This window comes from Sus scrofa, chromosome 11 (assembly GCF_054392235.1).
Source record: "Sus scrofa isolate SSC_HxYL_T2T_F1_AM1 chromosome 11, Sscrofa_HxYL_maternal_Yorkshire_Landrace_v2.0, whole genome shotgun sequence".
Lineage (NCBI taxonomy): Eukaryota > Metazoa > Chordata > Mammalia > Artiodactyla > Suidae > Sus > Sus scrofa.
The window spans coordinates 34,666,879-34,738,967 of NC_139393.1; the positions used below are offsets into that span (position 1 = coordinate 34,666,879).

General features: G+C 34.6%; 1 non-coding gene across 1 annotated transcript; it reads left to right on the top strand.

Moving 5' to 3' along the window:
* Positions 1–20,444: 20,444 nt before the first annotated feature.
* Positions 20,445–20,577, top strand: LOC146398610 (small nucleolar RNA SNORA31). Its single transcript, XR_014820155.1, has one exon. It is a non-coding gene; the product is annotated as a small nucleolar RNA SNORA31 (small nucleolar RNA).
* The last annotated feature ends 51,512 nt before the right edge of the window (positions 20,578–72,089 follow it).

Below are 72,089 nucleotides of genomic sequence, written 5' to 3' on the forward strand. Positions count from 1 at the left end.
AACCATAATTCTAAAAATATATTTAATTTATAATAGATATATTTTTTATATATTTCTCAATTATCTCCTTTATATATGCAAATATTTTCAGTCTTTTCTAAGTTTTTTCAGTAATTTCTCTAAAGCATTTTCAGGAAGGTGACTCAGAATATCCACAGTACTTTATCTCATTGCACTACTGGAGAGCAAGTGCTGAAGTTGTGAATTATACATTCAATAGACTTAGTTTCCTAGAATGGCTTATAGAATAGAGTTAAATGACAAGAGAATCCTACTAAGTTTCTTCCAAATAAACTAGTCCATGAAACATCATGTAATGGAAATCTGTCTCTCAACTAATAATTAATAATCAGTTTATCACTTCTGATCCATTTGTTGATGAAAGCAGACCAGTGAACTCAGAAATGATTAAGATGTAGCTTGTGCATTTAAGAGGTTTATAGATTGTGTGTGTGTGTGTGTGTGTGTTGGGGTGTGTGTGTGAGAGAGAGAATGAGAAACATTACAGACACAAGTATTATTATAGTAAAAGTAAATTTATATTTTGAATCTCTATTCCTTCAAGAAGGGAAGGTGTAATCTTGATCATTTTTGTGCTGTAGTTCCTCTTTCCCTGGAGTCATGACTAAGTCCTAGAAGAGCATATAGATCCAAGACTATGAGTGTGTTTGTGCAGAGATCTGTCCCTCTTAGGTGTTCACTGATACATGTAAACTCTCAATGACCCCACACTGTGGAGCCAAACATTCACTCAGTGGTTCCTTCTCCCACAGTATTATTGTCTCTCTGGGTCTCTAGACTCCACATCTCTGTGTCCTCAGACTCCACATCTCTGTGTCCCCAAGCATCCAACCAGAAGAGCACATTATTGTACCCTATAAATACCATCTAATTCTCTGTTCTTATTACTATTCTTCTTATTTACCGTAAGTTTTCCTCAGAGGCAGTTTTTCTGCCCCAATGCTTTTTTTTGGCTTAAATATAACTAGCATAAGCTCCCTAGTAGGTATAAACTTTTGTAAATATACAAGCAAGGTCCAATAGATGCTTTATATTTTCTGTTCTGCATGTCCCTATCTTCATAAAAGAAGGTACCCCAAAGTACTATCATCTTTTAGAAGGTAAGGTAGGGTTGGGCCATATATTGAAATAATGAAATATCTTTAAATATTATGATACCATAGTTGGGGGATATTTGGGGAGAAAATAGTGGTAGAGGACACATACAATACTAAAAGATAATCAGGGCTCTAAAAATAGGCTGTACTTTTTCTGGCATGCAAAGGAAAATTATGCCTACTCCCTGAAGAAATGAGAGGCAATATTGTTCAAGCAAAATGTTGCACACAGCTCACAAAGAAGAAATGCAATAATTGATTTCTCTTTCCCTAAATAAGAGAAGACTAGATGTAATTACAATGGTATGAAATAAAATTCTGACCTACGTATCACATGGGAAGAGGAAGAAGAGCTAGAAGAGGAAGCAGTGTCCAGGAAATGGTGATATGGACTCAGGACTAAAAATAGAAGAGACCAGAATGGAATGAAAACTACAAGCTCACGTCATGGATCTCATTTAGGAATTGCAGAGAAAGGGCAAATTTCCATGATGATGAAATACCAGTCAAGTTAGCTGCATGGCAAATGACTAGAGCTTCTGATTTTAGAGTACAAGGAATTCTGGAACTCATAATCTAAGGATGCTTCATTTTCTCCCTTCAACAATAAGGAGTCCAAGAAATTTGTAAAGTTTTAAGCCAGGAAGATCCAGCCATTTCATGAACCAAACAGCATTTTCTGTGAAACGTGAAATGTAAAACACACCGAAAATAATCATAGAAAATTAAGCTGCTGACACCACTCCTGTTTTATGCTGTTTCAAGACTCCTGATATCTGAATTGGGCCATAACCTTTTTCACCTCCCTTTCCCTTTCGTTTTTGTGAAAACTGGACTATGCCTATCATTTCTTTCTCTTAAACTTCCAAACAATGCCATGGTATTTCATGTTTCCAGAGTTTATAATATAAATTCTATTCAGCCCTCATGGGATAAAGAGTTGAAATGTAAAATTTCCTGTAAAATTTCAATAATTCATGGTGAAAAATGCATTCATAAACTGATATCTTGACGGCTGAAAGGGAGATACAGGGCATTAATAATTCTTTTTTTAATTATGCCATTTTTACACTATTAACTCAGATATACATTAGTATTAAATGATGTCACAAAAGGTGGAAACTCTGTAGAAGATAAAATAAGTTGCCTTCCTTGCATTCTGTCTATTCTAAGATTCAGACTGGAAGAATTCGGTAGTGGTAAAATAACACATTTTTTTTTCTGACTGTTTTCCTTTTCCATTTTCTTTTACCATGTAGACCATTCCAAACTGTTTTATTTTACAGCTTATAAATTACTAAAGATGATGAGTATTTGATAGGTGCTACCACCTTTGAGGTGTAATTCTTAATGTTCCAGTAGAGCATGAATACTCTTTACGGTATTCTACTAGTTCAGCGCAATAAAACGGAGATGCAATTTTTGTGATTGCTAATAGCTGAAAATAACACTTCACACTGCCTAATTAAAGACCATACACCACAGTGATAGATGGCCCTTGCTTTTTGTTGGGCACTGCTGGAGGAAACTTGACTGCATCCTCTTAGTTTTGTCCAATGTGTCTTAGTATATCTAAAGTCCCAGTTTCTGCGCATGTAAAAATTCAATGATACAATGCATGCATAAACCTTCCTTAGTGTCTAGCACATCATAGAGGGATGCTGTCCAAAAATTTAAGACTCAAAAGATCAATATTTTAAATGTTTTACAAATGAGAACGTTAGCTTTCAAGTACAGTGAGGTTTTTTTTTTTTTTTTTTTTTTTTGCTCTTTTCCATGTCTGTGTTTGTGTGTGTATTTTCTTCCTTACAAGCTTCATGGCACTTGATGATGACAGACACCAAAGATATGCAAATGAAGAGAGTTTGGTGATTGTTTTGCAAAAACCAATATTATATTCTTCACTACTCCTCCACACATAAATTTCTGCCTCATTTATTCATGTTGGTGTAATCTGATGTTAATAAATTTAGATTAATATGTCCTACAGAAGCAGAAATATTAATTCAATTGCATCCAAATATATTTTTGAAAAGCAATTCAAGAGATTTAAAATTTATTGCATGAAAAGCCCTCTGTGCCACAATTCTATAATAGAAATTAATTTGGGAAATATATAATAAAATAAAAAGATATAGTAATTTCATATCTGATATACTACCTGGTCTTTAAGCACTGAGAAAAGATCTATGTATCATCATAGTTTATTATCTCAGAGTAATGAAATTCGTAGTATGTGAAGCTTACATACTCTTATAGGGCAGAATAGGCACATGTGGCTTGGACCATTCGATCCTCATAGCAACATAATGAGTCAGGTCTTTTATCCCCAAGTTGCAGTCCAGGGAACAGTGTGAGAGGCAAGATAAACTGGTCAGCATCACAAGGCAGGTACATCCCACAGTCAGAATTCTGAGAATCAAAATGTGGCCAATTCTGATCTGATGCCTTTTGAGTTGCCTTGACACAATCTGACATGTTTTCATGTACAAAAATTTAACATTTGTTAAATATAAATTGAAAACCACATAAGAACATTAACTTTAGGTTTGGCAGTGCTTTGGCTCCTTGAATTTCCATCCAAACCTTTGTCACACTCGAGGTTTTTCAGATCAGGGACTGCCAAGAAAATCCCATAGTCTTGATTACTTTCTTTAATAAATGCCCTTTTCTATGTGACTTTCAAAGTCTGGAAGTGATTCTAAGAGATTATTCATGCAAGTAAGGAATGTGCTTGAAGGTCTGGGACAGGCAAAACAAAAGGACATGTGGTGAATTGGAGTTGGGACATAAGACAAGTCATTTCATTAACAGCAATTATTTTAATCAAGAAATGAATTTTTGACTCAAGTTTCTAATTATACAAAATGTAATGAAATAATCTCTAACTTTTAATACTAAGATTTAATATTATCTTCTAAAATAAAAGAAGCCTTTAGTAATCTTTAAATATTTTTTATGAATGCACTGAAAGTGCAAGGAAGTGTAAATATGCTCCTTTGACACATGATTTCATTCATTGTTGAAATTAACTTAATAATTATTAGCTTCATTTTCTGCCCTAGTTGTTAATGTAATGACCTTCTAAAACAACTAAGATTAAAGACAATTCAATTAGAAAAATAAATTAGTAAACTTAGGTCTTTTGATTTTTTTGCTCCTCAACTATTATTAAATCAAAATTTAAGCAGTTTTATATATCTAGAAATAGGATTATCCACTATAAAGTATTAGAATGACAGCATTTCATACTTTGTAAATTAAATTGTGATTCATGAACTTTCTAAGAATCTGAATGACTTTCAAGTGAGCAAGTTACTTTATGTGTTTAATCCTTCTTAAAAAATAAATGGAAAATATGTGCTGAATCTACTCTTAATGTTAATACTTCCACATAAGAGCCTTTTAAAATATATGCTCCAATCATTTTCTTTAATTGGATTGCATTATTTCCTAGTTTCATCAGAACCACAATTTGGTAAAAGTATCAAAAATGACCTTTCTTTTTTCAGAGGGAGAATTAAACTTTCAAATCATAGAGCAACTCATAATCCTATTGTAAGAGATTCACTGATGTAAAATAATTTATATTAATACTTTTTTAATCCATTCATCTGTTGATGAATGTTTCCATGTCTTGGCTATTGTGAATAGTGCTGCAATGAACATGTGGGTGCATACGTCTTTTTCAAGGAAAGTTTTGTCTGGATATATATCCAAGAGTGGCATTGCTAGGTCCTATGGAAGTTCTATGCATAGTTTTCTAAGGTACCTCCAATTATGGACATGGAGAACAGATTTGTGGTTGCCAAGGGGGAGGGGGAGGGGGAGGAAGTTGGATGGATAGGAAATTTGGGGTTAATAAATTCAAACTATTGCCTTTGGAATGGATAAGCAATGAGATCCTGTGTATAGCACTGGGAACTATATCTAGTCACATGACGGAGCAAGATAATGTGAGAAAAAAGAATTTATACACGTATGTGTGACTGGGTCACCTTACTGTACAGTAGAAAATTGACAGAACACTGTAAACCAGCCATAATGGAAAAAATAAAAATTATTAAAAAAACAAATTTATGTTAATAAAGTATTGATAATGATGTACTTATAGAATCTGTAAACATTAGATGAAGAAAATTCACATAGTACATATAGAAATGTGATTTTTTTAGGACTATTTGCATTTTACAATTTGTATTCTGCCTATAAATATTAAATTATTTAGATAAAAGGAAGTGGAAATGTATTCTTTCAGGGGATATTAAGCATCCACAGAAATACATCAAATAAAACACCCATGAAAGTGACAGAGACTGATCTTCTGTGTAAAGAGTGAATTCTTAGATAAAAATTATCATTTTGACCTATATGTCATGAAGAGCAGGACTCTGCTTAGAACTGGAGCTTCAGTTCAATTTGTCACCTGCACATGGGAAAGGATTATGCTAGGAGATCTTTAGTAAGAGGATTGCCTGGCTGTTTTCATCTCAACTCAAAATGTCCTTTAATATGACAGGCTATATTAACGTCAACTTTAAAAGAGCAAAGATTCAGAACAGGGGACTTGTCTACTTATTTCTTTGGATTTTAGGTACCCAAAAACAACACTATAATCCTAAGAAACTGACTTTTTGAAATCTGAATATTAATAAGAAAAAAATGAAAATTCTAAAGCAGCTTTATCACTTTAGTTATGTAAAAGAGATAATATCTTTGAAAGTACTTTGAGATCTATAACATGGTATGCAAAATGTAGACATAATGATTTAAATTTAATTGAAATTTCTATAGATTTCTATACAAACAACCCTTTTCCCCCCTTCTACTTTTTTTATATAAGTGCTCATGGATTAAATGATAACCACTCTAAGGCAAAATTTTAATCCTTTGGTTATTTACTTATATTTATTTTACCTGTTTCAGGTTTGAGAGTTCTGAATATGGAACAATGCTATGGACTGAGCTGTATTCTCCCCTTGAATTCCATATATTGAAGCTGTAACTCCCAATGTGATGGTGTTTGGAGGTGGGACCTTTAGGAGAGAATCAGGTTGAGGTGAGCCAGTGAAGGTTTTAGTGCACATATAAGAAGAGGAAGAGACTCCAGAGCTGTCTGTCTCCTTCATGTGAGGACACCGTGATAAGGACTCTACAAGCCAGGAAGAGAGCTTCCAGTAGAACTTGATCTTATTGAATCTCAGACTTCCTGCCTTCAGAACTGTGAAGAAATTAATTTCTGATGTTTAAAATATCCAGTCTATGGAATTTTGTTATGACAGTTCAAGCTGACATACATTGTTACACTTTGGTTATTAGGAATGAAACTCCCATATACCTTAATTTTATTGGTTTGAAAACAATGTAAAAGAGCTTGTTTCTTTAAAAAGTTTATTAACCACAAAAAAACTTTAATGTGCTTCAAGTTTATACAAAAACATATTAAACATAAGGGAAACATGAAATTTATTGGTGTGTGAAATTTGATTATTTTATTATAGAGTGTAAAGTGCACTATATATAATTTTTTAAAGATGATAATTTTACAGCCAAATGGTATATTTGGAGAAGAGTTTAAGTAGTACTTCATCTATTTATATAAAATATCTACCCTGGAGTAAAGGAAATTGAAAAAAATAGATATGATATTATATAAAAAAACTACAGATTAATTCATGAATTACAATTTTTTAAAAAGAAAGTTAACAAAAACCATAGACATTAAATTCCATGTTATGCTTCTTTGTATTAATTGTCTTTATGTATGGTGTGAGTCACAATGCACAAAGACAGAAAGAATTTAACTTGCCACTCTTTATAAATTATTTGAAATTATTAAATGGAAAAATGGACACACATGCTTCTTTTGTTGTGATAACAATAGTTACACATTCTATGCATATTTCTAGTCCAGAATTTTACACACACAATCCATTCTTTTCATCACACCAATATTGCAATAAACAGTATCATGATTTTAGAGATCAGAATGATGAAGAGATGTGTAAACCTGACATTGCAACATAGCTGACGGACTAGTGCCCATGCTCCTCCCAGCATACCTCATAGGCATTTTATTAAAGCTTCCGTTTTTCAAGTCTTAAAAGTTGAGTGAAAATATTTTCAAAATTTTGACATATACACAGAAATATATATATATATATGTAACCATATATGTGTTTATAATCACTTAATGCATAAAGTCTTAGCAATAAATTGAGGAAAATATTGGAACAAAATGGAACTGACTACAGCGACATAAAAAATAGTTTATTTGTGGAATTCCCATCATGGCTCAGCAGTAACATCCCAACTATAGTCCATGAGGATGTGGGTTCAATCAATGGCCTTGCTGAGTAGGTTAAGGATGTGGCATTGTTGTGGCTGTGGCATAGCCTGGCAGCTCTGATTCAGTCCCTAAACTGGGAACTTCCATATGTCATGGGTGTGGCCCTATAAAGACCAAAAAATGAAAAAAGAAAAGAAAGAAGTAGTTTACTCGGTTTTGGTTTTCAGGAGGCCTCTATGACTGGTAACTACACACACAGAGCAGTTGGGAAAATGTTTTGCCCAGTTAGGTTAGAATTTATTTTCTTCATTTAATTTAGTGTATTCATTTAACCTGAACCTATTTATTCCTACTCCAAGTATTTTCTCATGCTCTTCCACATTTTGTTCCATCTTTTTTCCTTTCTTCTTTCCTCTTAGGTCTGGTCACTCTTGCCTAGTAAGTGAGATAGACATGTTCTATAGTAATATAGAACTTAAGAAAGGTTCTTTTTTTTTTTTTTTTTAGTATAACTGACTAAATGAATGAATCAGAATTGTTGTCTATTCCAATCTACAATAATCTATTCTGTAAATCTTCTCTTCAGGCACAGTTTTTCCTCCCTTTAACTTATTCTTCCGAACATACTTAGTCATCATTTTAATGACCTTTTTAGCTGTCTCATCAGATAACAAAGAGGTTCTCTCACTCCTCTGTATTCTTTCTATACTGTTTATCCAGATATATCTGAAATAAAACATCAGTCACATCTCTCAGGACAGCATTAGTGAACTATAATGAATCAGTTTAGTTTCCCCTAATTTCATGCACTCATTTCCTACTGTATTCCTCCTTACAGCACATCTGCACTGATAATTACTTAAATAAGTGGCTACTATTTTAATGTCTGTTTTAATTATAAACTTTATTGTAACAGATCACTTGTTCTGATGACATACTCTATTTCTCCAGTGCTTAAGACAATGGAGCCAATATCCAAAAACCAAATAAATGACTCATTGATGATTGTAGGAGAAAAATATTAAGTGAAATGTCATAACTGATAAAATGTAGTTATTATATATAGGAAACTTCAGAAAGAGGATGATACCATGAGCTTTAGACAAATAATAATGTGATGATAAAAGGGAATTCTGAAGTTAAATACAGCTTTGCTTCATACCTGTTAAAAGAAGCAATGCAACTGAGATTGATCTATGTTTATGTTAACTACACTTCTGTACAGTAAGAAAAAGTTAGTTGCAACTGGGCATGAGTAATTTTGCCCATAGCATATGATAAAGCCTAATTCATAGCTGGTTAACACTTTCATATAACCAAAGTGTATGGTTATATTGATCCTGATTTTTTCTTTCATTTACAATATCACTTATTTATTTCACGTAAAATGCTTGCAAATGTGTTTGTATCAACTCTCTGTAAGTATTCCATTTTGTTTAAAATTGTGTCTCAATATTTTTTGTAGTTTTTTTTTCCTGTTAAGACTGATTGGAATGTTTTTTATAGCTGCACTGGTTTTTATTACATTAATCAATCAAGGTAGTCACATGTGCTCAAACTGATTGTGCATGAAAATGTCAGGTTTCTCTACATAGTGAAGATATTTCAGCTAGTGAAACTAACATATTTGACTTGTTACTTTAATTAGAAAAAGAGCACACAACTTTCAACAACTTTATCTAGATACTTGACTTTTCTGTTTCCTGATAAGCGGTCCCATTAAAATTATTTATCTCCTTTTGATCCTATATACTACTAAAAATAAAAATAACATGAGAAAATCAGCATTATTAAAGCCTCCAGTTGCAAAGAAAAGTGGAGTGGAATATATTATAAAATGTGAACCCAACTGCTATCATATCAAATTGAAATTCCATAATAGTCTAGGTGGTTTTTACACTACTTAAGCTCAGATGGTATAAGCCTCAACAATGTGCATCTTTTAAGTGTACTAATAAAATTCACACTTTAAGAGTTTACCTGAAGATTCTTGAAGATAAATTTTTTTATTGCACTTAAAGTATCATTTCACCATAATTAAGCATTTTTTTAAAAAAGAGGAGTTGATTTACTTGGAGAGGGGACTTGGCTGTGTTCAGTTAACATTCTGTTATTCTGTGAACAGATAATGTCAGGTCAGAGATTATTTAAGTATATTCAATAGAAAAATGAATTTTGACGAATTTAAGCATAATTTTAGGGACTTCATTTTGGACAGTATTTTTTTTTCCATTTTAACAGCTTTATTGAGGTATAATTGATACACGAAAACTGCATATATTTACTATGTGCAATTTGATGACTTTGGACACACACAAATACCATGATACCATCACTACAATCAAGGCAACAGTTATATCCAACACTTCCTAAAGTTTCCTTGTGTTCCTTTGCATTTGTTTACTTTTTTGGTAGGAACACTTAACATGCTATGAACACACTTAACAAATTTCGAATTGCACATGTAGGAACTCTTATGTAAGCAGCTCTCTAGGAGTTATTCATCTAACATAACTGAAACTTTAACTCCATTGAACAACTCCTCTTTGCCCCACCCACCTTAGACCCTGGTAACTACTATTGTATTTTCTGCTTCTATGAATTTTGACTATTTTAGATTTCTTTTTTTTAATTTATTTTTTCCCAGTGTACAGCAAGGGGATCAAGTTATCCTTACATGTATACATTTTTCCCCCACCCTTTGTTCTGTTTCAATATGCGTATCTAGACATAGTTCTCAATGCTATTCAGCAGGATCTCCTTGTAAATCTACTCTAAGTTGTGTCTGATAACCCCAAGCTCCCAATCCCTCCCACTCCCTCCTTCTCCCATCGGGCAGCCACAAGTCTATTTGCCAAGTCCATGATTTTCTTTTCTGTGGAGATATTCGTTTGTGCTGGATATTAGATACCAGTTATAAGTGATATCATACGGTATTTGTCTTTGTCTTTGTGATTCATTTCACTCAGTATGAGATTCTCTAGTTCCATCCATGTTGCTGCAAATAGCATCATGTCATTCTTTTTTATGGCTGAGTAGTATTGCATTGTGTATATATACCACATCTTCCGAATCCAATCATCTGTCGATGGACATTTGGGTTGTTTCTATGTCCTGGCTATTGTGAATAGTGCTGCAGTGAACATGCGGGTGCATGTGTCTCTTTTAAGTAGAGTTTTGTCTGGATATATGCCCAAGAGTGGGATTGCGGGGTCATATGGAAGGTCTATGTATAGATTTCTAAGGTATCTCCAAACTGTTCTCCATAGTGGCTGTACCAGTTTACCTTTTTTAACCAATTGATAAAAAGGGTAATAGAAAAAAAAAGAAAGTTGAAGGGTGGCAAACGGAAAGGCAAATCTATAATGATTAATATCTCACTACAAACATAAAGATAAAAATTTTTTACATTCAGATGACTGTCTGTATGTTCTAGCTATAGTTCTTGTTTCATGATTTACAACGTGAAGTTAGATAGGAGTCATATCCATGCAGATACTTCATGATGATGCATTAAGTTATGACACATGCAAAGTATAGCCCAGGAATTTGGTAATACAGAAATATAACAAAAGTAGGCAAATCAGAATTATTTTATCTACTTTTCTTTATTAGTATTACTTGTTTACTTCAATCACCATAAATGGCTTTTCTCATCAGTATATTAATAAATTCAGACTAGGATATGTGACTAGGATACATGATAGGATAAAAAGTAAGAAGTATTTTGACAGCTCCTGAGTTGGCGAAATACTGTCCAACAAAACTCTACTTAAAAGAGACACATGCACCCGCATGTTCATTGCAGCACTATTCACAATAACCAGGACATGGAAACAACCCAGATGTCCATCAACAGATGATTGGATTCGGAAGATGTGGTATATATACACAATGCAATACTACTCAGCCATAAAAAAAAGAATGACATGATGCTATTTGCAGCAACATGGATGGAACTAGAGACTCTCATACTGAGTGAAATGAATCACAAAGACAAAGACAAATATCGTATGATATCACTTATAACTGGAATCTAATATCCAGCACAAACGAACATCTCCACAGAAAAGAAAATCATGGACTTGGCAAATAGACTTGTGGCTGCCCGATGGGAGAGGGAGGGAGTGGGAGGGATTGGGAGCTTGGGGTTATCAGACACAACTTAGAATAGATTTAGAAGGAGATTCTGCTGAGTAGCATTGAGAACTATGTCTAGATACGCATATTGAAACAGAACAAAGGGTGGGGGAAAAATGTATACATGTAAGGATAACTTGATCCCCTTGCTGTACACTGGGAAAAAATAAATTTAAAAAGGTGTTATTATTTAATTTATCACTGGGCAGAATGTAATGCTGTGAAGTTGGTAATCGAGACTGGCAAAAACTTTTAAAAGAGCAGACAAATAGAAAGAACAATATTTCAACCTTTTAATTTTCTATTATATTTCTCTCCTTTACATGTTCCTTTTTTGTACTCCACTCTTCTTTTTTTCATCCTTTGGACACATTATCTTGAAAATCTTTAGGTCAAGTTGTTATTTGAATCTAAATCCAGTTTTCTTGGCTAAGTTGTAAGACCTTGAGAAAATTTGTTAAATATCTCGTTTGTCCATAAATAGAGAGTTAATAAAAGTTGGAGAGTTGGCATTTTCTAGATACTAAAAAAAATTGGTACCATTCATTTTTTTCTTGCCTTACACTATCACATACTGCAGGTCCAAATAGCCATTAACTTTGTCATAAACCCCATTCTTACTATAATTCACAAATATAAATTTCTGAACAAAATATAATGATAAAATTTTTATTCAAAATTACATTGGATGGGTAATTTATAAATTTTATAAATTAGCATTTTATACATTATAAGTACTATATATTATTACAAATCATAAATATATCTAACAGTAATTGTTTCAATGTCAGTAAGTGTTTTAATGAAGGCAAATTAATATATGGTTGAGGACTGATAGGGAGATAATGATCAGAAGTATAATATTTCTAGAAAGTTGAAAGTAAATAAAGTTCCTTTGCTTTTCCAGTAATCTACATTAAAAATCTAATTTGTACCAGAACACTTTGCTTCCTTATCACTTTTTGATGGACATATGTATTGATGTACTAATTTATTGATTAAACATATAGATATTTAAAGCCTGATATAGATTGGATATTGTAGTTTATTTTTTATAGCACCAGATTGTATAGAGTTGCTATTTTCAGGAAATTTAGTATCTAGTAGCAGAATGAGAAACAGTCATTGAATAAAGTACAGCATGAAGCATTACTGTCAAGTGGAAAGAGTATAAATTTGAGCATAAAAAGCTCTCTTTAAGCTTTTTCTAATTGAGTGAAAGGTTCTTTAAATTCTATAGTGCTTTATAATTTTCAAATGTTTCACACACATGAGTTCATAAAATCCCATAATCCTCATTTTTATCCCTACCTCCATATTGCCCCCCTTCCCTCTCTCCACAGGTAACCACTAGTTTCTTCTTTATATCCATGAGTCTGCTTCTTTTTTGCTTTATTCACTAGTTGGTTGCATTTTGGTAGATCCCACATATAAATATCATACAGTAATCGTCTTTGTCCGACTTATCTCATTTAGCATAATGCTTTCCAAGTCAATCCATGTTTCAGCAAACAGAAAAATTTCATTCTTTTTCAATGCTGTGTAGTATTCCACTGTGCATCTCACAGCTTCTCTTCTTTATCCATTCATCTGCTGATGGATGCTTAACTTGCTTCCTTACTCTGGCAATCAAAAATGCTTCTACTATGAACATTGGGGGCATAGTATTTTTGTTGTTTTCAGATGTATACCAGGAGTGGAATTTCTGGTTCATATGATGTTTCTCTTTTCAGTTTTTTTTTTTTTAATTCTATACTGTTTTCCACAAGGCCTGCACCAATTTACATCCCCACCAACAGTGTAGGAGGGTTAACTTTTCCACATCCTCCCCATTTGTTGTTTGTGTTCTCTTTGATGATAGTCATTCTGAAAAGTGTGAGGTGATATCTCATTGTGGTTTTCAGTTACATTTCCTGATTATTAGTGATGTTAAATAACTTTTCATGTGTTTATTGGCCATCTGCATTTTCTCATGGAAAAAGAAACATGTATTCAGTTATTCTGTCTATTTTTTAATCATATTGTTTGTATTTTTTATTGATTTGTATGAGCTGTTTATATATGTTGGGCATTAATCCCTTATTAGTAATGTCATTTGCAAATATTTTCTCCATTTCTGGAGGTTCCAGAAGTTGTTTTGTTCATGGTTTCTTTTGCTGTGAAAGATGTTTTCTTTTAATTGTTATTTCCCCAATACAATTTTTTTTCCACTGTACAGAATGGTGACACAGTTACACAGATGTGTACAAGTAAGGAGTTCCCATTTTTATTGCTTTTTTTTTACTTTGCTTTTGGAGATGAATCAAAAAAAAATCATTGCTGGGATTTATATAAAATCCTGTTCTGTCTGTTTTCTTTAAGGTTTTTAGAGTATCCAGTCTTATATTTAAGTCTTTAGTCCATTTTGAATTTATTTTTGTATGTAGTGTTACAGAATGTTCTACTTTAATTCTTTTACATGTAGCTGTCCAGTTTTCCCAATACTATTTATTGAAGAACCTATCTTTTCTTTTCTTTTTTTTTTGTCTTTTTTTCTTTTTAGGGCTGCACCCATGGCATATGGAGGATTCCAGGTGAGGGGTGTAATCACAGCTGTAGTTGGCAGCCTACACCAGAACCATAGCAATGCCAGATCCAAGCTGCATCTGTGACCTACACCACAGCTCACAGCAACACTGGATCCTTACCCACTGAGCAAGGCCAGGGATCAAATTTGCAATATCATGGTTTCTAGTCAGATTTGTTTCCACTGCACAACAATGGGAAGTCCTTTCTTTTCTTCATTGTATATTCTTGCACTGCTTGTTGTAGATTAATTGGCCACATAAATGTGTATTTATATTTGTATTCTCTATTCTATTCTATTGATCTATAGATCCGTTTATGTGCCAGTACTACACACTTTTGAATACTGTGGTTTGTAGTATAATCTAAAATAAGGGAGCATGATACCTTCAGTTTTGTTCTTCTTTCTCAAGATTTCTTTGACTATTTGGTCTTTTGTTTCTATACAAATTTTAGAATTATTTGATCCAGTCTGGTGAAAAAAAAATGCCATTGGTATTTTGATGGAGATTGAATTAATCTACAATCTGCCTTTGGAGTATTCTCATTTTAGCAACATTAATTATTCTAACCTATTAGCATGGTATATATTTCCATTCATTTCTATCATTTTCAATTTTTCCATCATTGTCTTACAGTTTTCTTAGTGTGGTTATTTTTTCTTCTTAGTTGGATTTATTTCTAGGTATTTTATTGTTTTTGATGCAATTTTGAATGGAATTGTTTTCTTCATTTCTCTGATAATTTTTTGTCAATATGTAGAAGTGCAACAGATTTCTATATATTAATTTTATATTCTGCAACTTTACTGAATTCATTGAGTAATAATAGTTTTTATAGTATGTTTAAGATTTTCTATATATAGTATTATGTCATATGCAAACACTGACAGTTTTATTTCTTCCTTTCTAACTTGGATACTTATTTCATTACTTTCTCTGTGTGTGTGTGTGTGTGTGTGTGTGTCTAACTGATGGGCCAAGAACTTCCAATACTGTCTTAAATGCTTAAATGAAAATGGTTAAGAATGGGCAACCTTGTCTTGTTTTTTTACTTTAGAAGTCCTTTTAGATTTTCACCATTGATATATTGCCTATGAGTTTGTCATATATTGTCTTTAGGATATTTAGGTATATTCTCCCTACACCCATTTTATTGAGAATTTTTATCATAAACTTATGTTGACATTTGTCAAAAACTTTTTGTGGATCTATTGAGATGATGAGACGACTTTTACTTATTCTGTGACAATTGGCTGTTTAGTGCATATTTTTTGCCCTCCATGTGTTTGTGTTTTTTATGCTTATTTTTTCTTGTAGCTGATTTCTAGTCACATACTGTTGTATTTGGAAAAGATGATTGATATGATTTTAATCTTTAATTTACTCAGCTTTATTTTGTGACCTAAAATGCAATCTATCCTAGAGAGTGTCCCATAAGAAACTGAAAAGAATGTGAATTCTGTTGCTTTTGGATGAAATGTTTCCTAATTATTTATCAAGTATATTTGATCTAAAGTGTTGCTTTAAAACCAAGGTTTTTTATATTGATTTTGTGTGTAGTGTAGATGATCTATCCATTGCTGTAACTAAGGGGTTAAATTCCCTACTAATATTGTGTTATTGTCAATTTTCCCTTGTTGTTTCTTAATATTTGCTTCATGTATTTACATGTTCTATGGTAGGTGCATGTATACATTTGCAATGTTATATTTGCTTCTTTGATTGACCCCTTAATCATTATTTATTGTCCTTCTTTGTCTCTTTTTTTTCAGTCTTTATTTTAAAGTCTATTTGTTCTGGTAAAAGTATTGATAACCCAGCTTTCTTTTCATTTCCATTACATAGAATACCTTTTTCATTCTCCACCCTCAGTTTGTGCATGTCTTTCAATCTGAAGCACGTCTTTTTTAGGAAGCATATATATGGCATATATAACCATTCAACCTCAGATATCTTTTTATTGGAGCATTTAATCAATTTTTAAAAATATAGTTATTGATACCTGTGTACCTATCATTATTTTTTCACTGTTTTTGAACATTCTTGTAGTTCATTTGTTTCCATTCTTGTTCTTTTCCTCTCTTACATTATTATTTGATGACTACCTTTATTATTATGTTTGAATCCTTTCTCTTTGTATGTGTATCTATTACAGGTTTTTTGTTTGTGGTTACCATGTAGTTTATACAAACAATAGCTCTATGTATAAGTAATTATTTTAAATTGCTGATCTCTTAAGTTCAAACACATTTTACATACTCTGCTTTTTTTTCCCACTTCCCCAACATTTACTGTTTTTGACAACATACATAACATCTTTGTGTCTTTAATATCCCTGGAATATTTATTGAGAATGTAGATGATTTTACTACTTTTGCATTCCTACTAGCTTTTTACATGGTTATTTTACTACTTTAACTGTATAGATGTCTTTACCAATGAGTTTTAGCTTTATAATATTCATATTTCTCATTGTGGCCTTTTCTACCTAGAAAAAGTCGCTTTGACATTTCTTATAAAAGTATTTTGATGCTTCTGAATTATTTTAATTTTTGCTTTTCTGTAGAACTTATGATCCCTTCATCATATTTGAATGAAAGTCATATCATGGAGAGAATGTGGGCTGTAGGTTTTTCCCTTTCATTACTTTAAATATATCATGCCACTCCCTTCCAACCTGCAGAGTTTTTGCTGAAGTCAGTTGATTGGGCCATTTTCCAGGATGGGTGGTTTTAGACTTGAGGTCCAGTATCTAGTATCTGCCTGCTATTTGGTGGGGCCAGTTCATGACAAAGCTGGCTATTGTATCTGGTGTGTCTCAAAGCTGGTGTTAGCCTGCTGGATGCCAGAACAACTAGCTGAATAGTCCAAGATGTCCCAGAACTGGTGTTAGTCTACTGTTGGGCAAGTCCTGGACCCAAGGGGCCCTGAGTCTAGTGTTTCCCTACTGATACTTAGAGCCAAGGTCCTGGGTTCCTGGAGCTGGTACCAGTCTGCAATGGTGAGGGCCTGTTCTAAAGAGGCTGGATGAGTAGCCCAAGTTGTACAAGAGCTGGTGTTGACCTGAAAATATGTGATTTGAATCTCAACACAGTAGGCTGTAAGGCTATGATGGACTAGGACTGGTGTCTCCCAGCTGGTAAGTAGTACTGGGACACAGTGAAACCCATGACTTTTGTCTGCCTACTGATGAGTGAAGCCAGGTCTTGGGGTTAATACCAGTTCATTGATAGGTAGAGTCATGTCCCAGGGTCTCTGACTACAGAGTCCTGAGTATACACATGTTGGTATGTTGACCTTTTGTAGCAGAGGGCAGTGCCCAGGGTTTTCTGTGGCTACTGCCTTCCCAGTTGTAGGTAAACTAGTCTCACTCAGGGCTCGTGTTGGCCCACTGGTGTGAAGGGCTGTGTCTTGGGCTCTCTGGTGGACAGAGCCAAGTCCCTGAGTGGCTGTGGACTCAGGGGGACTTAAGTCAACTGGCCTGCTGGTGAGCAGAGCTCTACCTCTACCTTGTTAGTTGGCTTGAGATGTCCCAATACTGGTGCCAGCAGGATGGTGGATAGGACTGGGTTCTGATGGCGATAGGGTAAGAGAAGTTTCCCAAATGGAGCTTGCCAGCATAAGTGTTCTAGTTGTAAATTGAGCTCCCCCAATGTTTACCACTGGTGTTTATAGCCCCAGAGAAACCCCCAGTTACCTGCTGACTCTCTAGAAGTCTCTCCAAGATCACAGGTAGATCTGACACAAGCTCTTTTCAAATTACTATTACTTTTCTGTCCTGGAGCATTTGAGATTTTGAGTGCACCCTTTAAGAGTGGAGAGTCTATTCCCCACAGACTTCTGTCTTTCCTGTGGGCTTCAAAGTCAAAATGTTTTGGGGCTTATCTTCCTGGTTCAGGACCCCAGGTCTTGTGTTTGCCTAAAATCTCTTTCTCCCTGGGGAGAAACTCTAATTGTAATTGTAATTGTAACTGTAATTGTAATTGTATTGCTCATTACCATGTCCTTACCTGAAAAAAGTTTTAATTAAAAATGTCTTCAACAGAGCAGTAACAAATTTTAATGTCATTAAATATCACTCCTTCAGTAAATGTTTTTAAAATTCTGAAGAAAAAAATAAATGAATAAAAATTTTGGTTAAATACTACAATAAGGTGTTTATATCAAGGAAAAGCTCTTGTATGATTTTTTTTAAGTTACAGGTGAATTAGCTAATTTTTCCATTCTTTTATTTTAAAGAAAACTATAACCTAAATATGGGTATTTAGATTTAATATTTGATATTCATTTTCTCAAAAAAACTATGTGAGCCTGCTACTTCAGGAGAAATAAATTAAGATATTTGTTGCAATTGATAAAATTTGACCTGAAATATTAGAATTTTAGGAAATTTTTGTCCAACATTGGAAGTTTGCTAGTTTTCTATTATTTAAAGACTTTACTGATGAAGTTTGTAATGATATTGGGAAATAGAATTCTTAATATTTTTTAATGACATATGTTAACATTTGGAAGATCTTCCTAACTCAGAACTGAATTTTTCAAAGGACAAGTGCATTATGCTTTGGAGTGATGTATGGTAACCATTCATTTGAAGTTGAAGATAGATCAATAGATTTTAGGATAAGAGGGTAAAAAGTTCACTTACATAGCTTCAGATTCACAATGAAAATGACTTAAAAGCTACTATGTTTTGCATTTTGTGCAGTATTAAAAAATAATATTCTCATTTATCTTAAGTGGCTATTAAAATTACCCTATGTTTTCCAATAACAGATCTGTATGAGGCTATATTTTATTTATATACTTCTATTATTTATTTACTTCCAGTGGTGTTTCTATTGCAAGGACTTAAATGGAGAATCAAATATTAGCCAGACATTAAGCCAGATGTTAAAGAGATTTTTAAAAATATAAACCAGTGCTAATATTTTTACTAGTTTTCAAGTGTTATTGTTTTTATAAAATTATGTAATTTATATTGTTATGTAATGTGATTTCATGATAAATTTATCGATTTTGTTATAGACATAAAATTTTACAAAATACCTCAGTTTTCATTTCCAATATGACGAATTTGATAGCTATTACATACATATATATACCAAAATTCTCTGCAGTTCTCAGTAGTTTTTAAGAATGTAAATGATACATGCAATTTAAAAATACCTAATTACTTCTGTTACATAAAATAAATAACAATTAAATAACAATATATAATAAATAAATAACAATAACTTGAATAAATAAGCTGCAGCTATGCACAATTACTTGCATGAATCTTACAGCCACAATGATTATAAAAGAACCAAGTTGCCTACAAATACAAAATGCATTTTAGAAACATACCTATCAGGGATATAGACTATGTAGTATAGAAGCCACATACAATCTGTAAAATAAAACATAATTCCAAAGACATTGAACACATAAAATCAGGATATTGGTTATCTCTAGAAAGGGGAGGAAGAATAAGTGGTTAGGGAGGAAAACACACAAAAATCAGAGAATGTTCTAAAATCAGGTACCACATATCACTTGAAAAATGTAAAATTGTTCATTGCTATTTTATGCACTATTCTTAAGTTATCCATTGCAATGAAAAGGTGGCAAAAATTGATATTGCTATTAAAACCAAAAGTACAAAAATAAATGAATACATAAACATAATAATGCAAATGTCAGACTAAGAAAAAAATTACCCCAAAAGAAAACAATTTACATACTAACATCAAAAAACAGCATTAAATTTGAATGATGTGTGTCTGTATTTCTGTACTGCACAAATGTAAACCTTCTTTCCTCTCTCATCCAGTTCATATTTCACAGTAGATAATTTCAATAACACCTGTCCATATTCTAAGTGCCCTTGATCATTCAATGCTTCATCGTACCTGTATAGCAATATCTTTATGCTAGGCAACCCCTAACTAGTCAATTTCTTATGTTTTCATCTGGAAAGCCAAGAAGTTCTGGTGAAATTATCATGGAAGCTGATCAGATCTTGAACACTCTAAAATTCACCAACATCAAAAGCACTTGAAAGTTATAACTTTCATTACATTTCTGTTTCAATCTACTCTCACCCTCCCACAAGATCTATTTCAAAGCTTCCCTGTATTCTTTTAACCTTAACCAACCCCAAGCCTCCTACTCTCAACAGATGACATTTCTATTAATAAAAGTAATAAAATATCTAAATGTTGCAAAGGAACAACCTTATCTGTTGGATACCAAACAAGTGATCTTTCTCTCTGTGAACACATTATATGCATCTCTCCTATTAGAATGGGAAGTTATCCCTTTTTCATTTAGGAATAAATGCTCCAAATGCATCTATTTGAAAGGCCTGGAGAAGTTACTGTCTGCTACTCAGGTTTCCACTACTATGCAAGAAGAAAGCATCCTCACACTTTCTGTCTGTCTGATTGTGGCAGCCCAGATTGAGTGGGGGAATACAGGGGGAAATAATCTTGTGAACATAAAAGCCTGCCTTACTACAAGGAATTAAAAAAAATAATAATAAATGCTCCACATACACATTTTTAAGAGTTTCTTGTCTGTCTTTGTAGCAAGAATTGTTAAAGAATAAATATAAAAGTAAAATAGTCCTCAGTGTTAACATTTTGTAGATATATATTCTGAACTAACTTTTACTATATTAGGTCAATATTTTAAAATTTTCATTTGAAAGTTATCTGCAGTATACATGTTATATATTTAAATATTGAGGATATTTTATTAACACAGAGAGAAAAAACACCAAAAGAGTGAAGACATATATGTCATTTTTCATTGTTAAATTACAGTGTTGAGTAGGGAGCACACAATTGTAAAGAAAGACATGGCTTGGAAATTTGCTAAGAAAATCAGGAGAGAAGGATCAAGGTGATGGAGGAGTAAAGTATCATGCTCACCTTCTCCTAAAAACACACAAAAAACATAACTACATGTACAGTGATTTGCACAGAACATCTACTGAACATTGGCAGAAGAACTTACCTCGCAAGAAACCCTTCACATAACTGGGTAGAACAAAAGAGAAAAAAAAGAGAGAGAGAGAGATAAAAGGAATCAAGATGGGACTAGCACTCCTGAGAGGGAGTTGTGAAAGGAAAAAGGAACCCACACCCTAGGAAGCCACCTAATCAACAGGGAAATCAAATGAAATGGAGGGACCTCAAAGTTGCAATGAAAAGTGCAGCAGCTGGACTGAGGAGGGCAAAGCAAAATGAATTCTGCACCATCACACCCTTCCCTGGAGAGCACAGCCTGAGACACTCAGGTGGGGGCTGGGTGCTGAGACTCAAGCTTCAGAGGTCAGTTCCAAGGTTGGCTGTGTTGAGACAGCCTGAGGAGATAGGAAGCAGTGTGCCATGGGCAGGAGAGCATAATGCCACAGCCAAGGGAACCCAGAAGGAGGTCTGGGCCCACAGGGACCATTCTTGGGGAGGGCAAGAGGAGAATGGGCAGATCACAATAGGAATGTCTTTCCTTGCTTACATGTGGACTCTCAGAGGGTGGGGAAACTTTGCTTGGGCTACAGGAAACTGAGTGGCTCTTGTGCATGATACAGGTGGCTGGGTACCTCGTGTGGACTAAGGGCAGTGGGGGGCTAATTGTGATGTGGAACCTCTTGTGTGATCTCCATGTGGCAGGGACAAACCACAGAAGTCATCCTAGACACCACAGGGAGATGCGGCCCACCACCACTAGGGATCTGTGAACAGGCTCCACCTGCATCCCCAGTCACCTCAGAGGTTGGGAAAAAAGAGGGCACTGTAACCGACCACCACCCATTGTTTCTATCACTCCCCCGGGAACACACCCTTCCTGCTGCTGCCACTGCCAAACACTCTGGGCAGTGCCCACACATGACTGATCACTGTTACTTATAGGAGCAGCCTTTGCAGTACATCCTGCATGGGCTAAAAAGGACAGGGTGCTTCTTGTGTGGTCTACAGGTGGCCAGGGCAAACTACCTCAGTTATCTCTGACTCACTGCCCCCACTAGAGGTCCCTGCATGGGCACCACTTGTGGCCCCAATCACCTCAGAATGTACCACAGTGGAGAACATTGCAACCAACCACCCACCATCACACACCCCTGGGAACTCACACACTCTGCCACTGCAACTGCCAAATGCTCCAGGCAGTGTCTAAATCTGCATGGGTCTCATGGCCACTTCCCAGGGCCCTGCAATTAAGAGTAGCCTGTGCCACCTTCCTGAAGTTCCTTGATACTGTCAAGAGCCCAGTAACCAGTCACTGACTACTGGCTACACCCATTGCCTCCATCTCCCTGGAAATACACTCAGGGGGATAACAGCTTGCTCACACCAAAGAAATAGACAGCAAATATCCAAACTCTCATGCCAAAAATAAATAGTAACCTCCCATAAAATACAAAGTGGTGCTCTTGCATAGAAATAGTCCTTCAAGACTACAGTAGTTAGTTTCCCTAAATTCAAAGAAAAAGAAAAATGTAAGTGAAATGAAGAGGCTCAGGACCCATTCTCAGTTAAAAGAACAGGAGAATTCAACTAAAGTGGCAAACAATGAAACAGACCCTTGTAGTCTTATAGACACTGAGTTCAAGGGGAGATAGTGAAAATACTGAAGGAAATAAGGGTGAATAGGAAGGAATTAAGAGAAGATATAAACAGTAATGCAATTACCTTAGAAAGGAACTAGAAAATATAAAGAAGAGCACAGAAATATTAGAAAATTTATCCCCAGAGATGCGAACTGAGCTAAAGACATTAAAGAGCAGAACGAATAATGCAGAGGAACAAATTAGTGACTTGGAAGATAGAATAATGGAAATCGCCCAAACAGGACAGCAGATAGGAAACCAAATGAAAAAACATGATAGCAATATAAGAGAACTATGGGATAATATAAAGTAGACCAATTACCCATAATAGGGATTGCAGAAGGAGAATAAAAAAAAAAGGGCATTAAAAATATATTTGAAGAAATTATGCCTGAAACTTTCCAAATCTAAAGGAAACAGATATCAAGATACAGCAAGAACAGACAAACTGAACCCTAATGGGTCCACATAAAAATATATTATAATAAAAATGGCAAAAATTAAAGATAGAAATAGAATTCAAAAGGGCACAAGAGGAACACAAATCATTAATTATAAGGGAACCCCCATAAAGCTATCAGCTGATTTCTCTACAGAAACACTACAGGGCAAAAAAGAGTGGCAAGATATATTCCAAGTTCTAAAAGGGAAAAATTTGCAGCTTAGAATACTGTACACATCAAGAATATCATTTAAAATAAAAGGAGAATTAAGAATTTCTCTAATAAACAAAAGCTAAAAGAGTATAGCAATACTAAACTCATTCTGAAAGAAATACTGAAAGGGCTTCTCTAAATAAAAAAGAAGGGAGAAGGAAGAGGATGGAGGAAATCACAATTGGAAAGAAATCACATAAGCCGGTATACAGATCTAAAGGGATCTAAAAACCTATTTGTAAAAATGATAATAAACATAAAGAACAGCAAAAAGACAAACATGATGATGTTAAAAATGATTTCATAGTCATAGAATGTGGAGAAGGAAAATAAGAAAATCAAGACTCCTTTTTTTTATATTTTGTTTGAGCCTATATCACTATTAAGCTAAAGCAAGCAGATACATGAATAGAGTAGCATACTTGAAAAACAGGCAACCTCAAATCAAAACCAAACATTATATTCACAAATACTAAAAAGAAAATTACACAAAGATAAAATAAACGGAAATGATCCAAGCCAAAAATAAGGGGGGGGAACATAATAGAAACATAGAATCTACTGGAAAACAAGGTTTAAAGTGGCAATAAATACATATTTATCAATAATTACCTTAAATATCAATGGACTGAAGGCTCCAACAAGAAGACACAGAGGGGCAAATTGGATAAAAATGCAAGAGCCTACAATATGCTATCTACAAGAGACTCATCTTAGGGTAAAGGACACATATAGATTGAAAGTGAGGGCCTGGGGAAATATATTTCATGACAGTGGAAAAGATGGGAAAGCAGTAGTTGGAATACTCATATTGGGCAAAACAGACTTTAAAATGGAGGCCATAAAGAAAGACAAGGACACTATTTAATGATGAAAGGATCCATTTAAGAAGATATTACAATCATCAATATATATATGCCCCTAATATAAAGCACCCAGATACCTACAACAAATACCAACAGACATAAAAGGAGAAATTTATGGGAATACAATCATAGTAGGAGACTTTAATACCCCGCTCACATCAATGGACAGATCCTCTAGACAGAAAATCAATAAGAACACAGACACTCTAAATTACACAATAGAAAAGTTGGACTTAATTGACATTTTCAGGACATTGCATCCAAAAATATCAGAATAGACATTCCTCTCAAGTGCACATGGAACATTCTCAAGGATTGACCACATACTGGGGCACAAAGCTAACCTCAACAAATTTAAGAGTATAAAAATTATTTCAAGTATCTTCTCTGAACACAATGGCATGAAACTAGAAATTAGCCACAGGAAAAGAAATGAGAAAAAATTAACCATATGGGCGCTAAACAACATGCTACTAAAAAACCAATGGGTCAATGAGGAAATCAAGAAGGAAATTTAAAAAAATACCTTGAGACAAATGATAATGAAGATACAAATATTCTAAATCTTTGGGATTCCACAAAAGCAGTGCTGAGAGGGAAATTCATAGTGATACAGGCATTCCTCAAAAAAGAAGAAAAATCTCAAATAGAAAACTTAACAACACCTAAATGAATTGAAAAGGAAGAAAATCAAAACCTAAAGTCAGCAGAGGGAAGGAAATCATAAAGATCCAAGAGGAAATCAATAAAAGAGATTCAAAAATAACAATAGAAAAAAATCAATAAAACCAAGAACTGGTTCTTTGAAAAGGCAAACAAAATTGGCAAATTTTTGGCCAGACTCAACAAGAAGGGGAGAGAAAAACCTCAAATAAACACAATAAGAAATGAAAAAAGAGAAATCTCAATGGATAATGCAGAAACACAAAAAAACACAAGAATATTATGGACAATTATATGTAAACAAATTTGACAACCTAGGAGAAATGGCCAACTTTGTAGAGACAGCCCACCAAATCTGAATCAAGAAGAACTAAATGAATTGAACCAATTGATTACTAGAAATTTTCCTAAAGCTTGAAGAAGGAACACTCCCAAAGATATTCTGTGAAGCCACCATCACCTTAATACCAAAATCAGACAAAGGTACTAGCAAAAAAGAAAGTTATAGGTCAATTTGATGAATATAAACAAAAAAATTCTCAAAAAAATTTAACCTACTGAAGCAACAACATATAAAAAAATTTCATTCACCACAACAAAGTGTATTCATCTCAAGTTCACAAGTATGGTTCAGCATATGAAAATCAATCAACTTCATTACCACATTAACAAAAGAAAAATGAAAAACCACATGACCATTTCAACAAATGCCAACAAAAAGCATTTGACAAAGTCCAACATCCATTCATGATAAAAGCTCTTACGAACGTGGGTATACAGGGAAAATACCTTAACATAATAAAAGCTATTTATGACAAACCTACAGCAAATATAATACTCAATGAGGATAACCTGAAACCCTTCCCACTAAAATCTGGAAAAAGATAAAAATACCCACTGTCACCACTTTTATTCAATGTAGTATTGGAAGTCTTATCTATAACAATCAGAAAAACAAAAGGAATAAAAGATATCCAAATTGGAAGAGAAGAGGTAAAATTGTCACTATATGCAGATGACATGATACTATATATATAGAAAACTCCAAGGGCTCCAAGCAAATACTCCTCGAACTGAGCAATGAATCCAGAAAAATAGTAGGATATAAGATTAACATTCAGAAATCGGTTGCGTTTCGGTATACTAAAAATGAAATATTAGAAAAGGAAGACCAAAAATACAATACCTTTTAAAATTGCACCACAAAAAATTAAATACCTAGGAATAAACATGACCAAGGAGGTGAAAGACTTATATGCTGCAAGCTATAAAATATTGATCAAGGAAATTAAAGAGGATTCAAAGAAACGGAAATTTGTTCCATGCTCCTGGGTGGGAAGTATTAATACCATGAAAATGGCCATCCTACCCAAAGCATCTATACCACAGCTGCAGCAAGGACAGACTCTTTACACTGCTCTGCCAGTTTCACAGCAACGTGAGCCAATGCAATTGGATTTTTAAACCCCTGAGCCACAGGAGGAACTCCAAGAGGACTTTTTAAATAAAGATTACAAAACATTTTTAGTATGTACTCTGCTTTTACATTAATTGTAATATAAAATACAGGGTAAATATGTTCTTTACAGAAATATGCACATCAGTGAATTAAAGAATGTGAGATAGATAAAATTATCACTAAATGTTCAGGATAATATTTAAATTGTCACTCATTTGATGCTGGAACAAAGATTTAAAAATATTTTTGTATAATATGAGAAAAAGAATGTATAAGCATGTATGACTGGGTCACTTTGCTGTATAGCAGAGATTCACACAACATTGTAAATCAATTATATTTTTTTTTTTTTTGAAAATATTTTTAAAATGTTTAAATTAAAAAAGATACTATTAGTTTTCAATTATACACCTACCACTGGGAATGTATGACATTCTATTGTTGTGTCTTATTGGGTGATAGATTATATATTAAAACAAACTATTTATTTATTTATTTATAATATAAAAGAGGTTAAACTATTTCCTAATACTTGTATCTGCATCCTCTACTTAGAATCCAGAGACCAACAATCAAATTTTTCTTTCTTATTTCTTTTACATCAAGGAATTTATATTCCAATTTTAAAAATAGCAATTTTTTACCTTTGTTTTAACTCATAATATCTTCAATAGAGACTTCAAGATAATTTTATAGATAACTTCTATTAAATAATACAACATTGATCTTTAAAATCAAATTAAGAAAACAAGCTCACATCATTGCAGTTTTCATATTAAAGTAGGGGACACAATTACTTCTCAGAGATCATTTTAGATATGTTTCTATGCAGCAAAATCTCTGTTTAAACACTTATGATTATAATGTATTCAGCTTGATTATATCCCCATTTATTTATGAACACTTAACTGACTTGTTACTCTGAAGTAGAAAAATTTTGTTTTAGAAATCAATAGAAAAAAATTTAGTTACACAAAATTACAAAGAAAATAACAATGAATACTTCCTTTTTGTTTTGTTTTGTTTTGTTTTGTTTTGTTTTTGCTTTTAGGACACACACAGCATATGGATGTTCCCAGGCTAGGGGTCGAATTGGAGCCACAGTTTTCAGCCACAGCCACAGAGATGCAGGATCTAAAACACGTATGTGACCTACACCATAGCTCACAGCAACACCTATCCTAGACCCACTGAGCAAGGCCAGGTATTGAACCTGCATCCTCATGGATAATAGGCAGATTTGTTTCCACTGAGCCACAACAGGAACTCCCAGTCAATTCTTCTATCAAAAATTTACTATTGTCAACTTCTTGACATATTTCTTTGATCCCTTCTTCCTTCTTTCCTTCTTTCTCTCTCTTTCTTTCTTTCTTGCCTTCTTCTTTTTCCTCACTTTTAATTTTTAAGAAAACCACTCTATTTTAAAATTGATACATGCTTATCTTAAAGAATTCATATAATGCAGATGGTGAAAAAATGTTTTTAAAAATCGTAAAAATCCATTACCCGCAGATAGAGCTGCTTCTGTTTATATAGAGGAAGAAAACAATGTGCCATTACAAAAGGCATACCATGGTCTTGGTACAATTTATAAAACATTTATTAGTAAATAACAAGAAAAATAAGGTGCAATAAAAGTAATTGCATAAATCCTGAGAAACAAAAACCAAGCAGGAGGCATAACTCTCCCAGACTTCAAGAAATACTACAAAGCCACAGTCATCAAAATAGTGTGGTACTGGTACCAAAACAGACAGACAGACCAATGGAACAGAATAGAGAATCCGGAAATAAACCCTGACACCTATGGTCAATTAATCTTTGACAAGGGAGGCAAGAACATAAAATGGGAAAAAGAAAGTCTATTCAGCAAGCATGGCTGGGAAACCTGGACAGCTGCATGCAAAGCAATGAAACTAGAACACACCCTCACACCATGCACAAAAATAAACTCCAAATGGCTGAAAGACTTAAATATATGACAGGACCCCATCAAACTCCTAGAAGAAAACATAGGCAAAACACTCTCTGACATCAACATCATGAATATTTTCTCAGGTCAGTCTCCCAAAGCAATAGAAACTAGAGCAACAATAAACCCATGGGACCTCATCAAACTGAAAAGCTTTTGCACAGCAAAGGAAACCCAAAAGAAACCAAAAAGACAAATTACAGAATGGGAGAAAATAGTTTCAAATGATGCAACTGACAAGGGCTTAATCACTAAAATATATAAACAACTTATACAACCCAACAGCAAAAAAAACAACCAATCAATGGAAAAATGGGCAAAAGACCGGAATAGACATTTCTCCAAAGATATACAGATGGCCAACAAACACATGAAAAAATGCTCCACATAGCTGATTATAAGAGAAATGCAAATCAAAACTACCATGAGATACCACCTCACACCAGTCAGAATGGCCACCATTAATAAATCCACAAATAACAAGTGCTGGAGGGGCTGTGGAGAAAAGGGAACCCTCCGGCACTGCTGGTGGGAATGTAAACTGGTACAGCCACTAGGGAGAACAGTTTGGAGATACCTTAGAAATCTATACATAGAACTTCCATATGACCCCGCAATCCCACTCTTGGGCATCTAACCAGACAAAACTCTACTTAAAAGAGACACATGCACCCGCATGTTCATTGCAGCACTATTCACAATAGCCAGGACATGGAAACAACCTAAATGTCCATCGACAGATGATTGGATTCGGATGATGAGGTATAAATACACAATGGAATACTACTCAGCCATAAAAAAGAATGACATAATGCCATTTGCAGCAACATGGATGGAACTAGAGACTCTCATACTGAGTGAAATGAGCCAGAAAGACAAAGACAAATACCATAGGATATCACTTATAACTGGAATCTAATATCCAGCACAAATGAACATCTCCTCAGAAAAGAAAATCATGGACTTGGAGAAAAGACTTGTGGCTGCCTGATGGGAGAGGGAGGGAGTGGGAGGGATTGGGACCTTGGGGTTATCAGACACAACTTAGAATAGATTTACAAGGAAATCCTTCTGAATAGCATTTAGAACTATGTCTAGATACTCATGTTGCAACAGAACAAAAGGTGGGGAAAAAAATGTAATTGTAATGTATACATGTAAGGATAACCTGACCCCCTTGTTGTACAGTGGGAAAATAAAAAAAAAAATAAAAAAAAAGAATGGGAACAAATAAATACAAAAAAAAGTAATTGCAGAATTTCAATAATGCCAAACATATTAATTTTTTAAAAATATGCCCCAAAACTTGGTAAAGTAATTTGAAACAAATTAAGAAGCTGAAGTCATTCTATTGTAAAAACTACACAATTCATGAAGATATGCAAATGACAAAGACGTATAGGAAAAGTTGGTCAACATTATTAATCATAAAGACATGAAAATTAAAACTATAGTAAGATAGCATCTCATATCCTACTACTATAGCCTAAAAACAAAACAAAACAAAAAACTAATAACAAATAGGTGAAGAAACTGATACCCTCACATAGTGCTAATAGAAACAAAAAATAGTGTCTGTATTGTGCAAGAATTTGGCATTTCCTTGGTTCTTCAAATATTTAAACATAGAAAACCATAGTTTTGATCATTTTCCTTTGAATTATTTTATTTTTTTAAAAGTTGTTCTAGCTTGCAATATTAGATTATTTCTTTTTGAATTACACTGTTTTGTAGATGAATAATTTTTATAGGATTTTACTATCTTCTTCTCATTGGGGAAAATGTTTTGTCTTTTTAATTGAAATACAATTGATTTACAATGTTGTCTTAATTTCTGCTGTATAGCAAAGTGATTTCATATATATGTTAGGTTTGCTGAGGGAGGAACATGCAAGGCCTAGTTAGTAAAGCGAAAGAGATTTATTAAGGCATCAGAAGGGCATGGACTGAGCTCAAGATGATGCCAGCTGTGAATGTGAAGAGGTGCTAAGCTCATAAAGGCTCCGTGGCAGGAATGTGTAGCTGGAGTTCATGGCAGAAACCTGTGGCAAGAATGAGGAAGAAGGAGATGGGGAAGGTCAAGGGAGAGGTAGGTGGGCAGGGGTAGGTAGTTGAATTTCATGACAGAGGGAAGCAAATTCTTGTAGGTGGTTAATATATGCTCCACATTCCAGGAAAGGGTGTAGACCTTTTGCTGGGCTTGTACCCAAATCCACATCAGGTCTCCAAGGTGAACAGCCACATTCAGGGGGTGCGGGTCTGTCTCACACCCTGAGACAGAGAGAGAGAGAGAGAGAGACGGATTGACTATAGTTGTTAATGATATAAACGAAGACCTTGTTTGTTATTCCTTCCATGTACAATAGATTACCTCTGTTAACCCTAACCTCCCACTTCACCTCTCTACCAATCCCCATGCCTTTGGCAACCACAAGCCTGTCCTCCTTGACTGTGAGTGTCTTTCTGTTGCATAAATAGGTTCATTTATGTTATATTTGAGATTATACATATAAATGATATAATATGGTATTTGTCCTTCTCTTTCTGACTTACCTCACTTAGAATGATAATCTCTAGTTGCATCCATGTTGTTGCAAATTGTATCATCTCATTCTTTTTTTATGGGTGAGTCATATTCCATTGTATATATACTACATTTTCTTTATCCAGTCATATGTTGATGGACATTTAGAGTGTTTCAATGTCTTGGCTATTGTGAAGAGTCCTTCTATGATTATAGGGGTACACGTAACTTCTCGTTCTTTTTTTAAAATTTTTTTTAGATTTATTGAAGTATAGTTGACTTATAATGTTTTAACTTCTATCATACAACAAAGTGATTCTAGGTATACCTATACACATATCCATTCTTTTTCAGATTCTTTTTGAATTATATTTCTGTTTGGATATATTCCTAGGAGGGGGATTGCTGGATTATATGGAAATTCTATCCTTAAATTTCTGAGGAACCTCCATACTATTTTCCATAGTTGCTGTGCCAATTTACATTACATTTGTGGGGAAATTGATGGAAATTTATCTGATGCCATTTTTGACTGAATTTTAATCAAGAAATCAATCCATAGTATGTTGTTTAAAGTATCTTATTAGTTAGGTATGCATGAAAAGTGTAGTGTATAATTCATGTGATGTAAATTCTTATTTAATGATTGAATGATTTTTATATAAATTATTAGTTTTTAATAAATCTCATAATGATAACATATATTTGTACTTTAAACTTATTTTCTTCAAAGAGCTTTCACATGAGTGATTTATTTAATCATAAGTTAAAATCTTGTACATTTTGTAATGTAGATGTCTTCTGCTCATTTTCTGCTCATTTAATCTAAGGGAAAAGTGAAACTCAAAGAGGCTTAGGAAATTGTTTAAAATATTCAGCAACTAGTCCAGCAAATGAATATAGAGTTTTTAATGCTTAGTGTTATAATAACTGAGCTGCTTTAGTCAAATATTTTAACATTTTTCCCTGTAACAACTTCTCTAGGAATATGAAAATACTAAGACATAAATTTATTATCTTAATAATAAGTTTGTTTATTGACCAAAATTTTGAATAGAAATTTTGAGCAAAATAGGAAATAAAGTGATATAAATAATCCAATCATCAGAGTTTTACTATTTCAAAGAATTATATATTTAAATTAATAAAATAATGTTTACATAGTTTATACTGTGGCACAGTGGGTTAAGAATCTGATTGCAGGTCAAGATGGTGGAGGAGTAGGGAATGGAGCTCTCATTCTCCCAGGAACACATACAAAATAATCATCTACATGTAGAAAAATTCACAAAAGTGCAACATCTACTGAATGCTGGCAGAACTTACACTACCCCAAAGGGCAAGAAATCCTCCACATAACTTGGTAGAAGAAAAGAAAAAAAGAGAGAAGAGAAAGAAAAGAATCAGGGGGAGACGAGATTAAGATGGCAGAATAGAAGGACTGAAGCTCAACTTCTCTCCTAAAAACAACAAAATTCACAACTAAAGGCAGAGCAATCTTCACCCCAATGGACCAGAAATGTTAAAAAATATGCCCTACTCCAGAAAAAAATGAGGAGGCCACATCAAAAGGTAGGAGGGGTGATTTTGCAATATAAACAACCCCATAACTCCAGGGTGGGAAGCCCCACAGACTGGAAACTAACTGGATCACAGAGACTCACCTACAAGAGTGGGAGTTCTGAGCCACACATTAAACTCTCACGTGTGGGGATCTGGCACAGGCAGAAAGAGCCCTGGAGCATCTGGCATTGAAGGCCAGTGGGGCTGGTGCGCAGGAGCTCCATGGGACTGGGGGAAACGGAGACCCCATTCTTAAAAGGCACACATGGACTTTCACGTGCACTAGAACCCAGGGCAAAGCACTGTCTCCATGGGAATCTGGGTCAAACCTGACCACAGTTCTTGGAGGACATCCTGGGAAAACAGGGGTGAACGAGGCTTGTTGTGAGGGAGGGACATTGAAAGCAAAGCTCTCAGGAATATTCAGCAGCTGCCTTTCTCTGGAGGTGGCCATTTTGGGAAAATCTGGCCCCACCCATAAGCCAGCTGCTGAGAAGCCCCAGGGCAAACAACAACCCAGGTGGGATCACAGCCCCACCCCTCAGTAAACAGGCTAGTAAAGACACCTCAGGCACACAGCTGCCTCTAATCCCATCCAGAGACTAAGCCCCACCCACCAGAGGGATTAGAATCGGCTCCTCCTACCAGGGGTCAGGCATCAGCCCCTCCCTCAGGAAAACTACACCAAGCCCCCACACTGATTACAGCCACAGGGGGGCAGACATCAGAAATAAGAGAGGCTACAACTCTATTATCTGAAAAAAGGTCACCACACCAAAAACCTATGAAAATGAAAAGACAGAGGACTATAACTCAGATGACGGAGAAAGGAAAAACCCCAGAAAAACAGCCAAGCCATGAGGAGATTCTCAGCCTCCAGGAAAAAGACTTTAGACTATTGATGCTGAAGATGATGCAAGACATTGGAAATAAACTGGAGGCAAAGATGGGTAACTTACAGGAAACACTGAGCAAAGAGATACAAGATATCAAACTTAAACAAGAAGAGATGCAAAATACAATAACTGAAATAAAAAATTCACTAGAAGCAGCTAACAGCAGAATACAGGAGACAGAAGAACGAATAAGCGAGGTGGAGGACACATTAGTGGAAGTTACGGATGCAGAACAGAAAAGAGAAAAAAGATTGAAAACAAATGACGAGAGTCTCAGAGAACTCTGGGACAATGTGAAATGAACAAACATCCATATTGTAGGGGTGCCAGAAGGAGAAGAGAAAGAGAAGGAGACAGAAAAAATATTCCAAGAGATAATAGCCGAAAACTTCCCTAACATGAGGAAGGAATCACTCACTCAAATCCAGGAAGCACAACGAGTACCATATAAACTAAACCCAAGGAGGAACACCCTGAGGCACGTACTAATCACACTGACCAAAATGAAAGACAAAGAGAAAATCTTGACAGCAGCTAGGGAAAAGAAACAAATAACATACAAGGGAACCCCGATAAGGCTATCGGCAGATTTTTCAACAGAAACTCTGCAGGCCAGAAGGGAGTGGCATGGTATACTCAACGGGATGAAAGGAAAAAAATTCCAACCAAGATTACTTTACCCAGAAAGGCTCTCATTCAGATTTGAAGGAGAAATCAAATCCTTCGCAGATAAGCAAAAGCTGAGAGAATTCAGCAACACTAAACCAGCCTTACAACAAATACTAAAGGAACTTCTATAGGCAGAAAAGAACAAGAGAAGAAGGAAAGGAAAAAGAGCAGCAGAAACAAATTCAAAGTAATTAATACAATGGCAATAAGAACATACATATCAATAATTACCTTAAATGTGAATGGACTAAATGCCCAAACCAAAAGACATAGACTGGCTGAATGGATACAGAAACAAGACCCATATCTATGCTGTCTTTAAGAGACCCACTTCACTTCTAGGGACACATAAAAATTGAAAGCGAGAGGAGGGAAGAAAATATTTCATGCAAACGGGGATCAAAAGGAAGCTGGAGTAGCAATACTCATATCAGACAAAATAGACCTTAAAATGAAGAATATCTTAAGGGACAAAGAAGGACATTACATAATGATCAAAGGATCAATCCAAGAAGATTACATAACAATTTTAAATATCTATGCACCGAACAGAGGTTCACCACCATATATAAGTCAACTGCTAATAACCTTAAAAGGATAAATCAACAATAACAGAAGCATAGTGGGGGAACTTAACACCCCACTTACAGCAATGGACAGATTAATCAGACAGAAAATCAATAAGGAAACAGAGGCCCTAATGAAGCATTAAACCAGATGCACTTAATAGATATTTATAGGACATTTCATTCAAAAGCAACAGAATACACATTCTTCTCAAATAGACATAGAGCATTCTCTAAGATTGATCATATCCTGGGCTACAAATCCAACCTCGGTAACTTTAAGAAAATTGAAATCATATCAAGCGTCTTTTCTGACCACAACGCTATATGACTGGAAATCAACAACAAGAAAAAAACTGCAAAAAACACAAACACATGCAGACTCAACAACATGCTAATAAACAACCAATAGATCACTGAAGAAATCAAAGAGCAAATTAAAAAATACTAGCAGCAAATGACAATGAAGATACAACACTCCAAAACATATGGGATTCAGCAAAAACCGTTCTAAGAGGCAAGTTTATAGCAATACAAGCCCACCTCAGGAAACAAGAAAAAGCCAAATAAACAAGCAACTTTACATCTAAAGAAGTTCGAGAGAAAAGAACAGATAAGACCTAATGTTAGTAGAAGGAAAGAAATCATAAAGATCAGAGCAGAAATCAATGAAATAGAAACAAAGAAAACCATAGAAAAGATCAATGAAATGAAAAGCTGGTTCTTTGAAAAGATTGACAAAATTGATAAACCCCTAGCCAGACTTATCAAGCAAAAAAGAGAGAGGACTCAAATCAATAATATTAGAAATGAAAAAGGAGAGGTAACAATGGACATCACAGAAATACAAAGGATCATAAGAGACTACTATATGCAACTATATGCCAATAAAATGGAAAACCTAGAAGAAATGGACAAATTCTTAGAAGAGTACAATCTTCCAAGACTAAACCAAGATGAAATAGAAAAGATGAATGGACCAATCACAGGAACTGAAATTGAAACGGTGATTAAAAAACATCCAAGAAACAAAAGCCCAGGACCAGATGGCTTCACAGGCGAATTCCCTCAAACATTTAGAGAAGATCTAACACCTCTCCTTCTGAAACTATTTCAAAAAATTGCAGAGGAAAGGATACTCCCAAACTCATTCTATGAGGCCACCATCACCCTGGTACCAAAACCAGACAAAGACTCCACAAAAAAAGAAAATTACTGGCCAACTTCACTGATGAACATTGATGCAAAAATCCTCAACAAAATACTAGCAAACCGCATCCAACAATACATTAAAAGGATTGTACATCCTGATCAAGTGCGATTTATCCCAGGGATGCAAGAATTCTTCAATATCCTCAAATCCATCAGTGTGAAACACCACATTAACAAACTGAAGAATAAAAACCATATGATCCTCTCAATAGATGCAGAAATATCCTTTGACAAAATCCAACACCCATTTCTGATAAAAACCCTTCAGAACGTGGGCATAGCGGGAACCTACCTCAACATGATAAAGGCTATATATGACAACCCCACACCGAACATCATTCTCAATTGTGAAAAGCTTAAAGAATTCCTGCTGAGATCAGGAACAAGACAAGGATGTCTGCTCTCACCGCTACTCTTCAACATGGTTCTGGAAGTCCTAGCCACAGCAATCAGAGAAGTAAAAGAAATAAAAGGAATCCCATTTGTAAAGGAAGAAGTAAAACTACCACTATTGGCAGATGACATGATACTATACCTAGAGAATCCTAAAGACTCTACCAGAGAACTGTTAGAGCTCATCCACAAATTTGGCAAAGTCGCAGGATACAAAATCAATACACAGAAATCAACAGCGTTTCTATATACTAACAATGAAAAAGTAGAAAAGGAAATTAGGGAAGCAATCCCATTTACCATCACATCCAAAAGGATAAAATACCTAGGAGTAAACCTACCTAAAGAATCAAAAGACCCATACTCTGAAAACTACAAGCCACTGATGAAAGAAATCAAAGATGACACAAGTAGATGGAAAGATATACCATGCTCATGGATTGGAAGAGTCAATATTATCAAAATGACTATACTACCTAAGGCAATCTACAGATTCAATGCAATCCCTATCAAATTATCAAGGACTTTTTTCACAGAACTCAAACAAAATATTTTAAAGTTTGCTTGGAAGCACAAAAGACCCAGCATAGCCAAAGACATCCTGAAAAAGAAAAATGGAGCTGGAGGGACCAGGCTCCCCCACTTCAGACTATACTACAAAGCAACAGTCCTCAAAATCATATGGTACTGGCACAAAGACAGACATATAGATCAGTGGAACAGGATAGAAAGCACAGAAGTAAACCCACACACCTACAGCCAACTAATCTATGACAAAAAAGGAGGCAAGAATATACAATGGAGAAAAGACAGCTTGTTTAAGAAGTGGTGCTGGTAAAACTGGACAGCCACATGGAAAAGAATGAAAGTAGAACACTCCCTAACACCATACACAAAAATAAACTCCAAATGGACTAAAGACCTAGATAGAAGACCAGACACTATCAAACTCCTAGAGGAAAACATAGGCCAAACACTCTCTGACATAAATGACAGCAACATCTTCTCAGATCCACCTCTTAGAGTATTAACAATTAAAAGAAAAAGAATCAAATGGGATCTAATCAGACTTCAAAGTTTCTGCACAGCAAAGGAAACCCTAAACTACACAAAAAGACAACCCACAGAATGGGAGAAAATCTTTGCAAATGCATCGAATGACAAGGGATTAATCTCCAAAAATTATAAACACCTTCTATAGCTCCATAGTGAAAAAACAAGCAAGCCTATCAAAAAATGGGCAGAAGATCTAAACAGACAGTTCTCCAAAGAAGACATACAGATGGCCAAGAAACACATGAAAAGATGTTCAACGTCAGTCATCATTAGAGAAATGCAACTCAAAACCACTCTGTGGTACCACCTTACACCAGCCAGAATGGCCGTCATCCAAAAGTCTACAAACAATAAGTGCTGGAGAGGGTGTGGAGAAAAAGGAACCCTAGTACACTGTTGGTGGGATTGTAAACTGGTGCAACCACTGTGGAAAGCAGTATGGAGATGCCTCAGAAAACTAAACATAGAACTCCCATTTGATCCAGCAATCCCACTCCTGGGCATCTATCCAGAGAAAACCATGACTCGCAGACACATGTAGTCCAATGTTCATTTCAGCACTCTTTGCAATAGCCAAAACATGGAAACAACCTAAATGTCCATCGACAGAGGAGTGGATCCAGAAGATGTGGTACATATATACAATGGGATATTACTCAGCCATTAAAAAGAACGAAATACCAGCATTTTTTGCAACATGGATGGACCTAGAAACTATCATGCTAAGTGAAGTCAGCCACACAATGAGACACCAACATCCAATGCTTTCACTGACATGTGGAATTGGAAAAAAGGACAGACAGAACTTCTTTGCAGAACAGATGCTGACTCACAGACATTGAAAAACTTATGGTCTCCGGAGGAGACATTTTGGGGGTGGGGGGATGTGCTTGGGCTGTGGGATGGAAATCCTATGAAATCAGATTGTTATGATCATTATACAACTACAGATATGATAAATTCATTTGAGTAATAAGAAAAATGGAAAAAAAAAGAAAGGAATTAGGATTGGACCAGTACTCCTGAATTCCTGAGAGATCCATGAAATATGAAAGGAATCCACACTTTTGGAGGTCACTTAACTGATGGGGAGATCCGACAGGTGGTGGGGTGGGCTGTAAAGCTTCAGAGAAAAGCACAGCAGCTGGTCTGAAGAGAAAAGCAGAGAGAGAGCTGCATAGACCTTTGGTACCATAGCTCAGGATGCCACAGAGTGAGATACTGAAGGGATGGCTAAGTGCAGAGACTCAGGCTATGGAAGTTAGTTTTTGGGAGAGGATTAGGGTTGGCTGTGTGGAAACCACCTGAGGGGGGTGAGGGAGCAGTGTTTCACAGGGAGTGTGGGAAGAGGTCTGGTGTTACCAGAGAAGCAAGACATCATTGTTAGGGGCTGTGAGAAGAGGAAGGGTGGGACCACCATAGAAACTTCTTTATTCACTTGTGGGCTCTCAGGCAGTGGGGCACATTTTTTATAGGTCACAGGAGTGTTGCCAAGTCCTGCAGCCAACTTGGACTCCTGAAGTGGGTGCAGTCTACTACCACTGAGGATCCCATAATGAGGCATTACCTGTGGCACTAGTCCCCTCAGGGTGCTCTGCTGAAGAGGGCCCTGCCTCACAGTTGCCACCACCTCCCTGGGAACACACATGTTCTGTTACTACTGCTGCAAAGGGCCCTGGTTGCCATACCCACCTCCCTGTGGGTCCCCACCACTGTCAAGGGTCCAGTGAAGAGATGCCATCTCCAGGAGCTTCTCATTGCCCCATACCTCCCTGGGAGCATGCACAGGCCATACAATTTCACACCACATATCAAGAGGAAAACAGCATGTGCACAATGAGGAAAGAGAGAGCAAGCATCAAAATCAAAAGCAGCTCCCATGCCAAAAACATAGTAAGCTCTCACAAGCTATATAGGGATGCTCCTGAATATAAGTATTCCTCCAAGACTACAGTAGATAATTTTTTTCCTAATCTCACAGAATATGAAAAATATAAGCAAAATGAAAAAGCACAGGAGCCATTCTCAGTTAAAAGAATATGAAAATTTTCCTGAAGAGCCAAAAAAAGAAATAGACCTCTGTATTCTAACAGACACTGAGTTCTAAAGAGAAGTAGTGAAAATACTGAAGGAATTAAGAATGAATATCAGCAGTAACACTAATTACTTTTAAAATGAACCAGATATTATAAGGAGCCAAGAAAATTAGAAAATGTATTTGCAGAGATGAAAGCTGAGATAAAGGCATTGAATGTCAGAACAAATAATGCAGAGAAAAAAATAAGCCCAATCAGGGCAGCAGACAAAGAGCCAATGATCTGAGCCAAAGAGCTCAGATCCCATGTTGCTGTGGCTGTGGCGTAGGCCAGCAGCTACAGCTCCGATTAGACCCCTAGCCTGGGAATATCCATATGCTGTGGGAGTGACCCTAGAAAAGGCAAAAAGACAAAAATAAATAAATAAATAAAGTAGGAGAAATAAAGAATTTATCATACAAATAAAAGCTAAAAAAAAAATAGACCTATACAAAGCTATCCTAAAAGAAAAAAATGAAAGTTATCCTGTAAATAGGAAAGAAGTAAAAAGATATCAGATGGATAAAATCACAATTGAAAGTAATCGCTTAAATAAACCAATATACAGATATAAAAGGAAAACTATCTATAAAAGTGAAGATAAACACAAGGAACAGCAAAAGGATAAACCTAAAGTCTGAAAAATGACACCAAAGTCATAAAATGTGGGGTAGGAAAATAAGAAAATCTAGACTCTCCTTTTTTTCTTTTTGGCTTTTTAGGGCCACACCTTAAGCCTATGGAAGTTCCCCAGGCCAGGGGTATAATTAGAGCTACAGCTGCTGGCCTATGACACAGCCACAGCCACAGCAATATGGGATTTGAGCCTACATCACAGCTCATGGCAATGACAGATCCCTGGCCCACTGAGTGAGGCCACAGATCAAACCCACATTCTCATGTATACTAGTTGGATTCATTTCCACTTCACCACAATGGTAACTCACCTTTTTTTTTTTTTTTTTTTTTTTTTTAAGAACGTGTTTTAACCTATATGACCATTAGGGTAAATCAGGCAGTTAGAGGGAGGAGTCAACATACTTGAAACACAGGGCAACTTCAAATGAATACCAAATAATACATTCACCAAAAACCAAATAGAAGAGCACACAAGCATAAAATAAAATGAAATAATCCAACCAAAAAAAAAGAAAAAGAACAAAAGAGAGAAACATAGAATCAACTGGAAAACAAGTTTAAAATGACAATAATACATATGATGTATCAATAATTACTTTCAATGTCAATGCCATAGAGTGGCAAACAATAAATAAAACAAGAGTCTACAATATGCTGCCTACAAGAGAGCTATCTAAAGGATATGAAAATTGAAAGTGAGGGGATGGAAAATAATATTTCAAGCAAATGGAAATGACATGAAAGCAGGCACTGCAATACTCATATTATAAAAAATATACTTGAAAATAAAGGCCATAAAAAAAGATAAAGAAGGACACTATTTAATGATAAAAGGATCAATTCAAGAAGAGGATATTATACTTGTCAATATATTCGCCTCTAATAGGGGATCACACAAATGAATACAACAAATGCTAAGAGATAACAGAAGGATGTGATTGGAATACTTACCCCACTCACATCAACAGATAGATCTTCTAGATGGAAAATCAATAAGGCAACAGAGATTCTAAATGATGCAATAGAATAGTTATCCACTGATATTTTCAGGATATTACATCCAAAAAAAAAAAAACACACCTCAGAATATCCATTCTTTTCAAGTGTACATGAGACATTCTCTAGGATAGATCACATTCTGAGGCAAAAATTTAACCTCAACAAATTTAAGAGCATAAAAATTATTTTAAGCACCTTCTCTGACCAAAATAGCATGAAACTAGAAATCAATCACAGGAAAAGGAATGAGAAAAAACTGACTGTATGGAGACCAAACAACATGCTACTAAAAAAATAGTTGTTTAATTAGGAACTCAAAAAAGCACTAAAAATATCTGAGACAAAAGACAATGAAAAACAATCATACAAAATATATGGGATACCACAAAAGCATCTTTTGGTTGGAAATTCATATCAATACAGGCCTTTCTCAAAAAACAGGAAAAATATCAAATCAACAACCTAAACTACCACCTAAAATTATTAGAAGTAGTAGAACAAATAAAACCTAAAGTAAGCAGAAAGAAGGACATCCTAAAGAGCAGAGAGGAAATCAAAAAAATAAAAATTTGAATAGAACACATCAATAAAATCAAGGGCTGATTTTTTGAAAAGCTAAACAAAATTCACAAACCTCTGGACAGATTCACCAAGAAGAGGGAAAGCACACAAATAAGTGAAATAATAAATGATAATAGAGAATATCAACAGATACTGCAGAAATACAAAAACCCATAAGACAATAATATGAAAAATTATATTCCAATGAATTTGTCAACTTAGCAGAAATGGATAATGTTCTCGAAATATACAGCACACACAGAAAAACTGGATCAAGAATAAATAGGTAATTTGAACAGACTGATCACAAGGAATTAAATTGAATATGTCATAAAAAGTGTTCCCTATAAAAAAAAGTCTCCCTACAAAAAGTCTAGGACCAGAAGGGTCACAGGCAAATTGTACTAAACATACAAAGAAGAACTTGCATTGACACTTTTTTTTGTCTTTTTTGTGCTCCACCTGTGGCATATTGAAGTCCCTCAGGTCAAACCAGAGCTGTAGCTGCCTACCTACACTATAGTCACAGCAATGCTGGATCCGAGCTATGTCTGCAACCTACATCTCAGCTTACAGAAATGCCAGATCTTTAACTCACTGAGTAAGGCCAGGGATTGAACCCATGTCCTTAAGGAACATTGCCAAAGACTTCTATGAAGCTACCATCACCCTAATAACAAAGCCAGATGAAGATCCTAGCAAAAAAGAAAATGATAGGCTGATATCTTTGATGAATATAGATGCACAAACTCTCAACAAAATTTTAGCCAATTGAATCCATAAACACATAAAAAAAATCATATACCACTACCAAGTAGGATTTATTCCAACTTCACAAGGATGGTTCAATCTACACAAATCAGTGTCATACACCACTTTAACAAAAGAAAAGTCAAAAACCACATCATCATCTCAATAGAGGCAGAAAAAGCATTTGACAAAATCCAACATCCATCCATTCTTACCAAATTGGGTAGAGAGGGAACGTATTTCAACATAATAAAAACATTTTATGACTAACCCATAGCCAATGTAATACTCAATGGAGAAAAGCTGAAAGCTTTCCTGCTAAAATCTGGAACTAGACAAGGATGCCCACTCTCACCATTTTTACTCAACATAGAATTGAAATTCCTGACCAAAGCACTCTGACAACCAAAGGAAATAAAATGTATTCAAATTGGAAGGGAATAGGTAAAATTTTCCCTATATGTAGATGACATGGTATAGAAAACCCTCCACACAAAAACTACTCAAACTTATCAGTGAATTCAGCAAAGTAGCAGGACACAAGATTAACATTCATAAATAGCTGCATTTCTGTGTAATAACAGAATATTAGAAAAGGAATATGAAAAATACGTTTTAAATAGTACCACAAAAATTAAAAACCTAAGAATAAGCCTGACCAAGGAGGTGAAAGACTTATATGCTAAGAACTATAAAACATCAATAAAGATTATTAAAGATAATTCAAAGGAATGGAAAGATATCAGATGCTCCTGAATTGGAAGAATCAATACCATTAAAATGGCTATACCACCCAAAGCAATCTACAGATTTAATGCAATCTTTAGCAAATTACTTATGATATTTTTCACAGAAGTAGAACAAATAATCTAATAATTTATATGGAACCATAGAAGACCCAGAATTGCCAAGTCTATCTTGAGGAAAAAAAATCCTAGTGGCTGTGTAACTCTTCCAGACCTCAGACAATATTACAAAGCTATGATATTTAAGACAGTGTGATAATGGTACAAAAACAGACGCATAGATCAATGGTGAGTCCAGATATAAACCCAAACACTTATGGTCAATTAATCTTCAACAAAGGAGGTAAGGATATAAAATGGGGAAAAAAAATTCTCTTTAGCAAGTGATGCTGGGGAATACTAGACAGCTGCATGGAAACCAATGAAACTAAAACATACCTTCACATTATGCACAAATATAAACTCAACATGGCTTAAAAGCTTAAACATAGGACATTATACCATAAATCTCCTAGAGGAGAATATAGGCAAAATATTATCTGACATAAACCATAAAAAATATTTTCTTAGGGCAGTATATCAAGTCCATAGAAATAAAAACAAAGATAAAGCAATGGGACCTAATCAAACTTAGAAGCTTTTGGACAGCAAAGAAAAACCATAAAAAAATAGCCTAAGGAATGGAATTAAAATAGTTGCAAATGATGCAACCAACAAGGGATTAATCTCTAAAATATGCAAACAACTTATACAACTCAAACAGCAAAAAAGCCAACAACCAAATCAAAAAATGGGCAGAAGACCTAAATAGACATTTCTCCAAAGAAGGCATATGTATGTACAGTAGACACATTAAAAAATGCTCAACATCATTAATTACTAGGGAAGTGCAAGTCAAAACAAGATACCATCTCAGAAAGGTAAGAATGGCTATCATTAACATGTCTACAAATAACAAATGCTGGAGGGGGTGTGGAGAAATGGGAGTCCTCCTACACTGGTGGGAATGTAAATTGGTGCAACTCTGGAAAACAGTATGGAGGTTCCTCGGAAAACTAAATATAGAACTACCATATGACTGAGCAATCCTACTCCTGGGCATTTATCCAAACTACAATTCAAAAAGATACATGCAACCATATGTTCATTGAGCACTATTCACAATAGCCAAGACACGAAAACAACTAAAATGTCCATGACAGATGAATGGATTAAGAAGTCATGGCACAATAGAATACTATTCAAGTATAAAAAAAATGCAGCAACGTGAATGCAACTAGTGATTGTAAGTGAAGTAAGTAAGAGAGAAAGGCAAATACCCCATATGATATCTCTAATATGTAGAATCTAGTATATGGAACAAATGAACATATATAGAAAATAGAAATCAATTCACAGAATAGAGAACAGATTATTGGTTATCAAGGAGAAGAGGGGGGCAGAGTGGGATGGACTGGAAGTTTGGGTTTAGTAGATGCAAACTATTATATTTAGAATGGATAATCTATGATATCCTATTCTATAACACAGGGAACTATATCCAATATCTTGGGATAGACCATGATGGAAAATAATAAAGAAAAGGAATATGTACATAAATATATATTTTGCTGTACAGCAGAAATTGGTACAACACTGTAAATCAACTATTTTTTTTAATTAAAAAATGGAGAAAAAAATAATCTGATTTCAGCAATCCTTCAGTTGCTGTGGCAATGTGGGTTCAATCTCTGGCCTAGCACATTGGGTTAAAGGATTTGCATTACTGAAGTAGCAGCATAGTTCACAACTGCAACTCACATTCAGTCACTGACCTAGTAACTTTCATATGCCATAGCTGAAGCCATTTAAAAAAGGAATATTTGCCAGAATATAAAAAATAAATAAATAAATAAATAAATAAATAAATAAAATGGTAGTGTGTTACTTATATGGTAGCCATCTAAATTTTCCTATAAAATCTATCTTCAGTATAAAGTTCTCAGAGTACGAAAGTGATAGTAAGTAAAAAAAATCAATGTGTGTGCATCACTCTATACACCAAAATGGTCTAGTTTTCTAAAGCAAATTAGAAAAAATAAAAAATATGAAATTATTAGAATAGCTTCTTAAAAAAACTCTATTTTAATTATCCACAAATATCAAGTCTGAGCTTTACCTTTTATGCAAAGTTCTCTGTGTAGAGAGTCTCTAAGTTACCCATGTTTCCAAATTATAATTATGTCCATGAAAACACACCCAAAAGGATAAGATAGAAGGAAAAATCTGAAATTGTTACCTGAGTTGAAAAATTTTTAAAAATTATAATGTAAAGAATTGTAGAAATAGTTTGCGTCAAATGAATATTAAGCATCTATTTTCTAACAAGTATTATGGCATGTAATATATAGTACCAAAAAACCTCACCAAAAACAAAAAAAAATGTCTTCATGAAACTAAACATGTAGTTGAAAAACAGCAAGATAAAGACCTATTGCTGTCAAATAAAGTGTTGAAAAGAAAGATTACTGTGTAAATTTAGAAGCATTGATATGAATAAATCAACAAAAGCCATAGCAAGGAAAAGTCATTAAAATGTAGGTAGAATTTTCATAGGGCACTTAACAAGAAGCTTGAAGTTTCAGTGAGGAAAATGGCATGAGTAAATCTGGGAAAATTCGAAAATCAAACAACATATGTAAGAAACATTGTAAATTTTTGGAACAGTGAAAGAGTATAAAATCTGGAGATATAAATAAAAAGTTAAGATCAATGATTTACTTCTATTTCATAAATATCTATTAAACACTCTACTAGGTGCCACTTGAAATTGAAAGTCATTTTTTCTCCTCTTAAGATATACACAACTTATTGATTGAGATAGAAACATAAACTAATGTTTTAAAAATATAGGAAATAAATAGGGTCATGTCCCAAGTTCTATTAGATCCTCTAAGAGGTGGCTTTAGATTTACTAGGGGTAGGTTGATGAGACTCTGAGAAGGTTTTCTAGAGAATTTAGTCCCCCAAAATATTGAAAGTTGAATAGGAATATTATTTAGCTCAATATAGGAAAGATGATCATCAGGTATAATGCTAAGACATAGGAAACTGCATCAAGTATAATATGGTATTTGCCTTTCTTTTTCTGACTTAAACTTCACTTAGTATGAGAATCTAGTTCCATCCATGTTGCTGCATAAGGCATTACTTTGTTCTTTTTTATGTCTGAGTAGTATTCCATTGTGTATATATACCACATATTCTTAATCCATTCATCTGTCCTTGGACACTTATGTTGTTTCCAAGTCTTGGCTATTGTGAAGAGTGCTGCAATGAACATACGAGTGCATGTCTCTTTTTCAAAGAAAGTTTTGTCTGGATATATGCCCAAGAGTTGGATTCCTGGGTCATATGGTAGTTCTATGTATAGTTTTCTAAGGTACCTCCATACTGTTCTTGTATCAGCTTACATTCCCACCATCAGTGCAGGAGGGTTCCTTTTTCTCTACACCCTCTCCAGCATTTGTTATTTGTGGACTTATTAATCATGGCCATCTGACTGGTGTGAGATAGTACCTCATAGTAGTTTCGATTTGTATTTCTTTAATAATCAGTGATGTTGAGTATTTTTTCTTGTGCTTGTTGGCCATCTGTATATCTTTGGAGAAATGGCTATTCAGTTCTTTTGCCTATTTTTCATTTGGGTTGTTGGGTTTTTTGCTGTTGAGCTGTATAAGTTGTTTGTATATTTTAGAGATAAAGTCCTTGTCAGTTGCATTGTTTGAAACTATTTTCTACCATTCTGTAAGTTGTCTATTTTTTTAATGGTTTCCTTTGCTGTGCAAAGGCTTGTCAGTTTGATTAGGTCCCATTGGTTTATTTTTGCTTTTATTTCTGTTGCCTTGGAGACTGACCTGAGAAAACATTTGTAAGGTTGATGTCAGAGAATGTTCTGCCTATGTTCTCTTCTAGGAGTTTGATAGTGTCTTGTTTTACATTTATGTCTTTAAGCCATTTTGAGTTTATTTTTGTGTATGGTGTTAGGGTGTGTTCCAGTTTCATCGATTTACACACAGCTGTCCAGTTCTTCCAGCACCATTTGCTGAAAATAATTTTTCCCCCTCTATATTCTTGCCTCCTTTGTCAAAGATTAAAAAAAATTAAACCAAAATCATTACTGGACACAAATTTATTTCATGTATTCAGACAAGTAGATCAAAGTTCTAGAAACTCACTGCTGGGTGGGGGAATACTAGGATGGCAATCACAAGACAAAGTGTGGGGGAACATCTTACTTGTGGTATGCAGCCAAGTATATGCTATTTAGAAAACCATGGGATGGAGTCTATGTTCTTGATGTAACTTGTAGCCTCACCAAGTCTGTGAATAGAGAAAAATATTTGTAGATCTGTTTTAGAAAAGCAATTCTGGAACCCCACGAGATGAAGGACTTGAGGGGAACAGAAGTGAAGAACCAGTTAAAATAACAAGGCAAGAGAATACTCTCCTGGACTCTAAATACAGGTGTAAAGAAGGTAGATAGAAATAAAAATATTTATAAAGTGAAATAGGCTGAACTTGGTGACTAATTTAATGTGGAATATGAACAGAAAGGTATCCAGATTATCTATGAGGTTTTTATTTGTAAAGGGGGTACATCAGGATATCTTTAATTAAATAGAAAATGGAGGAGTTCCCGTCGTGGTGCAGTGGTTAACGAATCCGACTAGGAACCATGAGGTCGCGGGTTCGGTCCCTGCCCTTGCTCAGTGGGTTAACGACGATCCGGCGTTGCCGTGAGCTGTGGTGTAGGTTGCAGACGCGGCTCGGATCCCGCGTTGCTGTGGCTCTGGCGTAGGCCGGTGGCTACAGCTCCGATTCAACCCCTAGCCTGGGAACCTCCATATGCAGCGGAAGTGGCCCAAGAGATAGCAACAACAACAACAACAACAACAAAAAAAAGACAAAAAAAAAAAAAAAAAAAAAAGAAAATGGAGAAATATAAGCTGTGAAAGAAAGATACAAAAAATATTTTTGGGTATTTTTAGCTTGAAACCTTTTACAGAAATAGGAAAATGATTCACATTTTCAAAATGAAATTCCTAATTTATTATTCTTAAATGAATATATCATCAATTATTTTTAACTATTAGTTTTCCATAGTCTTAATTAGAATTCTTCCCAGTAATTGCCATCATTATTACATTTAACTATTATCATCTTTGAATATTGAGTTTTAACCAGTTTTGCTATAAACAAAATTTAATTGTAGCATATGTGATACTTAGAATGGAAAAATAGGAGTTCCCATCATGGTGCAGTGGTTAATGCATTCAACTAGGAACCATGAGTTGCGGGTTCAATCCCTGGCCTTGCTCAGTGGGTTAAGGATCTGGCGTTGCTGTGAGCTGTGATGTGGATTGCAGATGCGGCTCGGATCCCACGTTGCTGTGGCTCTGGCCTAGGCCAATAGCTATGGCTGCAGTTCGACCCCTAGCCTGAAACTCCATATGCTGTGGAAGAGGCCCAAGAAATGACAAAAAAGACAAAAAAAAAAAAAAAAAAAAGAAAAGAAAAGAAAAAAATAATAGCAAATTATTTTAATATACACTTAACTTTTTATCAAAATTTTATTTACAAGAAATAATACCCACCAATTTTCCTTAAATGCTTGGTAGAACACACTTGTGAAGACATCTAGTCCTAGACTTTTTTTGTTGGGCGTTTTCAAAATTATTGTTTGAATTTTATTACAGGTAATTGTTATTTTCATATTTCATGTCTATTTCTTCCTTATTCAGCCTTGGGTGATTATGCATTTCTAGTAATTTTTCCATTTCTTCTAGGTTGTTCATTTTAGTCGTATAGTTACTTACAGTAATCTTTTATAATACTTTGTACTTCTGTGTAATGTTAGGTTGTTTACTTGAGATTTTTTCTTGGTTCCTGAGGTAGGCTTGTATCAACTTCTTTTCTAGAACTACTTTTGCTATATCTCATAGATTTTGGATCATTGTGTTTTCATTTTCTTTTGTCTCCAGGTCTTTTTGACTTTGATTTTTTTCATTGAACCATCTGTTTTTTTAGTACAATACTCTCTATATATTTTGCGGCACCCATGGCATGTGGAACTTCCTGGTCCAAGGATAAAACCCACTCCACAACAGAGTCCCAAGCTGCAGCACTGACAATGCCAGAGCCTTACCCCACTGCACCTCAAGGGAACTCCTAGAGTATTTTTTATTTCAGTATACTTCAGCTCTCTTTATTTTTTCTTTATATTTTCTAACTCTTTGCTAATATTATCATGTTCATCCATTCTTTTGTTTTTTGAGCATCTTTATCATTATAACTTTGAATTCTTTATTAGATAGTTTATCTCCATTTAGTTTATCTCTTCAACTGGGTTTTATCTTGCTTTTTTGTTTTAAAAAGTATTTCTATGTTTCCTTAATTTCCCTAACATTCTGTGTCTATTTTTTTCTTTACCTTTTTTTTTGAGGAGGGGGAGTGGTTGTGGCTGTTCATGCAGTTTATAAAAGTTTCCAGGCCAGGGATCAAACCTTAATCATAGCAGTGACAATGCCAAATCTTTTACTGCTAGGCCATGAGGGAACTCCTTTATTTCTATGTATTATGAAAGTCAGGTACATTTCCCATTGTTGGATAAATGTCTGTATGCAAGAGATATCCTGATATCCTGTGGGGCCTAGCACTTCCATCTGTTCTCTAAAACTATATGCCTAGAGGAGATATGTGACCTGGGTAGGCCTTTCTCTTGTGGTAGGGTTGACTACTATGGATGTGCTGGTAGGCATGGCTAGTCCCTATCTAATTGTAAGGTTTTTCTAGTGCTGATGCTGTTGGCTGCTTGTGGGCAAAGCTAGATCCTAATGCAACTGGCTGCACAGTCCAGGGAGGCCCGGTCCTGGTGCCAGCCAGATGGTGGGCATGGCTGGCTGGGATCTGGAGGGCCTAGGACTGGTGTCACCTTACTGGTTGACAGGGATGGTTCTTGACATGGTTGGTTGAAGGCCTTGGTGTCCCAGGGATTAGGTCTGTCTGCTGATAGGGAAAGACTGTGGCACAGGGAGACCCCAGCTTGGTGTTGACCTGTTGGTGGTTGAAGCTTGGTTGTAGCATATGCAGTAGTAAAGGAGTGCTTACAGTTGCTGCTGGCCTGCTGGTGGGTGGCACCAGATTATTGTACTAATAAGCTAGATGGAGGACTCCAAAATACTATTACTAGTGTCTTCATGGCATATTGAGCTCCCCAAAAGGGTTGCTGCTAGAGTCTATGTTGCCAGAGTGAGTCTCAATTTCTTCCTGCCTCTCTAAGAGGCTCTCCAAGATTGGCAAGTGGGTTTTATCCAGGCTATTTTCAAATAACTGCTTCTACCCTCAGTCTCAAATCATGTGAGTTTGTGTGTGTACCTTTAAAGGCCAATGTCTCTGGTTGCTTAAACCCCAACTTGTTTTCTATTCTGAAAGCAAGCCCCACTGGCCTTCAAAGACAGATATTCTGGAGCATTTGTTCCTGCTGCAGGACCTTTAGGCTGGGGACCTGATGTGGGGCTCAGGCCCCTTGCTTATTTTGGAGAACCTCTACTATTGTGATTGTCCTCCCTTTTGTAGGTTGCCTACCCAGGAGTGTGGGTTTTGACCATATTGCATCTTTGACCCTCTTATATATCTTATTGTGGTTCTATCATTATCTCTTCAGTTGTATAAAATCTTTTCTGTTATTGTTGTACTTCAGATTATTCTCATCAAGAGTTTCTCTCTAAATAGTTGTAATTTTGTTCTGCCTGTGGGATAAGGTGAGCTCAGGGTCTTTTTACTCCACTATCTTGGGCACTGTTTTCAATAGGATATTATTCAGCCTTAAAAAAAGAATCTCTGCCATTTGTGGCAACATGGAGAATTTTGAGGGCAATATGCTAAGTGAAATAAGGAAGAAAAAAATATATAGCCTCACTTATATTTGGAATAAAAAAAAGTTAACTTCATAGAAACAGAAAGTAGAAAAGTGGTTGCTGGGGACTGGGGAAAAATGGGAGAAATGTGGAGAGTTTGGTAAAATGTGTACACTTTCAGATATAAGATGAATCCTATATGAGGATCTAATGTATAACACAGTGACTAGGATTGATAACACTGTGTAATTGTATAGCACTGCATAATTTCAAATTACTAAGAGATAGAACTTCAGTGCTCTCACATAGAAAAAGGTAAATATGGGAGATAATGAATGTGTTAATCAACTTTATTGTGGAAATCCTTTCACAATGTATATGTATATGAAATTATTACATGGTGTACTTTAAATATATTACAATTTCATTAGTCAATTATATTTCAATAAAGTTAAAGAAGATATATGAAATTATTTAAGCCATTCAAATGTATACAATATGATTTGAGAATTGCACCAATTTTAATAAGAAATATAGTGTAATACTTAAGAGACCCATTTTGTATTGGAGTCGCATTATAGTAGAATTAGTTCACTTACTCAGATTATTGTTTTTTCATTTGGAAAAAAGGAAAATGTTTCACCATACTCTCCACTCAGCTTAACAAGTGCCCATTAGGAAAACTGAAAATGCTGGATCACATGTATAATAAACATAGGAAAATTCCATTAACTACCTTTTTTTTTTTTCCTATACTTATTTGGAAGAAGAAAGTCTCAAGTGATGAGTCTCACAAGAGATACCCCGTCTAAAGTGGTTTTTTCAGGAACTCAGGATAAGCAGCAGCTTTCAGAGATAAAGCTGAATGCCAAGGTTTTAATGTTAGAGGCTGATGCTTTTTTCCATAGGGGTGAAAAATGTCTAAGGATAACTATAACTATCTTGAGGATTTGGGCAACAAAGGAAAATATAAGGTGTAGGGAATTTCAAAATGGAAGAAATTGGATTTTTACCATAAAGCACCTACAAATATAAACCTATCATTAAGGTTAGGGGAGGTATAAGAAAAGGATAAAATAGTAAATATTCTTTTTTTAAATTTATTTATTTTTTTTATTTTCCCACTGTACAGCAAGGGGATCAAGTTATCCTTACATGTATACATTACAATTACATTTTTTTCCCCACCTTTTGTTCTGTTGCAACATGAGTATCTAGACAAAGTTCTCAATGCTATTCAGCAGGATCTCCTTGTAAATCTACTCTAAGTTGTGTCTGATAACCCCAAGCTCCCAATCCCTCCCTCTCCCTCCCCCTCCCATCAGGCAGCCACAAGTCTTTTCTCCAAGTCCATGATTTTCTTTTCTGAGGAGATGTTCATTTGTGCTGGGTATTAGATTCCAGTTATAAGTGATATCATATGGTATTTGTCTTTGTCTTTCTGGCTCATTTCGCTCAGTATGAGATTCTTTAGTTCCATCCATGTTGCTGCAAATGGCATTATGTCATTCTTTTTTATGGCTGAGTAGTATTCCATTGTGTATATATACCACATCTTCCGAATCCAATCCTCTGTAGTACATATTCTTTACTTTGAGCAATAGATTCTTTCTCATAATTTTAAGGTAGAATCACTTGGAAAGATAAGAGATTAAATAAACAAACTTCTTTTGATAAATAAACAATAAAAATGATGACAAAACTGTTGCATGCTCCATGTTCTTGCACTGGCAACAGATTTTTCAGCCCTCTAAAACTTCTTTGTGTAATCACAATTTTTTATAAAATTAATGTGATGTACCATCTGAACCAGTGGGATATATATGTGGATGTGTGATATAACTCAAAATTAAAAATTCCTGAAGTTTGAGATACTAGATCTTATAATTTTTTCTTTACTATTTTAAAAAACATTAATGATATTAATATTATATCACTGTGAATAACATTAACATATGATTGTCAACTATATGAATAATATTAATATTATTAATATGAGTACAGGATTTATTTTTAAATGGCTACCACAAGATTGGCAAATTTAACTTTTATTTAATGACAAAAATCTAGTGTTAAATATTAAACTAGCAATTATACTATCTTAGAATTTTTGCAATTTATCACTAAATGGAATTTATTGAACATATTTTAAAAACTTATAAATATATTTCTGTATTAGTTAAGAATTTGGAGGTCCAGTGTTTAAAGATGGAATCTTTTGGTTCCCAGGACTAAATAGTCCAAGCATAGGTAGCCTTGGACTTGGCTTTATGGGTACCTATATTCTCTAACAGCTTTACTACTTATATATTTATCCATACATTAATAAATTAGCTGGGAGTTCTCATCATGGCTCAGCAGAAACCAATCCAAATGATATTCATGAGGATGCAGGTACAATCCTTGACTTTGCTCAGTGGTTTAAGGATCATGCGTTGCTGTGAGCTGTGGTGTAGGCTGCAGACACAGCTCAGATCCTGTATTGCTGTGGTTGTGGTGTAGGCCTGCAGCTACAGCTGGAATTTGACCCCTATCCTGGGAACTTCATATGCCATGGGTGGAGCCCTAAAAAGCAAATAAATAAATAAGCTAATAATTACTGAGTACTTACCAGATTCCTGGCACTATTCTAAGATCTTTACATCTTATTACTTTAGTAATAACTAATGGTTACAAAAATTTTATAAGGTAGGTTTCCTGTTAGTTGATGAAATAGCCCTTGAAGTAAAGAAGCCTGGTTCCATAAGCCTCCATTCATGAATATTTCACTGTCATGCCTCACTGAAAATATAAAATAAACAAATATATTCAATAAACTCCTTAGAAAGTATTTCTATACATGTAGGATATAAACGAAACAGGTTGGATTTATTATTTATGAATATGTATATCTTCCTTTTGCCATGAGATTCACTTCTGCAGGGGAAGTGTTATCATTGTCTCTACCTGCTGAAGACTGAAAATGTGTCCAGTCATCTAGATCTGTATCCTTCTCCCTAGGGACTCTATTCCAGGGTTTTAGATGCTGACTGGGTATCCCTCATTTCCCATGGATATTAACATTTAATACTTAATTGGGAAGAGAGAAATAGGGTACCTTCTATGATCCTCAGGATAGGGGCATCATTCACCTCATATAAAAGTGTGTTCTGAGTAGGGTTACTCAGTTAAATTTAAAATCTGAATTTCAGATAAGCAACAGATATTACCTTATTAGTATAATATGTCCATAAACTATTTGGAAGATAATTATACTAAAAAATATTCAATGTTTATCTGAAATTCAAATTTAACTGAAGTTCTGAATTTTAACTGGCAATACTAACACAGGTGATATCTTAGTTATGAATCCTTTAAAGGCTTAACCAATCTCTTAAAGAGAAAACATAAAGATGTGCTGGTAGTGAGCTCCTGATATTTCATTATTTCTCTCCAGCTATTCTGATGACCTGATAATTACCCTAAGAAGACTCAGAGTTCCATTGAAACATTCTATAGGTTTCATACAGCATTACTTCCTGAACATACATAAATAATTTCAAATGTGCAAACCCTACTTTGCTTAAGATCATCTAAAGACTACTTTTGCCTGGAGAAGTGTTCTTAATCTGGCACATAAGTCCCTTCACAATCTATCTTTCAATACATCACTCACTTTATTTCTCAACTTTTCCTTTCATGATACACATGTTCTAGTTCTGTGAAATTATTTTACATTTCCTAAATAGAACATTTGGCTAGTCCTTTGCCATGATCTCTCTGCCTTAAATGGCATCTCTTTTTTATGCACAACACTTTTATCCTTCAAGAATTGTTTTATGTGTGCAAATCTTGTGATCTATATCTGTTTTAGATATTTTATTATATAACTAGATTGTGAACCCTTCAAGGTCAGGTATCATATCTTCATATTCTTTATATTTCTATAAACATAGAACATACATTCCCAGGTGATAAACATTTAGTAAATGACTAAATGAAAAAATAATTGGATTTCTCTAATTCTACCAAGAAACATATGGCTACAACAAGAAGAAAAGTTTTCTTCCCTCTATTTCCTAAATCTTATAATTGTTTCAAGATATTTTGCTCATAATTCAAAATGAAAGAAGATATAATAATATACACAGCTGTTTAATTGTCATATACATCATTTTGATGATACAAATTATACTTTTTTGAGGAGAGGAGTAGAATATATTTTTAGCATGACAGAAAGCAAATATGAGAAACATCAACATCACATCATTCTGATAATTTGTTCTATTTTGTGCAAACAGGACATTATCTACTGAAAAGCTTTCTAGATCTGTGGAATATTTATCTTTACTGAATACTTTTTTTTGAACATACTAAATAAAGGCCTGGGCATATAGCATATAATTCAAACTGATCAGTTTTTCCTTTCTATTCTGCAAGTATATAAACATGCCTCTTCCCTACCCCAGTTAGAAGTTAGAAGCAGATTTTTAATGGACTACACAGTTGTGCAGAAATTTAAAAAAAAATCTTATTGAACTAGCAATAGCAACAATCTCATTAAATGGACCAGGACATGAGTTACAATTAAATTTTCCCATTAAAATATCGTAGGAGATCTGTACAATAAAAGATGGAAGAAAGGACTCAATTCTGGGTGATTTTTGTAATGTTTTATTGGAAAAGAGAGAAAGGGATAGTGAAACATCAACTTAAAAACAGGAAAAAATAAATTATATTGTGTATATTATCTTAGTGATTTTAGTGTTAGTTAAATTTGAAATTATTATAAAAAGTTCTTATTAATTATTTTTCCCACTTAAGGAGAGAATAGAAAGTGGTAGAAAGAGTGAAATATTGCTCAAAACAGGAGAGGTTTTTTTTGTCTAGTTTGAAACGTCAAAGACTATTTGGCACTAAATAGTGCTAGAAACTGAAAAATTACTTTTAAAAATATATGTAATGATTTTTATTTTTTCCATTATAGTCAGTTTACAGTGTTCTGTCAATTTTCTATTGTACAGCATGGTGACCCAGTTACACATATACATGCATACATTCTTTTTTCTCACATTATTATGCTCCATCATAAGTGACCAGACTTAGATCCCAGTGCTACAGAGCAGGATCTCATGCACCTGCATGTTCATTGCAGCACTATTCACAATAGCCAAGACATGGAAACAACCCAAATGTCCATTGACAGATGACTGAATAATTACTTTTACATGGAGTCTAAGGTTATTCTTTGCTGATTGGAGGTCAAGATAAATGGAAATACATGTAATTTTTTAAAGTAAAATGGTCAAATTACACTATACATGCTTTATTATGTTTTAAAGAAAGTAAACTAGTAGAAATATTGTATCAAATTAAATTTAGTATTTTCTTTTTTTAGATAGGTCTTACATTAGAGTTGTTTTAAGTTCACAGCAAAATTGAGCAGAAAGTCCAGAAAATGTCCTACGCCCTCTGCTCCTCCACATGCACAACCTCCCCTACTATCATCAATCTGTACCTGTTGTGGTACTCTTGTTGCAATTGATGAATGTACATTGGCAAATCATTATCACTCATTGTCCACAGATTACATTAGGGTGTTCTATATATATGACATGTATCTACCCATATTGCATCATGCAGAATAAGTTCACTGCCATAAAAATTCTTTTTCTCCACCTGTTCATCCCTGTCCTTCCTCAACCCCCAGAAACCACTGATATTTTTGCTGTTTCCATATTTTTGCCTTTACAGAATGTCATATAATTGGATCATAACACAGTATGTAGCCTTTTCAGAGTGGCTTAATGATATGTATTTAAGTTTTTTGTTTGTTTGCTTGTTTTGTTTTGTGGCTGCGCCCAAGGCCTATGGAAGTTCCCAGGCCAGGGACTGAATCTGAGCTGCAGAAATTGAATCTAACCTATGCCACAGCTGTGGCAACACCCTGTTCTTTAACACACGGTGCCAAGCAGGAGATTGAACCTGCGTGTTCGGAGAGACCCAAAATGCTCCAGTTGAATTTTTAACCCACTGCACCACAGCAGACATTCCTTAAGTTTTTTTCCCATGTCTTTTCATGGTTCGATAGTTCATTTCTTTTAAGTACATTGTCTAGATGTGCAACAGTTTATTTTTTCATATACTGAAAGATCCCTTGGTTTTTTATAAGTCTTGGCATTTATGAATGAATCTGCTATAACATCCACACACAGGTTTTCAGCTTCTTTAGGTAAATACCAAAAAGTGTAATTTCTGCATCATATGGTAAGATTATGTAGAGTTTTGTAAAAATTTTCCAAACTCTCTTCCAAAGTGGTTGTGCCATTTTGCATGAGAAGTCCTGTTGCTCTACATTCTTTCCAGCATTTGGTATCAGTGTTTTGGATTTTTATCATTCTAGTAGATGTGTGGTAGTATCTCATTGTTTTAATTTACAATTCCCTAATGGTATATAATGTTGAGTATCACTTCAACCATACTTATCTGTCATTTGTACATTTTATTTGATGAAGTGTCTGTTCAGAGCTTTTGTTCATTTCTTATTTGGGATGCAAATATTTTCTCCCAGTCTATTGCTTGTCTTCTTATTCTCCTGACAGTGTTTTTCATTGAGCAGAGATTTTTAATTTTAATGAAATCCAACTTAAGTATTTTTCTCATGGATTTCCAGTTTGTTTTTTTTTTTTAATTTAAAAATTGTCAAACCCAAGTTTATCTAGATTTTTATCCTATTTTATATTCTAGGAGTTATATATATATATATATTTAAATTTTACACATGTCTATGATCAGTTTTGATGAATTTTTGTGAAGAATATAAAGGTTGTGTCTAGATTCAGTTCTTTGCATGTATATGCCCAGTTTTCCATCACCATTTGTTGAAAAGACTATCCTTTCTACTTTGTATTGCTTTTGCTTCTTTGTCAAAGATCAGTTAACTGTAAGTATGTGGGTATTTCTGAGCTCTCTATTCTGTTTCATTGATCTATTTTTTTTTTTTTTACTAATAGCTCATTGTCTAGATTACTATAACATTAGAGTACATTTTGAAGCCAAATCCTGTCAGTCTTTTAACTTTATTCTTTTCTTTCAATACGGTGTTAACTATTCTGGTTTTTCTACCTCTCCAATAAACTTTAGAATGTTTGTCAATAGCCACAAAAGAATTTACTGAGATTTAAATTACTAATACCAATAGAATTTGATTGGGATGGATCTATAAATCAAGTTAGTAAGAACTTTTATCTTCACAATATTTAGTCTGTCTATCCATGAACATGAAATATCTCTTCATTAAGTTGGTTCTTTCTTGATTTCTTTCATCAAAGATTGTAATTTTCCATGTATGTTGTATATATTTAGTTAATTCATAACTAAGTGTTTCATTTTAGGGAGAGTTAATGTAAATAGTATTTTTTTTTCTTTTTAGAGTCACACCTTCAGCATATGGAAGTTCCCAGACTAGGGTATGAATCAGAGCTGCAGCTACTGGCCCACAACATATGCATATGCTATATCCAAGCCGCATCTGCAACCTACGACACATCTTGTGTCAATACCAGATCCTTAACCCACTGAGCAAGGCCAGGGATTGAAGCTGCATCCTCTTGCATACTAGCTGGGTTCATAACCCACTGAGTCACAATGGGAACTGCAATAGTATTGTTTTAAAATTTCATGAAATTTTGACAGGAGTAATCAGGGATTGAAGACCAGATTACAAAAATAATAGAGACAGCTAAGTGATCAGGAGAGTCTCAGCCATCTCTATCATTTTTGTAATCCAGTCTTCAATTCCTGACTTACTCCTGTCAAAATTCCATGGTTCCCATTATACTTATTCCTTTATGACACTTCATTACCTTTCTACCTCTCTCTCTTTCTTTTACTTACTTGGAAAAACCTAAATTCTGACTAAACTCAACACAATGGCTTTTAATATGTTTTCTCCAAGAGCTAAACATTTTTGAGGAACATTTCAGATAGGGTTAAAAATTTTGACTTTAAAATCAAATCACAAACCTCAAGTAATTAAATCACCAATGCCCTAATCATGGTTGCTTCTCAATTGCATTTTCTTAAAAAATATATAGGTATTTCTCTTTCCTTAAGCCTCATTTTATCCAATTATTAGCTAAAATGGAAAAAAAAATGGAAGATGAGAGCAATTTCTTGATTTTCCTAACTAAACTTTCTGTATGCTTGCTGAAACCATTCTTTTTAACGACATTTATTAACCATCTAGTCTTTGAAGGTTTAGGATAAAAAGGAAAAATTTATACTGTCAGGAAATTTACATTGTGTGGAAGAGACTGACAACAATTAACTAACACAAAAGGTAAACTACATAGTGCTGAGAAGAGGACATATGAATTATAGATGTCGGGGTTATAATTTTAAACACAGTATTCATAAGGGGTCTCATTAGAAAGAATATTTGAAAGTCTCTCACCTTCTTTTGGGAGGTGAGAAAGTTTGCCATGCAGGTTTTGGAAGAAGAGCACTCCAGGCCGAGGGAATGGCCAGGGAAAATACCCCGGGACAGGAACATACAGGGATGCTATCTGAATAGCAAAAAGCCTATGTGACAGAAGAAAGAAAGAGAGATATAGAAGTTGAGGCAGATCATGAAGGGCCAACTGTAAGGGCCTTTTGCTGCACAACCATTGAAAGTTTTTGAGTGTTTTTTGATTTGTTATTTAAGCTAACTTCAGAGTCTTTGAGTCATTTTATTTTTCTTTATAGAAAATTTTTATAGTTGTTTTAGATTGACTATATTTTTTTCTTTAAAATTCTTATTCCCTGATTGCATTTCAAGTTTATAATTTATTTCTTTAACATCTAGTCTTTACATTATATTTTACATTAAAAATTCTAATAGCTGAAGTTTTTGGTGATGTGTTTATCTCATTTATTATTATTTCTTTCTTTCTCACTCTTAATTCCAAGCCAATTCCCCGTCTTTGGGAAGTGGGCCTTAGTGATGCCTATCTTTCTTGGAAATTTTCTTAGCTTGATTTTAAGTACCTCTAAAGAGATCCTGTATGTTGGTGTGTTTATATGTGTTTATATGTGAGTGTTTCAGACTTTTTCATTATCAACCTGGAGCAATATTAAGTTAAATTTTCTTCTAAGGATTTTTCAGACCACACAATTAACTTGTAGAATTTATGTTGATGAGGTCAAGAAAGTTTCTTCTATGTCTTCTTTTAATTTTTAAGGAAATTTCTGGCAAATCTCATATGAGAAACAGAACTGTGATTTTATGTATATATTTTTCCTTTTTCCTTAAGTACCAAAGTAGAAATAGTCAAATATTCCACTGTTTTTCAATGTGATAAACTTTTACTTTTTGGAAGCTACATCCGTTTTTCTCTTCTTTTTTACAGCTGCACCTGGGGCACATGGAAGTTACCAGACTAGGAGTTGAATTGTAACCACAGCGGCCTGTCTACTCCACAGCCACAGCAACATGGAATCAGAGCTGCATCCTCAAACTATGCTGCTGCAGCTTCAGGAAACACCAGATCTTTAACCCACTGAGTGAGGCCAGGGATCAGCCTGCATCCTCCTAGAAACTATGTCTGGTTCTTAACCTGCTGAGTGACAGCGGGAATTCCTGAAGTAACAATTTTGTAATTCTCTGCTTTAACTGCAGATAATTTATTTATTTCAGGAAAGTCCATTCTTATCAAGGTCTCAGATGTTACATCCAGAACCTTCCTATCCCTTGTGGCCACAAATTTAAGCTCAAAGACTTCAGGGTCCAGAGAAACACTAAAGCAAAATCTTTGTCCTCATTTTCCTATTTCTTCTTTCCATTTTCCTGGAGGGCGGTTAGAGGGAGATTACAGACTCCTTTCTTTCATGCCAGCTCAACTGCAAGATGAAATGTCTTACCTAGCAAATTATTATTTCATTTATAGGTGCTGTTGGGCATATTTAATATGTCATCTTGCTGGAAACAGAAATTCCTCACTGTTTATAGTATCATAATCTACAATTATGTTGTCTACTTTTTATTTCAGCTGTTATTGGCCTTTGTCCATACCCTATGCAATAAATTAAGCAACCTTTATAGTTCATGCACCAGTCTTTCCAAAAAGTAGCCCAGTGCTTTGTACTTGGTAAATATAGAATATATTTTATTCAATAATTAAATATATAATTTTATGAACTTCTTTTTCACTTTATAATTATTTCTCTGACTAATAAAAATGAATTATTAGAGCCAATTTTCATTGCTACATGTAAAAGTACATCAGAATTGTTTAATCCATTCTTGTATTGTCAAATATTTAAGTTTTTTCTTTTTTTAAATGTTCCAGAGATGAAAATTGTTTCAATAATTTTTTAATATTGTGTTAGCCTTTCAGATATTTTCCCATCAGTACAATTATCAAGTCGAAATACTTGAAATCATTTTTAAAGCTCTTTATATGTATTACTAATTTGCTTTTCAGAAGTAATTAGAATTCTTAGCATTGTGTATGTGACAGATATACTAATATCTGTTTCATTATTTTTTCATCAGCATTTTAGACTTTGCTATGTAGTAATAGAACTTGGCTTTATTTGGAGGAGTGTCTAAAAATGACAATGAGGAAAATACTTCCCAAAATAAAAAAAAATAAGAAAACACACATGATCTTACAGTCTAATCATTTAAGGAACACTTATTTTTACGGTATGACATTTTATGCATTGTCAGAGAAGTATTAAAATCAACTTTAAGAAGCAAAACAGGGTAAAAGCATCATCATATGAAAAATGATAGCACTTAATATTTGTTGAAAATTTACTATACATTTTCATTTATTTTCTAATTTAAAATTCCTCTCCTTTAAAATGTTGGAGTATGGAGTACTCTTCCCCATTCCTAATATTTACTTCCTGTGGAAAGATACCTAGCTTTGTGATTCTATTTGTTTCTCTTGCTCTTTTCCTCTCTTGTCACCAGGAGGGACGGAGTGACTTCAGGTAAAGTTAGCATGCTTGGGTTGGACAGTTCTTTCTTGGGAGTAAGTTCCTACTATCATGAAGTATATTATCTACTGTGTTCATTTATATATGCTTTATAAGATCAGGCATCTGTTTAATCTTAACTGATTCACGTTTTCATGAGAAAATCCACCTACCTGCTCATAGAACAAATCACAATTGTGAAGATGATTGTTATCAGTAATAAAAGCTGTATTTTGGTCTCCATATGCTAACTTTTACTTCTCTACAGATTGAGAGTTCATGTGGGAAAATATGTTATTTATTGGACACTCCTTATTCCACCAAAAGTAAGTTATAAATTTAATATTGTTTTATAGTTTGAAAAAAATGTGGCTTTTTATGGTTCAACATTTGAGAGACCTGGTAATTGATTTAAAAAACGAAAAGTTTGGAGTTCCCGTCGTGGCGCAGTGGTTAACGAATCCGACTAGGAACCATGAGGTTGCGGGTTCAGTCCCTGCCCTTGCTCAGTGGGTTAACGATCCAGCGTTGCCCTGAGCTGTGGTGTAGGTTGCAGACGCGGCTCGGATCCTGCGTTGCTGTGCCTCTGGCGTAGGCCGGTGGCTACAGCTCCGATTCAACCCCTAGCCTGGGAACCTCCATATGCCGTGGGAGCGGCCCAAGAAATAGCAACAACAGCAACAACAAAAGACAAAAGAAAAAAAAAAAAAAAAAAAAAAACGAAAAGTTTGCAGTCATTTTCTCTCTAGGTGGAAAGACTATTCTTGGTAGCAAGTTCACTATACTATCTCTTATAAAAAACAGAATTTAATGAGCAAAATAGACTCACACACTGGACAAGTAAATGAAGGATGACTGCCTTAGTGGCCTGGAATCATAGTCATTTCCAGGCTTTGGAGAATAAAAATTTTATCCAGCTTAGAAACATTGGAGTATACTTTAACAATTTATAAATTCTTTGCATTCATTAAATTTTCAAATTGCATATTTAAAGAGAAATTCAGATTTTTATTCATTAACCCTTAAAGCAGCGTCTTTGATACAAGTTAGATAAGATACCTACAGCAATGTGATAGCACTCAGTAAATTCTTAGCTGTTTTCTTTGTTTTTTATCAGAGTGGCAGTTTTCTTTCAGAGTAGAAAGAAACTTAGTTTCATTTATTAAATTGTTGAAGGCCTTGGGGAATGCTTCAAGGCCTTGGGAAGGCCTTGCTCTTACTGTTGAGTGTGAATGTGCTTATTATTAATAGAAATACATCCTGCAATATACTATGCCAAATAGTTCTATCTTATCTATTTAATTATGCACATACATATAGAAGAGAGTTTCTCTTCAGTCCCTTTCAGCTCAAAAATTCTGTAACTCTGATAATCTCAGACTTTTCTGAACACAGCATTATTTCTGCTTTAAAAACATGTTCTTTTATTTAGGAAATTTGTTTTGACCTACAGGAGGCATTATTTGGAAGACGTATCTTTGCTATTCAAAACCTAAAATGTGTATCTTTCATACTTTGTTCAATAAAACTGACATTATACAGGTAATTTCAAGTTGCATCATTTCAAATTTTAATTTTAGTTTCTACCTGGTTTCTATTCTTCCTATTCTAATGTATGGGTCCTCTCTTAACTCCTTAATTACGTATGGGTCCTCTCTTAACTCCTTAATTACAAAGTTAGATTGTTTATGAATAGGCCAAAATTACCAAATCAATGTTTGCTTTTTTACTTTAAGGTTGGCATTATCTTTGACATGTTTCTGACAAGTTATGTTATGTAAGAATTACATATGGCTGGGCAACACAAATGTTATTAGACCCAATTTTATAACTTCTGCTGAAGAGTTTTTTTTTGGAAAGCATTTATGTGCCATGCTCATCCTGTAATGTGAGAAAAGAGAATAATTTTAACAGCTTAGTAAAATTTCATGAAGCATCTTTTTGTAGTGGAAAAAAATGCAGACTCTGTTGTCAGAGACATCTACAAACACTTATGAGATATGTGACCTTGGAAAAATTTCCTAATTTTTGTACATCTGCAGTTTTACTACTCTTAGAGTAGTGATGATTATACCTACTTTGCAAAACAGTTGAAAGGAATTTTAGATACTCTGTGTTAAACGTTTGGTGTTTAATTATTATCCAATACATTTAAGCTATTTTAATTCCTAAATTATTATTTAGATAGATCTATGAAATAATATTAATACATCTTATAAATACCTCGATATGCTATATACTCAGTATATTTAGGCAGGTGTGTGTCTGAGGCAGGAGGAAGTGGCAGAGGGGCTCATTAGCACCTCAGCTCTCTTCATTAATCCAAACTCTTCTATTGGTCTATGATTATACTTATCTCTGAGGTGCTGGAATGAATGAAGTTTACATCATTGGGATAAATGCCGTGGGGTGCCTTAAGCTAATCTATCTTTCTTCTTTTGTGCTATTTTTACTGATAATATTATATAGTTCTCCACTTGACAATTATTTATGCATATCAGTGTTTCCAATGTCCTGCTGCTGGTGATTTTATGCTCCGAGGCACCTATACATAGTGTACTCCATTCTCAGGGTATACATGTGGACAAAAGGTGTATTATTGCAAACAGAAATAGGCTAAGATCAAAGAAAAAACTTTATTTTTTTCCTAGACACATTTAAGTGCCACAATTGTATGTTATACTGCAAGAAACTCTAGAGAAAGTCAATGATCCTCCTATGGGGTGTTTGAAACTTCTTTATTAGCATTAAGAAGTTGCACTTCACTTACAATGCTTTCTTCAGATTATTTTTAATATCTAGACTTGTTAGCATTCAGAGACTTGATATGGCATGTTGAGTTTAACACTTTCTTTTAATTTCTTCATGAGTAAACAATTAACTTTATTGAAGTTAATAAACAATGCATTGACATTCAGTTATCCATTAAATTATATTCCCCTTATTTCTCACCTATTAAATTGTCTGCCATCATTGATTCTCATTTCTTCATTCCCACATGCAATTCAGTGTCAAAAGTGTCACTATTTACTTGATTTATAAAGTTCTTTCATTACAAAATCCTATTAAGTATTTATTTTTTAAAAAAGATAAAATATATGATTTTGTACACCTGTGAAATTGATTCTATATTGATATTTTTAATTCTATGGACATAGTTTTAATTTCAGTGAATTCAATATACTGTTACTTTCTTAGAGTTGTTTTCACTTAGTATTGAATTTTTACATTAGAAAGCTTCTAAAATATGTACAAGGCACAGAGAATTAATGCAGATTAATAATTAGTACAGTATAGGAGTTCCCGTTGAGGCTCAGTAGTTAATGAATCCGACCAGGAACCATGAGGTTGCGGGTTCGATCCTTGGCCTTGCTCAGTGGGTTAAGGATCCAGCATTGCTGTGAGCTGTGGTGTAGGTAGCACACACGGCTTGGATCCCACATTGCTGTGGCTCTGGTGTAGGCTGATGGCTACAGCTCCGATTTGACTCCTAGCCTGGGAACCTCCATATGCTGCAGGAGAGGCCTAGAAAAGGCAAAAAGATCAAAAAAATAAATAAATAAATAAAATAATTAGTACACTATAACTCTTAGCTTCAAAGGTCTCCTGAATATACCTCTCATTTTTCTCCCCTCTATTCAATAGCACAAACCTATACCAAACTTTGTATATATCAACTTTCTCTTTATAATTTTAACATATCTCTAATTTATTCAATATATTTTAGATTTATTTTGAAATTTACATTACAGTCATATTTTATATATTTCATATATATGTTCTCTTTATATATATATACATGTATATATATCCTTTTACAATTGATTTTTCTTTCCTCAACAAAATTTTCCTAAGAGTTATACATGTTATAGCATGCAGTTCATTCCATTCCCCTGTGTAGAGGCAACTTCAGCAGACAGTAGCCACTGGTTTTGACAGCAACAATTAGCTTCACTATATGAATATACCAATTCATTCTATTATGATGGTCTTTTGAGTTGTTTTCCATATTTGTTTTGCCTTGTTTTTGCTACTACAACCAAGGCTGTTATGAACATTCCCCTATATGATATGACTTACAGCAGGCTATCTATTCCATATCTCCTCTAACTTATCATGATAATTTCTCTGTTTCTTATTTTTCCATCTGAATGATGGGAAAAATAGTATCTAATTTACAGCACTGCTGTGATGATTAAATGAGGTAATATTTAATAGTTTTAAATGGTGTAGAAGTATCAATGAATGTGATGATGTTTTCTGGATCATATATACAATAGGGTATATATTTTGGAGTGGGATTTATGAATTTTAACATATAAAGCACCTTAAGCCATGCCATGGCCAATCATGAGTGGTCTTCTATTATCTATTCTACTCTACCAACAAAGTTACCATTGCGTAGACTGTTTGCAAATATGTAAAACTTATGATATGACTAAGTTCTTACTTGTGAAATGTCACAGGAAATAATGGATATCCTCCTTCTTTTTGTCCTTAAGGAACTGATATATGCTCTTTTTTTACCCCCCACCTTTCCATTTGTAGGAAATAATTACAATTAGAGCAAATGACTTGGAGCTGGAGTTGAAAGCCACACGTTTAAGGTGTCAGAACTATTTTACTAGCTCTGCTCTAATACCTGAGAGAAACACTTTTCTCTTATTTCAGGAACTAATTTTAGGCTCTCAATTTTTTTTTTCAGCGGCTAAGCCTGTAGCTTAATTAATCAATATGAATTTGACAAAAGCAGAGCATAATCAAGCCTTGTTTTCAGATGTTTAAATGGGATTTATTGGCACAGTCAGGAGCAGAATTACAGTCCCATTTAGAGTAGCTATGTACAATGGTAGGGAAGGAAATCCTCCTAAGGTGGCAGATCTTCTAGCAGTGGAGCTGAATATAAACTTTTTAGAAGGACAGATGATCAGAGGTAAAACTTGGAATCAATTAATGAGCATTAGTTAACATTTGTCTGGATTTTCTTAAACATGAGTAAAACTATTGGATAATTCGTACAAAGTTGTTAGGGTAAGAAATATCTGCAGGAATCTCTTGCAATACACTCAAATTGTGACAAAAGTTGTGACTACAAAGTGCTCACCAAAGGGCATTCACTGCAGAAGATAATATCAGTGATAAAGTAGACCAAGTGACCCATTATACCAATACCAGGCAATTTGTACCAGTCACCTTAATGCTTCTCAATAGTCTCTTAAGCCAAGTGGCTATTGGAGTTTCTGTTGTGGCTCACTGGGTTAAGGACCCAGCATTGTCTCCATAAGGATGTAGATTTGATCCCTGGCTTCACTCAGAGGGTTGAGGATTTGGTGTTGCTGCAAGATAGGGCACAGGTTGCAGATGCGGCTCAGATCTAGTGTTGCCGTGTCTGTGATATATGGTGCAGCTGCAGCTCTGATTCAGTCCCTAGCCCAGAAATTTCCATATGCCACAGTTGTGGGGAAAAAAAAAAGTAAAGTGACGATAATATCAGGATGGAGGTGATGCAGGGATTCAGCAACTTGGGTTTTCTCTCACTGAGGCTGATCTGGCTACTGCTATGGCTGAAACCTTCAAATCTACAGAGACAAAACATCCCTCTTTATAACATCATATCCTAGGAAAACCACCTAAATGCTTGGTGAAAAATTGACTTCATTGTACCCTTTCTATAATAGAGGAGGCAGTGACATCTTCCCTAGAATAGACACTTGTGGTTGCAAACTTTTCTTTGCCTGTCCTGCTTCTGCCAGAATCATTATGGCTAAAATTTCTGAATTTTGTTTTGACTGAAACAGATTCACCTGCAAAGTTCCTCTCACCACAGAAATATCTTACAGCAAAAGCAGTGAGGCAGTGGGGCTCAATGTTCTTACTACACGGCCGGCATTCACAAGCAGCTGAGCTGATAAAAAATAGGAGTCTTTTTTGAAGCCTTGGTTATAGTGCCAGTTGGAAGGATCACATTTTTTAATATCTTAAATTCACACTGAATTTTATCTGGTTCTTTGAATTGTATCTAATTTTATCTATTTCTTTTTCAGTATCTATTGAGAAATTCACATTGTCTTTGATCTTTTAATGAAATGCATTACTAGCATTGATTTTTCTAAAGTAAAACCAGCTTTTTTGTTCATTGTAACTCCATTTCATTGTACATTATTATTTTATTTATTTATCATATTATCTTCATTATACATTGCTAGTTTCAATTTGCTAATTATTTCTTTTTAAATTAGTAAGATTTGGAGGACTAGATCTAAAGGTATAATACCCAAATGCTCCAGGCAAATAAAACAAAACAAAACAAAACAATAAAAAAAACCTAAAGTAAAAGACGAATTGGAGAGATATAAAAGAGGTAGAAACTTAAAACTTGGGGAAGAGTTGGAAGCAGAAGATAAGAGTGAATACGTAGTCTAGGATGATTTGGGTAATGAGTAAATGTCATTGTCAATAATAACAATTCAAGAGGAATGAATTTTGGTGAGAAGATAATGAATTCTATTATGTATGCACCATTTGTAGTGTATCTTTAAGATACATTGAGAATTCCAGTAAGGAAATGGATAAACTGGTGTGGTTATGAGGTGTTTTGGATGCTACATAGACTTGGGAACCAGCAGACTATGGATGGAAATAAAAACTCTGATTAATGGATAAGGTAGTAGGGGATAATGTAACATTGGAAATAAAATGACAAAACACAAGTTTAAGGAAAGAAGAAAAATAAACATTTGGAGATAACTATCTCTTTTCACCACATACAGTGGAAAGAGTGAGTTTGTTCCCATGAAATCTTTCTTTTGTTTTAAAAATCATAGAGAATTGATATCACCTATGTATTGAAAATAAATACTTGGGAGAGGGAGAACACTAGAAAGCACAAGAGGAAGAATATAATTCAGAAAGCAAGTCTTTGAGGACAGTTAAACAGATCTAGAGAAGTATTACAGGAAATAGTCTTAAACAGGAGAAAGAACTTCTGTTTACACTGCTGAGAAAGAGGAAGTGATGCTATAAATATAAATCAGTTGGTTGACAGAGCAATGAGAATTTTATATTTACAGTTTTCTCTCTGAGGAATTATGTGGGGCCATTTACGAAGATAGACCAAGATGTGGTGTGATAGAGATACCGAAAATTTTTGAATTTCACTATTCTGAATAATTTGCATGAATATTTGTCAGCAACTCATCAGCTAAGTGCAGAAGAGTATCATCTATCTTCCATTTTCTTGACATAAGTAACAAATAACAATTTATCAACATGTAATTGACCAGTTTTTATGTCAGTAAGGGGAAAGGGAATGAAATCATACCAACATCTGAGGAAAATGGAATTTGTAATCTTAAATAAAGCTTTTCTCATGGCTTGAGTTCTTTCTAATTTGAAAAATACAGTTTTGAGAACTGAAAGGGGTTGAATAAATAAGATTTTCTGACTTATGCATTCAGTTAGGTTTCAATTAGAATCAAATAGGGAGTTGATTGGGGTGGAAGAAGGTAGGTTGGACAGCCCTTGCTCAGCTTCAACAAAGAAAATCTATACATATGATGTTCATCTCAGTTGTCAACGTGATTGACTTAATCTGCAAAGGCTAATTTTCACCTACTTCACTAGAATCATAAGAATTTCAAAAAATAGATGTTTCTAAGGAATTTTCACCAGGGAAATTACCTTCCAATTGAATGAAAATCAAATAATTTTTTCAGAGATAGGTAATAATATGATAATTGGTGCCAAATAAGGCTGAGCGTCTTCAATTTTTTAAAAAGATAAATATAATTCTTCTATGTATCATAAAATTGAATTCAGACAATTGACTGCAGTACATTTGTATAGGCCACTGAAGATATACAATTTCAAATTTTAAAATTCTTGACTTTGGATGGATATCATATCATCTATGATCTTCCTGAAATGCCTAAATAACCAAAGTATAATTCACATACATGGTAAAATGTCAAAGATTTGTTTTCATAACAATGAAAAAGAATTGAAAATTGACAAGAGTATTAGAAAAACTTGGAAGTGAAGGAGAACGCAATGGAGAAATGAGCTAGAAAGTCTTTAAGTTACAAGGCAGTCTGACATAACGGAAGGAATATTTGATTTGAATTTAGAAAGACTAAATTCACACTCTATTTCTAGTTAACTGCAGTCTTAGCTGTTGCACCATTTTGTCTTTTTGTTTTTAGGGCCACACCCACAGGGCATACAGAGGTTCCCAGGCTAGGGATAGAATCAGAGCTGTAGCTGCAGGCCTATGCCACAGCCACAACAATGCTGATCTGAACCCTATCTGTGACCTACACCACAGGTCATGGCAATGCTGGATCCTTAATTGACTGAGTGAGGCCAGGGATCAAACCTGCATCCTCATAGATGCTAGTGTGGTTCATTAACCACTGAACCACTGTAGGAACTCCTGTTTCACTATTCTGGACTTCCTTTTTATCATTTGATGTTTGAGGAAATAATATTTGTCCTATTTTCCTCAAAGGACACGTGTTAGGATCATAAATCAATAATGAATGATTTCATCACTCTGGGTGGTCTCTAGGACTTTCCAAGAATTTCTGGTTGAACCAAACAACTTATTTCATCTTCATATCTGTAGAATCTTAAGGACTTCTGACTTGTAAAGAACATCAGTCTAATCAATTAGAGTAAGGTTTCTTCAGATTGTTCTGATTGTATATAAAAATAATTTGAAATCCTTGATCAGAAAGAACAACTCTTCTCTCCCCTGGCTTTTCTATATGGTTAGACATTTCCTGAAACTAGAGTTATATTTATTAAGCTGGGCTTAGGTCACAATAAATAAATCAATCCTGAAAATAAGTTTCTTTCTCACAGCAACTGTTTGAGTTTTCATTTTCTCTGTACATCCAGTTGTGAACACTGATTCATATTTGTTTGGCTTTGTTACATCTACTGATAAGACAACTGTGCTCAAGATATCCTAAAATCTACATTAAAATTTATCTCCTGAACCTCTTGCTTTATCAAGATACTTTATCAATTTCATTTTGTAAAACATGCAATAAATTCAAATGCTGATCTAGACATGATTTTCTAGGAAAAAGCACAACTCTGGTACTAAGAAACCTAACATAAATATCAATCCTGGGAGTTTCATCCTGGCGCAGTGGTTGATGAATCCGACTAGGAACCATGAGGCTGAGGGTTCGATGCCTGGCCTTGCTCGGTGGGTTAAGGATCCAGCGTTGCCCTGGGCTGTGGTGTAGGTTGCAGACATGGCTCGGATCCCGCATTGCTGTGGCTCTGGTATAGGCAAGTGGCTACAGCTCCGATTAGACCCCTAGCCTGGGGAACTTCCATATGCTGTGAGAGCAGCCCAAGAAATGGCAAAAAGGCAAAAAAAAATTTAAAAAAATAAAAAAAGGAAAGAAATATCAATCCTGTATATAGAGTTAACAGTGAAGTGTAAAATTCTGGAAAGTGATTGGGGTTTCCTAATAATCTTTACTGATTATTACATTTATTCCTAAATCAAAGATCAAAGAGGGAAAAATTTGCAGTTGACAGTTTCATTTCAATTATTGATCTAGTCATTATACACACATACACACACATCGCATGCATATATAAGTACATATGTGTATAATATTGCTGATTATATTAATTCTAAACTAATAGTGTATAAAATATATGAATGTTCTTTGAACTGACCATTACACTTGATATTAATTTCAAGAATCAGCTCATGGACCATTTATGACTCAAAGAATTTGTATTTATCTGATTATACTGAAAAAAATGTCTTTAGGAGAAATTTACATTTTGCAATCAGCTTTCACCAGTATCAGCAGTCCTGTCAGCTTCTCTGACTCTTCCAAGCTTCTCTGCATGGCCAAGCAGCTAGGTAGGTCATTTGTCACAGAACCTAAAAGAAACAATTCCCCACTTTTGAAGTGGGGAATTCAAACCTACCAGCCTGTTAGTAATTCTTGCTATAATTCCATCTTTGCATAATCAGGGAGATTAGCTACCAGCAGTCTGTTCATGTGCAAAAGTACATCAACATCTTGGAGTTAGTTTTCTATATATGCCCATAAATTTTTATGAGGGGAGTATGTTCTGATCAGCAAAACACATTTAAAAAATTAAATATTCCTCTTTAAAAATGAACGAGGTATTTTACCTTTAATAAGTAGATAGATATAGCAAGAGACTATTTATTTTGAAGGACATCTTTTCAGTGAAGGATTTTGTTCAATGTCAAGGCCATTTTCTCAATTT